Raw genomic sequence first — 72,089 nt, 5'->3', positions numbered from 1 at the left:
ATACGTTTTTATATCTTTCCTATCTCTCACTGAGGTGAAATATCAGATTAGTTGCCAGGCTTTGACTATATCTTATTACAACCTTATCTAACACTGAGCGGTTGTGAGCTTCCAGTTAGGTGGGGGCAGCCACTGTGCTGGCCTTTTGTTTGGAAAATGCTAAATTAAGGTCAGCAATCATGTTCAAGTCTATAAAATAGATGATTTGTTCATCAACAATTGATTTGCTCATGTGTTACACCTCTACGTTCTGTTGTTTACAGTGTAATGTCAGAAATCATTTCCTCGCTCTCACCAGTGACGTGGCAGTTTGACATGAATTAGTGTCTTGGTGCTTGCAGCAGGGAATGTGACGTAGATGTTGTGAATCTGGAGCTGAATGCGAGAAAAACAAAGTGCTGTGAGGACCCATCATGTGCAGACATGATGTCTATTGACTCACACACGCACACACACACGCACACACACACAGTCATATATATATTACCCATGTAATAATGCACACCTTGTGTAAATAGTGTAAACAGTATGTCAACCTGAGACCTAAATTCAATTTATGCACTGCCCCCAGCTGAACTAGATTTCATACTGCTGAAATCAATCACTTTCTTGCAAAAGCTAATGAAACATATGAGAACACAGGAGTTAAATCAATGAGGGTGTTAAAACAGATATTGCCTATATTTCTCAAATAACTCCGGTAGACAGGATGAGACATGTTATTGCGATTCACAGATGGGAGAAAAAAAAAAAAAAACTTTCTGAAGTGATAAACTACCGGCTGTGAACTTATACAGAAAGTTGTCAGTTAGTTTTAAGCACAATGGCCAGCAATATAGCCTGTGCAGTGAAGTAAATGCAACTTGTCATTCACTGCACTTTAACCTAACATGGTCCAGCTGGAACATTGCCTAATCAGGTCACCTTTACGGAGAACTTAAAGAAAGACTGTGCTGAGTCACTTTTCCTGTTTGTTTCTGTAGTACTTTGAATGTGGGAGAGTGGACATCACCCTGTGTCTTTCAGCAGCCAACAACGTCATCAAGACCTGCTGCAGGAATAATAAAATATCACATGGTAGCAGATTCAGATGCTCAGTAAGTCTCTCGTTACATAAAAACATGTTTGGCGAATGGGAAACACAAGAAAACATCCTGTTGTTACCAAGTAAGAGCATTCCCACGTTAATCAAAAACGGTGCCCCACTCAGCTAAAAGCAAAAATTGGCATAAATGAGCAATTATAATTGATTAGCATATTTTTAGTTGTTAATTAACAAGTTAAACCACATATAAGCAAACTATGTAGTCTATACAGCTCCTTTTAAATGGACCGAATCAATTGTAATTGTGTTAATATTGGATTCTATTTATATTGCTAACTGCCAACGATATTACTTTGCAGAAAGGTTGCCACCAGTTTGTTGAGGTCCTTTCTAGCAAATAGGAGATATGGTAGCTGTCAGAAATGCCTTTTTGATGCTCGTAGGAGACAGCTGGGAGATCGATGTGACCCTACGCCTCTCTCACACATGGTCAGCGACAGTCAGTACAATATGACGTACTTACAGTATTACAGTTTGTGCAAGTGTTAAGAGGTTGTAGCTGTAAGTTGTGGTCACTACAGGATGTTGTTTCTGCTCCCTTGTTAGTGTTGTACTGTTTCATTTTGTTGTTATTATTTCTTCATTGTTGCTTTTTATGGAATAGAAGTGGTAATTTCACCGTTTCCATTTCTTTTTCTGGTCTCATTTTCTTCCTTTTTTTATATATTTCCATTTCTTTTTCTGGTCTCATTTTCTTCCTTTTTTTATATATATTTATACTGGTTTAACAACAACAACAATCTAGTGAAAGCATACCTCTGCCGTTGTACCAGTCAAATAACAAAACACTGAGTCACCCATTCACACTGATAACAAGACCAAACAATGCACCTTTGACTTATATACTCTGGTTGCAGTGCTCATATGCTCTGTCTGCAATGCAGTGCACTTTCATATCAGCATAGAGAAGGCACCAGTTAATCCACAGGGTTATGATAGTGAAAGTCCTTCTTTATCCACCTTAAGATGATCCTGCTTTTGCAGTCCTGTGCAGCCCAGATACCAGTCAAGAGCCGAGGAGAGAAAAAGTACACGAGGATACGTAGAATTTACATCCTGAGGTCTGCAAAGGGCCGTGATGGCTCGCCCCACAAACAGCATGGGGTTGTTCCACCTTTGTGAGGACCCAGGTTGCACTGACAGCGGTATAAACACATATTGATGGGACAGTTTAACAGTGTAGCTGCAGTAGAGGCTGGAAGGAGCTTCTCTGTTGTGTGACTACACTTAATAAGGTGGGCAGTGCTGAGAAAAATGGTCCATTTGTTTGTGTGTGTGTGTGTGTGTGTGTGTGTGTGTGTGTGTGTGTGTGTGTGTGTGTGTGTGTGTGTGTGTGTGTGTGTGATATTTGCAGGATGCATAATTTAAATGTACCCTGTAGAGGTTTTAACCAGGAGAAGTGCTATGGAGCAATGTTTTCACAAGTGGTCTCCATTTTGTTTGTTTCGTGCATGAGGAGGCTTTATCATGCCTTTATTTGGAAAGAGATGGCTGAAGAGAGACAGGAAAGTGTAGGGGGGCATGCGACAAAGGGTTGAGGGCCTTACTACATGGTGCACATGCTATTTGATTTATTTAGTTTAGTCTTTTGGCAGAATTGCATATTGTTTTTTTGTTCAGTTTTAGCCATTTCATTTTTGTTAGTCCTAGTTAGGTGTAAGTAAATAAAAACTTGAGACATTTTATTCTAATTTTTAACAGTGAAATCCGTGAAGGGCAAACATTGCAGTGAAGCCTGCATTTTTAACATTAACCTTGAAACTTACTAATATTTTCAGACAGCAACACAAAAGATAGCCGACTGAAAGTTAACGTTACACAGACATCTACAGAACTTTTTAATGTTTTGTTTGTTCTTGTTTTCAAAGATTACTTTTAATGTAGTATTATTCTCATTTTCATTTTGAAAACTAGATGGTCTACAAATATTCTTGTCATAGTTTTCTTTGACAAAATGAACACTGCTTTAATCTCTGAGTGTTCAAAACTGTCCTCTTGCAGGACATGCTTTTCTAATGTGTGATCAACCACTGGTGTCAGGAAGTAAAAGAGAGTAGAAGTATCAAAGAGGAAGCGCTGCTGCTCTATACAATATGAAATATTACATTTCTGAATTTCAGATTTACACAGTCTGTGCTCAGGTCGGAGTGGGTTTTTACCTCCAGTGTTGCCATTCAGAGTGCATTGTTCCTGAACTGCATCTTGGAATATAGCCAGTGCCCTGGGAGCAAGAGGAAAACCGTTAGTGAGTAACGATTCCAGAGATGCACCCCCTTCTTTAAGAAGTGCTGACATAATATGCATCTCTTGACTCTCATAAATTCAAATATATGGTTGGTTAAAACACATGAATGAGAAGGAACAACTCAGGTGGAATACAAATAGCGAGGCTTTACAACCGAATCATGAAGCGGTTTCCAGGGAAGCGGAGCACTTGAGTGTGGACATCTCTCTTTCTATCTCTTACTTTCTCTCTCTCTCTGTCTCTATCTCTGGCTGCAGTATGAGGCTAGCTATGGGGAAATTACCCATGAATGAAACAACTGTTGACACAAAGAGAATTATTTTTTTGCCCTTGCTCCACTGTACGGGCAGTGGATTATGAAATCCTGTGATCCATCCTAAGTCCTCAGGCCTCGGTAAACATTAGCTGACACATAGGGGAAAGGAATCCCCATAGCCTCAGGGCCAGATTGCCTCCTGCCAAAATAAGCAGCACCATCCTGCTACATAGTAAGAGACATAATGAAGCCAGGAGGTGCCACAAAGAGCAATTATCTTAAATATTCAGGTATTAAGGGCCTTAACATGCCTTGAGGTTGTGAGGAATAAAAGAGGAACTTAAGGAGCAGAAAGAGGAAGCGATACAGAATGTAACAGTGATATGTGTGAATATATGTAACTTTGGGACTACTTTAAATGACTTCCTTAAGCAATTAATGTAGGAGTATTTGGAAACTAAAGTTTAAAGAAGGAGCTTGTTTGAGATGTTTTCTAATGACAATGGTCACACTAAAAACAGCATTGTTTGTTTTGTTTAAACGCCAAATATTACTTATGTTTACCTCACAAGAACTTATAATATCTTTCTAGTGTGAATTGTGTGTAGCAGCGCCTCAAAACCCTCTTGAGTCGGATGCTGCCGTCGATTGTTGGGTCAATAATGTGTCAAAGGAAACCTTAATCATAGTGATGGAAGATCAAAAAAATTAAATCATTCTCCTATGCATTTTACATTATCACCCTGATAATAGCATAAAAAAAATCATTTTGGAAGACAGTGACAAGTATTTTATTGTGAAGCTGTTAGAAAAACAACAACATGCAGGTTCACCCCTTTATTGTGTAAATAAAGGTTCAAAAGTACCTACATATGTAATACCAGGGAATCTATTAATCTGTTTTAATAACCAGATGAGCTTATACATGATCTCTGTATACATTTGCAAGGGTAGCACCAATACAGCATACTGTTACAATATTCACAAGATATATAGCATATTGTCGCTGATGAGCGAAGACATTATTAATCCTCTTGTGTGACACTGTTCGCACATTAGCACATTGTAGCTCATTGTTTAGTCGAGTTGATATCACATCTCAAAATAGCATGAACCTCAACGCTTATCTGGCAACAGTAGTGCACAGCTTTACAACACTGACCCAACTAGTAGCTGAAATACAAATGGATATGATATTGTTTAATTTATGTGTAATTAAAAGATAATTTCTTTACTTGGGAATTTTCTTCTGACCTGTAGGAGGTGCAGTCTAGTGTAATTGCTTAGCTTTGCCACTCTGCTCCATCATAGCTGAATAAGACATTTACATTTTTAATTTTCAAATATGGCTTAATATTGTATTGTGAAATGTGATTACTGCTTTGTAGATTTAGCCTTAGCCTGGCTAGAGTGCAGTGTTTTTTTTTTTTCTGTATGCATTCCCAAAACACTGTCTTGAGTTCTGAAGTCATGAAATGCTGACTTACTTAATTTACAGTAACTAAAATAAACCTACATACATTATATTGCTATTTTGAATTCATGGTTAAACAAATAAACCTGCTGTACCTTTAAGGATTTCATGTTTCCTGCAGTAGAGCGTCAACATGTGTCATTTTGTCACCGTTCCTAATGCCCAGAGGAAGCAAAGAAAAGCATCAGACGGGAAACCAGACTCGTAAAGATTACAAACTCTAATGTGTTTTATTTTGAAATGTGAAGGACCTCCAACTCTTCATGGATCAAAAATCAGTGTGTTATGTTAAAATACAATCTGCTTACCGCAGACCACTTCGTACCACACACACACACACAATTAGTGTATACTAAACAGCATGATATGCCTTTCATGTGCCATTTCCTTAATCCCACGTTGCACAGGGGGATATGAGTTTCCTAAATCAATCCTCCTGTATTCCTGCGTTTTCTCTTACTGAGATATCTGCAAAGGGAACTGCCACCTTCCTGTAGCACCTTACACCACCTTTAACGCCAAAGGCTTTGAAGACAGCTAATTTCCATACTAATTTCTTTCTTTTCTCCCTCCCCTCACCGTAATTCCAGGCCAGGCACGAGGCGAGAAGACATGTGTCGCTTGATCTAATGGCAGAGGACTAATTGCATTCTGGGATACATGCCTGGAATTCAGAATGTTCAACAAAAAAAGCATGTTGTGCAAGCAGATCACATACAACATAGGGACAATTAATAACCCTCCTTCAGGGGAGAAAATTTGGACTGTCCAGCCTCCCAGAAGACTGCACTGCTGCCTTTATTGATATCTGTGGCCAGATAGAGACAGGCTTGCCATCCCTAGGCAGCGTGACTCCACTGGGGCTCCACTGTGACTGGACTGTTATGAGGCCAACTTAGCCAGCCTGCTCCAATCATAGGAGCACAAACAAGCCCCTAACCACACTGAATGCTAAGCCAGATCAGTCTCAGGGGTGGTTTGTCAGGTTTTGCAGGGATAACATAGCATGAGATTATTTTTTCTCTCTCTTTCGCTGTCTCTCTCCCTCTATTTCTGTCTCTGTGTCTGTTATTTTGAATTCACATCTCTCTGAGGAGGAGAATGCCTTTTCGACACATGCTGACACACGCACACACTCACATCCATACATAGTGGCATAGACACAAATACGCCTGTGTGCTTACACCCACACACACTCTCACCTCCTATCTCTCCTCGACACAAGCAGCCAAAGCATTCGAGGTCTCCATTTATATGGTTCAGATGTGGTTCAGCGGTGAAATTAAGATGAGGTGTCGACAAGCTAATGTTGAAATAACAAGACCTACTAATTTGTGGCCTGCCTTATGGAGCCTGTGCCATCAAATGTTGCTAGAGCCCAGTATTAAGGTGATGAAGTGTAACATTTTAAACTGGCACAATCATAGGGCAAAGTCCTCATTACCATGAAGGCACTGGTGGCACATTATGAAAAGCAATAAACATGACCCCCTCCCCCTCCTCATGCAGCTGCATCTATCAAGCAGACAACATATGGGTGCCCGCAGGAGTGGCTGTGCTTGCCCGCCTGGGGTTTGCTAACAACGCTGTCATGGTCAGTATAAAAGGAAAATGTCATTTTCTTAACCTAATTTTTCACCAGCAGGGAGTCAGCGTTTGTTAGACTATAACCTTTTTAGTAGTATCACCAAGCACAACTGCTTTGCTAGGTGCGTTTGGGAGATAGAAAGAGCCAATGGCAGGCAGAGTAGATGGGTGCGTTGTATGGAGGGAGGTTATCTTCTGTGAATATAAACTCGTTCTCTCATTTTACAGCACACTGCCTGGTCAGGCTTGTCAGGATTTAGAGTATTACCACGGCTAAATCAGCCACAGCCGCTCAAAAAAAAAAAAAAAAAAAAAAGGGTAAAGGGTAAAAAGGATATTAGATTAGATAGACAGATTAGAGAGGGAATAAAAAATCCCTACAATATGTTTTCCTCTTCTCGGATCCTCGGGTTATGAGTGCAAAGATCAACAAACACATTTACTTAAAACTGACATGTGTTACCAACTTCAAAATACCGCTAAGCATGGCAAGCACGAACAAATCCAAAAGCACAGCAAGAGGTAGTGACCATGATGTCTCCGTTCACTGCTTCACTCTGAGGGGGTGAAAGAGGCACACAGCCGCACTAATTTGTCTTGACGAGAAAACAGCTGTAAACACCCCCAAGGGGGGGCGACGAGATAAGCACCATGTTGTGGAGATGGTATCAGATGGCAACAATGTCCCACCCAGGCACCATACTACATTTTCAGGTGTTCTATCCACCATGTTGTGCCTATTAATCAGAGCTGACATTGAATAAACACAGCAACACAAAGCTAATTGACCGTACGCCAGGTGAAGAGAAACTTGTGTGCTCACAGATCCTGTCTATTGTCTGTTCAGAGCCCTGGCTTTATATAGCTTTTTTTTGTTCTTATTTTTTTATTCTTTGTTTCTTTAGCAGTCTGAGCCTCCTAACAAAGACAACTGATTTTGCACACCGGGGTAATTGGAACAAAATGAAATCTCCTGCGTGGTATTGTACCCGTGATTGCACCTATTGTGCTTCATGCTATGGAAATGGAAAAGGAATGTTAAACATCATCGTTTAAACAGCCAAGCATTCAAAAATAAGCAGCTCCAAAATCTCTAATAAATGTAGCAGACTTGGTCCAAAATACCTTGACTCATAAAATAGTTTTTGCCGGCTTTCCTCAAGCTTTCACAGCTACTGTAAAATCAGGATTCAGGAACGTTTAAAATAATGTTGCTTAGAGGTCACCCCTTTGCAGGGGAAAAATGAAATGCAAGTTCAAGTTCAGTTATTACATGTAATCACCGAGGTAAAATCATAGTGAAATGTAAATGGGAAATAGGAAGAAAGGCTCCAAACAATCTGAAAAGCATGGAATCCCTGTAAAGTGGAGCCCCTGCAGGCAAAGTCAATGAGATGTTCTTGGTATGTCCTCTACTGTAGAGTTTTTCTGAATACACCGTTGCCTCATTGATTGTGATCATTTTTCGCTATATTCTTTCCATCTATGAACTGTTTTGCACAGCAATATTACATTATCTGCCATCTCGATCAGCTACTTGCAGGTGTATATTTATTTGACAGGAAAAATAAGTAGAGAGAAAAGAGAATAGATGACAGGGCTAAATGTTTATGCTTTTGCAGGACTTTGTAGACCTAATTTTTATTTTTTATTTTACAGTAATTTCAGAATAAGGAAATTACACAAGTAGTATGTTTAAATAACATACAATAAAGTGAATTACTAATGTTCTCAAACTGTAATTCCACTTTGAAGAGAGTACTTTAACAAATAGCAATTTAGAGTTTAAATTGCTATTTATCATACAGACATTCAAAGAGAAACAGTGAGAGCACATTTGGCTCCAAACATGAGAGGACTGTACACAAAGTCTGTTAATTGCCATCTAACAGCATAAATAGCTAAACCAATTATGCACGAATAGAACAAGCTTCTCTTAAACATGTTTCATTTCAGAAGCAAATGGGTCATTGGGTTACTAATTATTAATTGTTTAAACATCAACAAACTGCATATTAAATCAGTGCAGCTCTTGATGATCAGGAGCCCCACCAAGCATGCAACTTCAAACAGCCTCATTCAACAATGCTTTCATTCATTTGCATCTATATGCATCAAGAGCTACATCCAGTCCGATACAGAACCATCTGAATCCATTTCCTGCTTGTTTCGGGCAAAGTGTGGCAAGAGTAGTGATTCCATTAAACCTGAAGCAGTCTATTCAGGAAGACCTTTCACATTTCATAGAACACGTTAAATCAAATATGTGAAAATCAAAAGCAGCTTATGTGCTTGTAAAAGAGAGCATGTTTGTGTCCAACAAGTACATCACCAGCAGCCATGAGAAAAGTTAAATGTTTTCTTCCATGGTACCGCTCCAGTAGATAATCCAGTAGAAAACGCAGTGCCCAGAAGAGACACAAACACAAATACTTTCACTTTACTTCCAATCGCTAATTCACAGTGAAGGCATGGAGGAAAATAAATAGTATTAAGTGGTATTAACACTGATTGAATGACACAAAGCCAATCTATACCCACTGTACTCTTTCTTACTCAACTCAACCATGATGGGGGTCCCAGGCCAGTGCTTTGGGGAAATTAGGATTAAAAACAGGATTAAATTAAAAGTAGCACAACAACAACCAACATCACAACAAACCTAGTTTGTGAAGAGCAGAAAAAAGCCCATTTTGCTGTTGAATTGTACTTTCAGCTATGTTGGTGAGCCCAAGGGACTCTGTGAACCCTCAGATGGATAGTGAGAATTGATACTAATTGATGTATCATGGACAGGCATGGTGTGGAATAGAGTGGAGGGCGTATCGTCATTGACGACAGACCCATAGATTAAGCCTGTCAGTTCCCCTTCCTTTTTATGCCTCTGGCAAGGGGTGCTCAGGAGGAATCAATTTTTTTGAGAAGCTGTATGGATGAGGACCATAATAATAACGTCATCTTCAGCTGCAGCCAAAATAAGCGTGGCCATTTTGCCCATTCAGAATCAATGCGCCACTGTCTGTCTCTGCTGTCTTGTGCTACCTCCCGTAAGTCAGTGTATGTGCATGGGCCGAGTTCCAGTGCCGGCAGGACATAGGGGTGATAATGCCAGCATCTGTCAGAGGAGCTTAGATATTCCTTTCCAAGCAAGCAGCAGGGACAGACTACAGACGCGTGCCATTCCTTGGCAGCAGAGAAAAAAGTGATATGAAATAAAATCAGTCATTCTCTGTGTACTTTCAACTGCACTGGTTCAAGCTTTCCACCACAAACGCTTCAAATATGCTCAAAACCAGTGTGAGGTTGTGAAATTCCCATGGACTTAAGTAGCCTAGCTCTGCCTTCTGCCTTCAAGTTTAAGAATAAACCACTGCACAGCCTCAACGCACTCGCAGTTGCACTGCTACACATACGTCAGGAATACATTTAGATATTCATATCTTCACATGATATGATAGAAATGTGATATTATGGTTGCAACGTTAAAAAAGTCAATTCAATCCATTCTCTTATACATTTCCTGTCCAGGAACAGGAGGTTTCTTGAATTACAATAAACACAGACAAACTCATCAAACTGTAGGTAAGATCACAGCTTGCACTTTTTGCTGTCCTGTGATTTGGACAGCATTATTGTATTAATGTAGAAACATGTACTGACAAGTCTAATTAACATTAATTATCATTTCCATACTCCACTTGATGTATAATAAATAATAGTTAATGCTTTGCCACCGTCTTCTTTAAGCGCATTCAGTCAGACACTCCTGAGCTTGAACTTGAAGTAAATAAGTAAACACATAACCTTCTCACAGTCAGTACACTTTCTTTATTTTACCAACTAAAATGATGGTGGTGAAAACAAACACTGATGCTAAAAAGTCAATGCGCCACCACTCACAACAGAAAATTTAAGGATTTTAACATAGAAGTAAAATCAATAACAGACACAAAGGAACGTCTACAGCAGGAAGTATATTGTGGTAGATTGTAGCTCATAAATGAAATATGCCACCACTCTCTGAGAGAAAGAAATACATTGTGGCTAAATTACTGCACTATAGTTTATGATCAACCCTGCTGCTTGAGGCAGTGCTGTTGCCACTCTTTCACACTGCACTCAGCTGCAGGGGCAAGAACACCTGCAACATTTTAACCCTCTTAGCCCTCACCGGGCAATTTAGGACTCCAAAGTGGAACAAAACTTCCAGGCCCAGAGATGTTTAATCCAAACATTGTAGGGTTAATGGTGGAAATATGAAATGAACCCTTTTGACATGAACTAACTCACAGCTTAAAAACAATATAAGATTAAAATATGCACATAAATACATAAAAAACACGAGGTGAAATCATAAAAGTCCCTGCAGCTTTTTATTATATATTATTGCTCATATAAGCATTCCGTCTCCTGAACATCCACAGACATTGTCTAACAGTGAAAGCACATTTTATTATGTCTTATTATATTTTGTTATTGTCCAGTATTTTAATTGACTCTGTTACCGGGGAGAACTTGCACATGTTTACAGCTCACAATCAAGCAGGCAACGCAAGCCTCTGTAATATCATCTCAGACTGACAAAAATACTAAACATACTATCCACGATGTTGTACATACAGCCATCAGAAAGCCCTGAGGAAAAGAGAGTCCCCTGCCATCGCCTACGGTTGTTTAACTCGCTGCCATTAAGAATTTATGAGCTTAAATATTCTTTTGGCACTTTCCTTGTGCGACTGCAACATATCATGAAAAGTGTTATGGAAGAACAAATATAATATGATATGTCAAAATGAGATTGCGTTATGCAAAGACGTAGACGAAGAAGATATTTTCACTAAGAAATATCATATCTGATTAATTGTGACTCTATTAGTGTGTCATCATCTTTTTGTTATTCAGAAATGGTTTTGAGCAATTCTGAACTTATACGATATTTATTTTGTTGTTATAACCTGTAAGATATCATAACAAAAGAGTTCATATATTCTTAATTTTTTGTCAGCAATGTCTATCTACTACCCTAAAATGGGCCCTGTATAGCTGCTATATTGATCCTCAAGTGTTTCTTATACTGGCAGTTACATTTTTTTTTGTAATAAAGAAAAAAACATGAATGAATATGGTAAAATAAATGTCCATATTGCACAACAATAACCTCATTCTCCTCTCCATATAAAGTTCAGTCACCCTTTATTGATTAACAATGATTGGATATGGCATGAAACCTATTTACCTTTTGGACAGAATATTAATTGTGGTCAAACTGCCGACTTCTATTCCAATATAAAGAGGAAATTGATTTTTCCAGCGTGTTTCATTGTTATTCTTGTGCCACGCTGTTGTTTTCACATCGGGGTGAAACAGTCTGGGGGTACGAATGGACAAGCTGGAATAACAGAATGAATCGGACGCTAGGTGTCACCCTTGTGACTTTGAAATCGGCCTGCCCTCGACAGGATGTGATGGCGGCTGGTGAGCGCGCTGCCGAGAGGCAGGCTGGCTGCATGAGAGGACTGTGTGTGGGTGCGCGCATGTGTGTGTGTGTGTGTGTGTGTGTGTGTGTGCGAGTGTCACTTCTATCTGAATGAGAAGTGAGTTCAGGGTGGGTGATGAGGGACAACATGGGGAACTTTATATTCAACCCCTTTTTTCTCAGTAGTTTTCTTTCCTCTGGTGGCTGACATGTGACAGGCGTGAATTGTTCACCTCAGAAGGAGCCTCAATATGATGAGAAGAGGCAGAAGGCACTCACTGAATAACAGCTAATAATTAAATGTTGTCCCTTTTATTATGATGATTAGCGATAGACCTGAAGTCGTAGTCCACCCACCTCATTATTTACCTTTATAAATATACAGCAGATAAACGCAAACTATTTAATTACAGTGAGGGCAATGTGTTATTTTTTTTATCGGATGAAACTCTTTGTTATTAAACTCATTTCATTAGAGACACATTGGTGACGTGTTCATCCAAAAGAAATTAATTATTAGGGTAAAATTCAGTTAGTCGTTAACAGTTGTCAGGTACACAAATTATTGGATAAATAAACTAAAAGCTGTAATTGACCAAACACGTGTCTTGACCTTTAAAAGAATATACAGTGTGATATTTAACTCTGTGTTTTGTGTAATTGATTAGAGGGCTCAAGGGCAATATTTAGTGTCGCCACACCCAAGAAGAAGAAAAACGTGGGTTATTATATATTGATTTAGCCTTATGGCAAGATTTCCTCCCAGCATGCTGCTACATGGAGACTATAATCCATAATGTTTCTTCATCATGGTGAATTGCCTCACCACGATGCCTGGTGTTGCACATTAAACGCGAGAGTCACGTTAGAATATAAATGATGTAACATAATGCGCACAATTGCAATGACTATATAAGCTAGATCACCAGGTCTGTATTTGACTTTAAAATATGCTGGAGATTTAAGCGGAAGATGCTTTATGCTTTGGCACAGAGGTTACCAGACTTTGACGTGTCACCGAGGATCAAACTGATCAATAGCAGTCCGCAGATAAACTCCAGGATCCCCTTTGAGACCGTCTTTGTTGTAAAATTCGACTTGTTACAAATAACTGCCCAGTGGCTTCTGCAGCAGAAGAGAAAATCACTGAAAAGTTATCCATGGCATCTTTTCTGTGCCTCTGCTGAGGGAAATTAGTCTGTAACTCCTTTTTCCCCCCCTCCTGTAGCACCTATGGAACCCTCTCAAAGACCCCCATGGGTCCCCAGACCCCGTTTTTGGAACCACTGCTAACGATCATCTAATACACAGCCTCGTGTTTCAACTTGTACGCCGTAATTGCCCGTTGAGTCGTCCATCTGCAGGAGAACAGGTAGTTGGCCCTGTTTCATTGCTGTACTTTGCCCCACCCACCAGCAGCTCCAGCCCTCCTGTGTAACCCCTGATTGGCTGAGGGGATTGCAGGTCCTGAGACTGAGCGCTCGGCTCGGAGCTGCGCGTCCGCCAGTGTGCACCAGTGAAGCGAGAGGAGCGCTTGTTGGAGTCAACTAGACAGCCTACTGGCAACGAGTGGTGATTTCTTTTTTTTTTTCTGCCTCAACCAGGCTGGATATAGGCTCCTGTGCTTCTACTTTGCTGCAGCCCAACATGAAATGCGTTTTGTACATACAGTAGGCTTCTTGCATCGTTTTCACCTCACTGGCTTTTGGCTACATTTTCATCGGATTTTATTTTGTTGGATAGACTAATTATCGGGATATGTGCAGCCTTTTTTTTTCCAAGTGAGATACGAGGAAATTAATTAGTAAGTAAAAGCTTCAAGACTTGCGGAGGGGATGAAAGACTAAATCTGCTGGAAATAAAAAGGTAATCGGGACTTCAGTGATGTGATGAGACATTCCTGCATTTGCACCCTTGTTCTTTAGGCAAAGATATCCGGACTTAAGCTGTTGAATAATTTTGTGACTGCAGATCCTTTTTTAGTTTTTTTTTTTTCATCAGATGTGCAGTTGTGATGTGAAAGCCCATAGCAGCCGGGCGAAGAGGAAATTTTATTACTACTTGTAATATATGACACAGAGCAAGATGTTTATCCAAAATGCGACTTAAATATCTGCTGGTACCAAGGCGGAGAATCTAACACGGACTTTTGAAGCTCATTCATTCATCTGCACAGAAGATTTAAAAAAAAAAAAAAAAAAAAAAAAAAAAAAAAAAAAAAAACATTTTGTGGACTTTTGTGGCTCACGGAAATTCTCGTTTTTTTTTCTGTCTGTGCAGTCTGAGCATTTCTCCTCCTTTCTGCCCACTTGAAAATGGACAGTTCGTCATATGAGTCATGTGTAAGAGCAGTTTGCCGGAGCTGCACGGATTTACACGGCTAAATCACTGTTGTGAGAAGATTCAGCATGTTTTTACAGATGTGTCCTCTCCAATGTTTCGCCCGCTGCAGTAGACCGGAGGATGTGCTCTGCCTGAGAAGAGTAAAATAGGCTAAGGCACTTGTTACAATTATAGCTTTCACACCGTGATAGAATTTGCATACACTAGAGCTATTCGTCACGCAAACACTTTTTTTTTTTCCCGGACACTTTCGTAAGATGATTAATTTGGAACATATCTCCTGTTTTCTCTGACATGCATTCTCGTGCGTAATAATCAAAGGTCTTTATTAGGCAGAGAAAAAAACTCAACAGGTACAATGCAAACCAAGGAGATGGAATTAATACAATTAATTTCCGTGTTCCTCTTATTCTGGGTCGGGGCTGAGGCTGTTATCAACCTAAAGTATGGAATAAACGAGGAGATGAAGCCCGGGTCAGTGATTGGAAATGTGACAAAGGACGCGCTAAAGCAAGGATTTCAGATTGCACCGCAGCCCCCATACTTAAGGGTTATTTCCAATTCAGAACCACGATGGGTGGAACTCAGCCCAGCCGGAATCCTTACAACCCAGATGAAAATAGATCGGGATGTAGTTTGTCGGCAGAACCCAAAGTGCATTATTTCGCTAGAAGTGATGTCAAACTCTATGGAGATCTGTGTCATCAAAGTTGAAATTGAGGATTTGAACGATAACGCACCCAGATTCCCAACGAGCCACATTGACATTGAAATTTCTGAGAATGCCTCCCCTGGTACCAGGTTTCCCCTAGAGGGGGCAAGCGATCCGGACTCGGGGATCTTTGGAGTGCAATCATATTCTATCACCCCAAATGAGCTTTTCGGACTAGAAATAAAGACCAGAGGGGATGGGTCCAAAATTGCTGAGCTTGTCGTGCAAAAATCGTTAGACAGAGAGACCCAGTCCCACTATACATATGAAATCAGTGCAGAAGATGGAGGAGACCCTCCTAAGATAGGCGCGGTCCAGTTAAATATCAAGGTAATTGATTCTAATGACAACAACCCGGTTTTTGACGAGACAGTGTATACAGTTAATGTGATGGAGAATTCCCCCATCAATACATTAGTCATAGACTTGAATGCAACGGATCCTGACGAGGGCACTAATGGAGAGGTCGTGTACTCGTTTCACAGTTACGTCACCGAGAAAACGAGGGATGCGTTTAAAATTGACCCCAGAACCGGGATCATCACTGTCAACGGTATTTTGGATTATGAAACGGCGCAAATATATGAGATCGACGTTCAGGCCAAAGATTTAGGTCCCAACTCTATCCCAGCTCACTGTAAAGTCACAGTGAACGTGATGGACACGAACGATAACCCACCTGTCATCAGTTTACTCTCACTGAACACAGAGATGGTGGAAGTTAGTGAAAACGCGCAGCGTGGATATGTCATTGCGCTAGTGAGGGTGTCAGATAAGGATTCTGGGGCAAACGGCAAAGTACAGTGCAGGCTGCAGGGCAATGTTCCGTTCAGACTTCAAGAATATGAAAGCTTCTCAACTATACTTGTTGATGGCAGGCTGGACAGAGAGCAAAAGGACACATACAACCTGACCATCCAAGCTGAGGACAGTGGCATCCCGCCTTTACGCGCCACTAAATCTTTAGTAGTCAAAGTCACAGATGAGAATGACAACCCTCCCCACTTCATCAAACCTCACTATCAAGAGATGGTGATGGAAAACAACCTCCCTGGTTCATGTCTGCTTGCAGTATCAGCAGAAGACCCGGACCTGGGGATGAATGGCACAGTTTCCTACTCCATAGTCCCCGGTGAGATTAAGCACATGGATGTAAACACATATGTCAGCATAAACCCATCAGGCCGCATTTACTCTATGAGATCATTCGACCATGAGTACACCAGGACTTTTGATTTCAAAGTTTTGGCCAGAGACAATGGTAACCCCTCTTTATCAAGTAACGCCACGGTGCGTATTGTTGTCCTGGACGTAAACGACAACACACCTGTTATGACAAACCCGCCACTGGTTAATGGCACAGCGGAGGTTTCCATCCCAAGAAACGCTGGAGTGGGTTACATGGTGACCCAAGTTAAAGCAGACGACTATGATGAGGGGGAGAACGGACGGCTGACCTACACCATCTCAGAGGGGGACAGGACTTTCTTTGAAATCGACCAGGTGAACGGAGAGGTGCGCTCCACCCGGATGTTTGGAGAAAACGCCAAATCCACCTATGAGATCACAGTGGTGGCGAGGGATCACGGCAAGCCCTCTCTGTCCGCCTCGGCCTACATCGTGGTGTACCTCTCACCAGACCTGAACGAGCATGAGCATATTGGACCTGTCAACCTGTCTCTGATCTTCATCATCGCTCTGGGCTCTATCGCAGCCATCCTGTTTGTCACCATGATTTTTGTGGCGGTCAAGTGCAAGAGGGATAACAAGGAGATCCGGACGTACAACTGCAGGTACTGACTAAATCTCGTGAGTGTGTGTATGTGTGTGTGTGCATATGAGAGAGAGAGAGAGAGAGAGAGAGAGAGCGTGCGCCCGTGCCCGTGCGTGTGTCCGCGCCCGTGCCTGCAACTGCGAGTTGTCAGTGTATTGCTTTTGTCATGCAGCATGTAGAGGCCCCAAATATGAGGACTGCAGATTTTCTCCCCTCCAACAGCAGAAAGTGAGGTAGACAGAGCCTGCTTTAAATCACACACATTGTGCTGAGACCCACTGTTCCGTGTTAAGGAAAACGTGATTGATTGATTTAATCCGTCCATTGTAACCAATTGACTCATAAATATGACGGTTCAACTGCCATGTTCAATTTGCGGGTGTGTTGCCGGACAATTAACGTCCCACTGGTTCAATAGCAGTCTCAGACATTTATTATTTAACGTCCACCGTGGTTGATTGGCTGTTATCAACTTTAATCTAGTGTGATTATGGACAGTTCTAGGATCATTCAGATTCACCTCAGCTTTCTTCTGCACCAGTGAATATTTGGAACAACCCAACTAAAATCCAAATCAAAAACACACTCTTACAAAAAATGTGGTTTGAATTATATAAAATCATGCAAGTCACATCATAGCTTTATTAACTGTTTACCTAGTTTCCTGGAGAGGAGCAGATTATTATTTTCCGGACCCTGCATACAGTATTGAATGTTCTGTTTTGTTCATGAATCTGATCATCAGCTCTGGCTTTGATTTCCCTGTGCCACATTACCACCATCAATTTACATATAGATTGGATTTGAGAATTTAACCTGAAGCTATAATCATATTTTGCCCCAAACATAATTTTGTTAATTTGAAGTTAATTTAAACTAACTATCAACTATTTAGTCCTGAATAAAATTGACTAAAACTCCCTCATATCGCTCTGATTTTAAAAAAATATAGATTAGAATTGTTTTCTTTATTCTCATGTAATAGTGTGTGTATATATATATATTCCCACTAATTCTCTCTCTTAGCTCCGATCTCTGATTGAAACAGTGACTCCTCTAATTTCAATAGTGACCTTAATATCGTTAACAGGAAGGACCCACATCTCTTGTGTCACAGGAATACTAAGGAACTTCTCTAAACGTGTTTTAATCAAAGCCTGATTTAATATAGACTTATACCAGTGTGCTGACATCTTGATTACAACAGGTACTTTCGTCAGTATATTCGCAGCACCTTTGCTGCAAATACGCAGCTTATAAATTCTGTTCAGAGAAGAAACAATGATAGACAACAACAACAAATACCAAATTCAAAACTGCTCTCACTACTTTGCTCTCTTAGTGTGAGCCACTCTCCCTGCTGGGTGCTTTAATCAGCACTGATGTGCTCTGCTTCTCAGTCGCCACCTCGAATATGAGGAGCAGTTATCTCCAATTTATTGCTTGTCCTCTGTCAGTCTGTCTGGCTCTGAATATTTCCCCTCCCAGATTTCAATTTGGGCAGAGAGTAGAGAGACAACATGTTAAAATGATAAATGAAAAAGAGATGGAGTATTTTCTGCCCTTGCAGCCGCCCATTTTCTTTCCTCTGAATCAAGGGGGAGCAGAATGGGGGGAGGGAGCTGTTTTCAAGATGCAATCTAAAAGAAAAATGAAAAAGACAAACCACAGTGCTGCTTCTAAACCAGTGTGATTTTAGAAGCGACAGAGGATTACAGCTGCATTTTAGTGAAGAACAGAGGCCAGTGAGGGCTAGTGTAGCAGAGACGTTGAAGACACGACAAGTGGCAGGAACAGACACATTCTAGGCAATGCAGTTCTGGCTGTAACTATAGTTTTGTTCTGGGCTTTAAGAGAATATAAACCATACGCTCCTTGCAGTAAAGGTTAAAAAATGCCTTTTTCAGAGTTTAAAGTAATGCAGATGGTAAAAAAACCCCATCACAAATGATATAGAATATATAGTGAAGTTTGTAGTCATCCCCATAGGGTGCACAGCATCTGTTCTCCTGAGGAAAACTGGATATTTCCCCCAGTCTGAGGATCCTTTGATAAAACATGGCTGTGTTGCTCATTTGCTCTTATTAAAGTCAAAATAGTCAGTTCAAGTTTGCAGCAGCCACTGAGAGCAGCTAAATGAATTTGAATCTGCAGTTCTCCCTCACTCCGTATTGCTAGTGGGCTCACTTGATAATGAAAAAAAATGGAATTAGTGTGGGTTGTGTGCTTTGAATATGATTGCATATACCGGTAGTGCTGCTCAGTACCATTGTGTCCTTTTTGCTTTGCTTCTGTGGTTTTCGCATGTTTGCATATTGCCTGCCTGTTTGTGACATGTCAATTGTTGAGCATGCAAATGCAAACAAACACAGGATGACAGCAACATTGCAAGCTGGGAGTGGGCATTCACTTAAGTGTGCTGTTCCACCCCTGGATATGGGCAATGAGGCTTTATCTGGAACCCATGGTCAAATAGTGCCCTAGCTGGCATGGCGGGCGAGCTTTTTGACTGTGTGGACAGGGGAGGGGAAGGCAGAACACTGCTTTATTGAGTCTGTTCAGTTTCTTCTACTTGCGCAGGGTGGCGGAGTACTCATATGGTAACCAGAAGAAGTCCAGCAAGAAGAAGAAGCTGAGCAAGAACGACATCCGCCTGGTGCCACGTGACGTCGAGGAAACAGACAAGATGAATGTGGTGAGTTGCTCATCTCTCACCTCCTCGCTCAACTACTTCGACTACCACCAGCAGAGCCTGCCGCTGGGCTGCAGGCGCTCCGAGAGCACCTTCCTCAACGTGGAGAACCAGAACTCACGCAATGCAGCTCCCAACCATGGCTATCAGCACCCGTTCACTGGGCAGGGCCACCAGCAACCAGACCTCATCATCAACGGCATGCCACTGCCAGAGGTGAGATACAATTTGCTGTGCACTGTCCTAAATCTTTGGCTGGGCTGCTTTGGGTGTTAGGGGTAGAAGAAAGAGGATGGTTTGGTTTTAAAATTGATTCCCATCACAAAGTGATGTTTCTGTAGCAGAGAGGAAACAGTCAGCCTTCCTTTTCCATTAATTATTATTGACAGGCCTGCTTGATCCTGCTGAATCTTAAGAATGAGATATAAAGATTCAATGCACCACTTTTCAACACATCTCAAGGTCTAGTGTTATTTCAAATTCCACCATAACACAGACTATAGTGTGAGTGAAATGTCTGTCTGTTATTGATTAAAAACTAAGCTATTTGAAATGGCATGCGTGACGTTATGTCAGTCGATCTGAGTGGAATCCTTCAAGGCATTTCAAAGGGCCCAGACACTGAAGCTGACCTGCGACTGAGAGCGCTTTGCCAAGCAGAATTTGGAGGCCTGACAAAGTGGATTATTTGGCCTCTCTCACACCACTTGTTTCCTTTTTTTTTTATTTGCGTGTGCTGAGCTACTGCAAAATGAACAGGAGTCTGAATATTGACCCAGCTCATCAGCTCCACCACACGTCATTTCAGGTGCTAGCAGAAAGAATAATCATTGCTTAAATGCTTTATCTGTCTGTTGTCCGTTTGGCTGCAGTGTTACCGCATGGCCGCTCTTCACAGCCAGCTATTGAATTACCCTGACATACCATGCATGACTCCAACAGAGCAGTGAAGGTCTGACTTGGAAGACTATTCAGGCTGACAGAGTGTATGCCAACCAGCTGATCTTTAGTTTATAGATTTTTGTATGTATGAACTGGTCTATTGGATTCTTTGGGCAGTCTCCCTCTTTTCTCTTCATGACCCACTTCTCCTTGATCCCATGGGAGAAAGGGACATTTATGTTTGTGTGTGTGACAGAGAAGATGTGCATCACTGTGTGTGTGTGTGTGTTTGTATAAGAATGTGTGTCATGCTCACTCCTATAGACAGCAGCAAATAAGCTCCAGCTCCATACACACATGCACGCACACGCTTTTTTGTAATTGATGACTCCAATCTCCATTTGACATTCAGTGAGAAAGAGGTGGGGTGTGGGGGTTGAGAGTGGGGGTCTTAAAACAAGAAACACAAGATGGATATTGATATATTGACTGGATGATCCAGAGAGATCTAGGCACCGATGGATTCTGAGGGGTCAATGAGACCTACTTACAGGCATGCTGATTTACTAGGGCCTGTCTGGTCTGGTTCTGACTGTGTGTCTGTGTGTGTGTTTGAATAACACAGGTAGAAAGAATGAGAAATGTTGTAGGGTGTTGTCTTGTGTTGTTATGCGGTCAGTGGAGGCAGAGGTGGGGGATTCAGTAGTTACACGCAGCGACCCGTATGCTGTGATTGTATTTGCTGGTAGGTAGTGCTATGCAGGTCAACACCACCCCTTTTCCCAGCCAAAAAAGTGGGTCTGGTTATAGAAAGAAAATCAACCAGCGTTGTGAGAAAGCTCCAGCATCCTGTCTCTGTGGCTTAACCATCCAATAAAAGCACATTTGCCGCAGGATTAGTCGAGCCTTTATTTGTTTCAGCTAATGAAAAAGTGGAGAGGGAGACGAATAGGGCCGGAGATTGATTCTGATGATTCCATATGCAAAGCTTAGAGTTGTCTTCATAGAGAGCAGATAGAGAGATAAGAAGGAAAGGAGTGAGCGGGGGTGAATGAGTCTTAGCGCCAGGTGTCTGAGCCACGACCACGTTTTCTCATTTTCTTAGAGGCGGTTGATTGGCTTGATAGAGGCTGGGCCTCTTTAGCATGCAGCTTCCATTGCTCTCCGCCTTGCACATGATGTTGACAAAACATCTCTTTGACCCGCTCTTTGCATATTTTCCCTGGACTGAGAAAAGAGAGAGTGTGTGTGTGTGTGTGTGTGTGTGTTTTTGAGAAACAGCGGTAGCGATAGCAAGCCTTACCCAGAGTAACCGTTATGACAGTCGTCATTGTTTTCTTTCCTCCCCATTGTGACATTTGGAAGAGACAGAGGCTCTACAGTATGTAGTAATGTTGCTCTTAAATAAAAAAATGTTTTCAGTATAATTACAATGCCATTTATAGCACAAACAAACAGCAGCGAAATGACTGATAATTGCTTTGTTACAATGAGCAAGCTTGGGCTTGAAACCACTTGACTCCACAAGTCCTCAACCCATATCCCATTGACTGGCTAGGACATACGAGTGGCTGCACTGTTGTGATTACTGAGGCTGCTTTGTCCCCCCAAAAATTGTTTTCATCCTGAGGGCAACCTCATAATTATCCATGATTCATTTATCCTCAGCGGAAGAGCTTTTTGTTTTTACACTAGGGCACAATGATGTCTCTGTGTTTGTTTATTTTCCAAACATGTAGATTAAAACCGGCATCAGAATGCGGATTCGAGGTCAGATTAGGTTCTCTAATGGAGGTAAAGAGGATATGAGCTTGCATTTGTAAACTGTTTTTGATCGATGCAAAGTTCTCCTCCATTGTTAGTTTATGTGGGGCACTGAACATCCCGCCTGTGTCAGAGCAGCTGTAGTCGAGCTTTTCCTGCTTCAGACAAAGCATGCTGGCGCACGCTCGCGCACACACACACACACACACACACACACATAAACACAGCAGGCTTGGCCAAGATAACAGTGACAGGTCTCCCCAAAGGCCTCGTACCTGCAATTGCATTGTGTATATTGTATTCTCCCTTGTGAGAACGTGTACCAGTATATACCTCCCTGAACATCGCTGTCCATTGTTTTGAAAAGCATCAGCTGTGAGATGTTTGTTAGACCTGCCTGTGGTAGCACTAATATGAATGCTCACAGGAGAATAGAGCTGTCTTCCATGGCTTAATTATAGTGAATCACTTGGTGGGGGAGACAATTATACAGTAAAGGAATGGCCTTTGGCTAGAATGTGTTTTTGAATTTGTAATGTGTACTAAGGCTTCTCACACCTGTGATTCCAGATAATGAGCATAGTGGGAAAATAAGTTATTTTTTTATTAGAAGTATTCAGGTAAGAGATTGCAGATTTTCTTTTACACAGATGATAAATGTGTCAGAAAAAAATCGTGATCAATGAATTAGAAATAAACGGGCTACACGGTGTAAGATCTTAACCGTTTGGTGAAAGGTGCGCCTCGCAAGTTTAGTTAATTTATAATCGATGCAATCATCCTCTAGATGTTCTCTGCACTGTTTTACCTTAAAGATACTGTCGCTACGTAAGTCTTAGTGGCACTGAATTGTTGGTTCAGGTTCTAACAAAAGCACAATATATGTACATTTTGTGTTTGTTTGTTCAGTTTTCACACTCAATAAAAGGGGCCTATATGAGAAAAAATTAAGATTGAAACAAAACAACGGACAAGATATCTCAGTGCACCGGTCTTGCTGCTTTTCCCTGTTAGTAAGAAAGATGTTTCGATTGATGTAGGAGAGACAACAGGGAGTGGTTCCAGGGAGGCTGCACATCCCTCGCTATCACTTCACATCAGGACAATATGCATGGGAGCATTCAAACGTGTCATATTGAGCATGCAAAGTAGATGTCATGCTGTCAGCACATGCTACACATCTGTTGAAACTGCCAATCTCCTCCCACACATATACTCATGAATACAGACGCACACACAATATTTCTTATGGAGTGTCACATTTGTTTGAAATATGGGCTGTGACATTATCATTTACAACATTATGACCAACTTGGAAATCTCAGAGAAGGAGGAATGAGTTCCATAATCCAACATTTCGATAATCGAACATTGTTGTGATTCTGCATCTAAAGTACTCTATTAATGTTGTTTTGGTATTACCATCGTTCCCTGGTGTTTAAGATCCGCAATAAATGTTTCTAGTAATATTTTCTTAATAGTTTCTATCTTTTATAGGACAGCTTGAGTGTTTTTTTTACATATTTAGTGCAAGTCATAGCTGTTTGTCTTCATTGTAGACAGTTTTACAGGATATAAAATACTTTATATTTTGATTTCACTGTAAAAAACCTTTTGACGGTCTTTTTTAGTCAAGTGCAGATTTGAAGTGGGATTTTACCCTTTTTTTTATCTTTTCAGATATCTGGCAGAATTAGGTTTTGTTTGCAAAAAGTAAAGAACGTCAGCCACTTGTTAAAAAGGTAACTGGGAGAGGACAACATTGAAATGAGAGAGGCATTAAGTAAACATGAAGAAAGTAAAGCTCAGTCTTGATTGATTTTAGCCTTACAGTGTCTGACTCACAACTTCATGTTCAATGCCATTTTGAAAAGAAGAGAAAAGTTCATTAAACTAATTCAAAACTATCCTCATTCGTGGTCTAGACATTTAGACGAACCATAGAATTACATAAATGAAAGTAACAAAAAAATAAAATCGCTCAGTCCTTTAAGTGTACAGGTACAAAGGCAGAGCTCCTCTTTTGATTTAAAAAAAGGTGACTGAGCAATCCCTTTTAATTATTCTAAATTCAGTTGACAGTACAAGACACTGAAGGACATGCAGTCAATGTTTTGTCAGAAAGCTTAAAGCTTTAAGTGACAAAAAAACAACAAGAAAACATCCAGATTCTCTGATGATGCAAAATGTATTCAACCCTGAACACTTTGTCAATCATGGTGGAACTGAAACAAAAAACAGATTCTGTGCAATAGGGGAAGGGATACATAATTGCTTGATCTTAAAAGACAGCGTTCTGTTATTTATTACTGATGTGTTGGAAGAGTTAGATGTGTTGCATTCTTTAGTCTTATTCTTTCAAAGGATTTGAGAAAAAAAAAAAAGAAGTGTTTCATCTCCAAAAGCTTAAGATGCGCACTGATTGAGTGGCAGATGAACCTGTTAATTATTTAGAGAGGTTATTTGTAAGGCAGAGACTTCAGAAATGCTCTGCTTTTCAAGTGTCAGTGTTTATAAGGTGAAATAAAGTCTTGTCTGTCAGAAATAAATTAACAGTGTGACAGTGATGTACTCGGTGCACTCTGATTACATTCCTCAGCTGGCTCCTCCCACCGTGTTTAACACACAAAGCTGGTGACGCTGTAGGGTGGTTTTGTGACATTACTCAACAAGATGGTTTTCACTTCATGCACAACCAGTGCTAGTTTTACACTTGGCTGGGTTTTTATAGCCTTGACCCCAACCCGCAACACCCAGTCACTGCATGTCATTCTGGATGTTGTGGAGGTACGATGGAATGACATAACGACCCCAGGCAGCCAGTCAGAAGCATCCAGGCCCGCCGGGTTGCCACCCTCTCGTCGGGATCAGAGCATCCAGCCAAAGAGCTTAAGAGTCAAAACACATAAGTGATGGCGTCTGATGTACACATGTCACTGTATGTGTCCTTAACCACATGTGACTGGTGAGGAGCAGACAGAGGGAGAAATACTGTAGAGAAATGGCAAGGCCTAGAAAAACAAGGAGAGACAGAAGGGAATAGGAGAGGGGAGGGAGAACTATTTATAGAATGCCTATGATTTTACTCAACCTGTATTGCTACTGCATGAAACATGTTATTTGTCTCTGTGAAATGTGGTATTGGGATAAGGAGATTTTATTGCACAAATCACATCGGGTTCTACAAAAAGCAATAATGTCACGTTTCTATTGTTAGTACAACATGCTTTTTTTCCCCGGAAAAAAACAAACAAGTATTAGGATTATTTAGATGTACCTGCATATCTGGAAAGTGGTATTAAGAAGGGATAGTTGTTTGGGAATAAGTTTTGAGTTTCACACTCACTCTATTTCCCTGAAATCTTGATAGTTGATACGATAAAATCATCAAATGTTCAAACTTGATAACATCAGCAAACTACATACGGCACAACAGACACTTTTAGGCTTTTATATTTCAGTAGACACACATAGGCACAGAGCTGCATCAAAGTAAAACCATATTGTAATGATCAACTTAACCATTCATCCATCTTTTGAGATAATTTGGCTTGGTTCAAGGCAACATCACTGAAAAGGAAAACGTATACTTTCAAATACATTAAAAGCACTCTGATCTGGAAAAAATGAACTTTCTTATAAACCTATTAAACATCAAATGAAGGGATTTGTTGTGTGGAGCCAAAGCTAGGCACATAATGCCATTAACTGTCCAACAATTTATGTTAAAAGATTTTTTTTTGTGGACGTGTAACTAAATGCAAAAATAGCTAGTAGGCAGTAGACTTCTAGGCTGATGGTTCCTCACGTAAATGAGAGACGGTTAAATGGAGTGAAGGAAATGGACATAGTGATGATGTTTATCGTTGGGGAAGGGGACATCATTACGCACCTTGTTAAGCCCTGCAAGCAATGCTGCGTGGACGTAATTACCCATTTAAATGAGTTTCCTGCGGCGTTATTTTTTTTATTTTCAAATTAAACTCTGACACAAATATGCCGCATTCTGTTTTCTTTCATGGAAATACATGGACTCTCGAATCCCAAAATAGAGGCAGTTAACATGTGCAAATCTAAAACCATGAAAACAGATTTTCTAAGACATTTTTCAATGATCATATATAAAAAAATAAAAAATAAAGCCAATAGACTTCTATGAATGACGATAGAAGGCTCCAGGATCTCTCTTTGATCCAGATTTTGCAAACTTACATCGACTTACATATTTAAAAACACAAACCAACCAAGAGTAAAATCTGTTTGCTTCGGAAGCTCACAGTACTAGTTGATCTGTATCCTGTGTGTATCAAGAAGAATGTGCCCACCTCTGTCCCTAACGCTTAAAAATATTAAAAACAATACGTATTGGCACATGCACGTTCAGAAAACATTGACACTCTTTCAATATAGCTATCCCTCCTTGCATAAGAGTAACAAGGGATTTGTCTTTAGGGAAATTATATTTTTCTTTTTAGATCTGTTGTGAAACAACTAAATCTGAATGTGTTTCACCAAGTAAACAAAGTGCGAAAAAAACAGTCATTACTAGAGAGTAATGACTGTTAGGGTTTGAGTGGGCCAAAAACTAATTTCATCCAAATGTGCCGAAAAGGTATTAATTGAGGTCCATGGATATTAGTAAAAAAAAAAATCCACTATCCTGTCTAAGCTAAACTGCAGTTTACCACACTTGTTGCCGCATTGTTAAGTGAGTTCCCAGGGCTTTCTCCTGAGAGCTGATGCTATGTTTTTTGAATGACAGGGAAATGGGGGAAGGGCCTCTGTGAAACATAATAACAATACTCACTGTGAACGGAAACTTTTCCAAGCAGCCAGCTCTGACACCAGGGAAGAATGACCTTTCCAAGTGTCCTGTTTTTTGCCTAAAACAAAGGGAAAGCAGGAGGATGTTAGTTAGCATTTTCCCCCATCAGATTAAATGTCAGCTACTGCATGCATAATTGCATAAAAAAGAGGATGACTTGAAGAGAACCAATTTGCCGGTGGATAGATGATTCTTGAGTTTAGTTATTTACTGCATTGCAGATATTGTCACGGTACTTTCAGCGTTGTCTGCTTACACTTTACGGTCTTTATTTTTGTCACATCTGTATGGTAGCACTGCACCTGGCTTTACAAGAATTGCGAGATTGAGTAAAACTTAATTCAGCTGTAAACAAAAGTGTGTTTGTATCCCTTTGTCAAATCTACCTTTTTATAGAACTTAAAGAAGGCAGTGCAGACAAAAGGGAGCGAACGTCATTGTATTACACACACAAATGCTGCATTATACCTTTGTTTTGTTTGCTCCAGTGGTGGAGCAGCCTTTCCTGTTTTTCCCCCTCCTTTCATTTCAGCAAATTCATATAACGCTTTTGTTTCTAGACATAAACCTGGATGCACATTAGGGAGCGCATGTATGGGATGTTTGATGAGCACTGAGGCTGTTGGCAGGCGAGCCACTATAGCAGCAATATCAGCCGCCTCAGAGGCATGCAGCAGTATGGCTAGAGGAGCAGCAGGGTAGCGTAATTGTGCATTGTTCATCCACAGAACAGAGGCAAAGCATGTAATGAGCTGTAGCATTTTCACCAAGCCAGCCTAATGGGCTATGACCGAGTGTAGGCCTCTCAGAGCCCTCATGTTCCCTTTGCCCTGTGTGGCCAGTGTCTTGGGCCTCTTCTTTTCTTTTCTCCCATTCTCACCCCTTTTCTCTGCCCGATCAGCGTCAACCAATTCTTCACCCCTGTTATCCCCCTTCTTTATCTCCGCTCCCCCACTCATTGTCCCCCTGTCTGAGGAGATGGTGGGACCCCTAATGTGTTCAGTGTGTGGCTGCTTTTCTCATTCATGATGTCTGTAAAGCTCCGAGCAGTCAGTCTGATTCAGGCTGACATAAATCAGAATAGCTCATTGATGGAGCGTCGTATGCAGTGTGATTACATTAAAAACCCAAACACAGCATACAAATAAAAGTTCAGGTGGAGAATTTGCTGATGTTAGGTGTCAGGGATTTGTTGTTAGAAGTCGGCTCATTTTTCTATCAAAGACTGTTTTGCATTTTGATTATCTAGTTTTCCTGAAAGCAATTCAGGTGGGCCTGTTTCGCTCAGGTTTGTTTTCCTGGGATTAGGTCTTTTCAGAAAAAGCCCATGCCTGTTATTTACGCCCATATCTAGTTTCCAGGGAGGCGGGAAACCATTTCTTTGCTCGAGTGATACCAGGTCAAGTTGGAAAGACAAGAATGTGTGCCAGGGAATAGATTAGATATCTACTCTGGGCTGAGCTCAGAGGATGAAAACACTACTAATGATAATAGTTATGATTGCCTTGCAAGGGAATTGATAACGACTTCACCCGCCTCTTTGTGCTCTCTTATAGCATCAGAAAACAATATTCAGGGTTCAGTCAGTGTCTGGCTTTGGAGCACAATGAGACCTCAGTTTTGAGTTTCCCCTCACGTCCACCGTTTGACATACCACAGCATAGGCGGCCAAGTTAATGAATGAAAAGCACTTGGCCTCTGTCAGACTGCTCCGAGTGCAGTACTTTCTCCAGTAACCTCCCTAGTTCAAGATTACTCTCCTATACCTGTTCTCTATTTGAGAGCTGTTCCCAGTTCAGTCTTATGGGAATCTCGTGAGAAGGAAGGCTACACTATACTTGTTAAAGAGAATACTGCATGTAATCTTTGTGCCTTAATAATAGCAATGGTTGGCTTTTTTGTTGAGGAGCACGGCAGGAAGGCAACTATGGAGCTGAGTTCAAGTGCCCTTATCTACTTCAAGGGTTGTTACATCAAAGCAGACTGTAAGGACTGTTAAAGCATCAGTACTGGACTGATATCTGTCCATTAAATCTTAAAATGTTTCACCAGTAGCAATGACACATTTTTTACTGGTTGCTTTTTTTTGTAATTTAAACAATTTAAGCTGTGCTGCACTTCAAATGTTTTTTTTGTTTTTTTTTACCTTTGGTTAAAAAACTGTTGCAAAAATGTATTTTTTCCTAGAAAAAAAATGTAAATTTCAAAATCTAGTCTTTCCTCTTTTTTTTCTTTCAGTTTGCTTCATCAGGCCAAAATTTTGTTGGTCCTAAATTCTAATGTGTAGTTGGCCCCTTTTTTGTTAATGTGTAATAGGACAGCAGACAAAATACCAAGGGTGGTGGGGGAGTACAGACATAGGAGTGGCGTTCTGACTTTTCATTTGTGTGCTACCCAGTAATGATTATTTTGGCCTCTAAGCCCCAGATTTAGCCTTGTTTTGCTGTGGGAAGCAGCATCAGTGGGGACAGAGCATCCTTGCCCTGGTTGAGGAGCTTGTCTGTGGCTAAGCTGGTTGGCAACGAGAAGCAGGTACACAGGACAGAAGAGTATAGTCACAGGAGATCAGCTGGGAATTGAAAGGGAGGAGAAAGACGAATATTTAGTTTAGGTGAGCATGGGTCGAATTTCACTCCCGCATTGCTCACGTTTGTTTGGCTGTTGGCTGAATGAGAGCATCTTCTAAATATAGACCATCGTGTTCCTTGTTAGTGGGGTTGGTAACAAGCCAGTCACCAGCTTGCATGAGCAACTGCAGAAAGCTGACTTTTGGTTTAATTTGGAGGACTAGCTATAATCCAGACTAAATCCCTTAAATCTGAACCCCCCTCCCCTCGCCACTGCTGGATTACGGGAGTGTCTTTAAAAGGATAAGGACCTGCTTATCACTGCTTCCCTCAACACTTGTTTGGGACTTCGGATGTGGGGGAGGACAGTTTATCGTCACCCAATGTGACCAGTGTGGATATGAGTCATAGAGATTAGGCATCTGACGATGGAGATCAGTGATAATCACAATTTACAGTTTTTAAACCCTCTCAGTCAAAGCCATATGGATCTTTGCATATGCCTCCACTCACGCCCCCAAAGTTTTTCATCAGAAGGTTAGATGAATAAAGCAGCTAAATCAGATGTCCAGCAGTGTTTTATGAGCGCAGTACTGGTCGCCTTTAATTATTTTCACACAGACATTTATTTTGTGTTTGACACAATTACTTCGGCCTTTGTTGTGGGAAAGAATGTGGACAAAATAATTTCTCACAGATAAACTGAACACATCTATGATGACAGAAACTTACAAACTGACAATAATTTACAGAATTTCCATGCTTCCACTTCTCTTCAGCCAGTGCCACTGGTGCTGATGCTGAATCACTTACAATTAAAGCATCACACCAATGTTAAGCAATAGTTTTGCATTTTGTTGCTTTGCTGTTGTCACCATGCGATTGCAAACTGACTCTTTTTCACCACTCCTCCTGGTCAAGATATAGTCTGGCACATAAAACCCCAACCTGTCGTTTTTACAGTTTAGGGTTTGTACAGATTAAACAAACCAGATACAACGTGGACATCAGTTAGCTTTAGAGGTACTGATGGCTTTTTTTTTGCTATCTGTTCATCCTGTTTCAAGTCTTAATACAAAGCTAAGTTAATCGCCTCCTGGCTCAGTGGTAAAACAAACTTTTTCTAGACAGCATTTTTTTTTTCTAAAGCAAGCAAAAATATGCAAAACACCCATCTGATAAGCAGCTATTGCACAGTTCAGGTGATGATCGAAAAAAAAAATTAAAACCCAAAAGAACAGGCCTAGTATCTAAGGGTTTGTGCTACCAGTTTAGGGCTGTTTGTATCACTCCCTGCTAATGAAGTGTTGTTGGGAGTTGTGGGGGGTGTCAGTATTGCAACAGGGAATAGAGACCAATCTAGCACACATAGGCATAAGTGTTGTTTGAGATGCTATATTTGAGTGTTCGTCTGTTGCTTATCTCATCGGGGCGTGATAGCGGCAAGGTGAGGGAGTGAAGAGAATTCCTTGTGGATCCAGACTGTGAACCCTGAGCTCTCAGCTTAGGAGCAGCCTGGGAGTCACATAGAGAGTCAAGCCACATGGGGGGAGCGTAGAAATAGAAGTACCTTTGTGTGCTAGTTCTTGTTTACCTGAGTGTCAACATTTTTGACTCTGCTCATTAACCTGTGCATCTGGGTAAAGCAATACATCTCTCGCTCGCTCGCTCACTCACACACTTACAATTAATAATGATAACTATAGGTGAGCTTTCAACTCAAGCTAATGAACAGTTGCAACAACATGGTGACCAGGGGAGGGATATCACACCTCAAAGGCAGCAAATCGATTTCAGCTGATACCCGTTCACAGATACACCCCGTGGCACTTTCCTCAAATCTAATCACGGATCCATTTAAACTACGTTAGCTGGGAGTCTACTCACCATTAAAATGGGTTTTCAATTTCTATTATTTTGAGAGCATTGGTTAAAAATGAACCAAGTGCAGAGGCAAAGTAACAACCATACGTCTTCCATTTCTGAAGGATGGAAAGAGAGAAGAGTCTTCGTGTTCATCTGAGCTCTCTCTTCCCTCTTGTCGCTCCCCCTCTCTCCCTATTACCCATGCAGCCAGCATCCTCTCTAAATTGTTTTGCATGACCTTTGCTACAGTAGCTCTAATTATTACCATCACACAGGCCCTGTAAGGCACACAGCTAATTATACTGGATTTATCTGAAGGGACATTGGTGCCATTCTTCATAGGCATGTCTTGGCTACCATCAGTGCGGGTGATCTAAACCCAGAATAAGGTTAATTTGGGTAATACAGTAATAGTAATTAGAGTCAAAATAATTACAAGCATAGTTGTAATAACAATGAAGACCAGGTTATTAGTAATAGGGATCCGAATGAAGTCAAACAACGGTGTTACGAATTTGCAATACCTTATATAACTGAGAAAAACGGCAATACCTAAAAAGAGTGGGGGTGAGAGGTGCTGTGCAATATGCATAATGACATTATTACTGAGCCAGATTGTTGCTGTTTACTTCCCATTTCTCTGAATTGATGTTTGACAGTGGCAGTGAGAAGATATATTTTCAAAAGCGTCGTAGGATAACCCGTTAGTGTAGGTACCAGGACCTCTAGTCATTGCATCTCATAAAGAGTTGTTACTAGAGGAAGCGATATTTTTCAAAGCTCCAACATGAATGGAAAGGGGCAGTTGAAGCCGTCTTTTGGCTGGCGGGCAACTCATGTAATGAGCCTAAGAGGGTTCCAATTATTCCACTTGCGATCAAAAAGGAGAAGGAGATTACTTCTCTTGCCTCTTTTTTCTTTGACATTTTACACAGTAACATCTTTTGATAGGGGCTGAGGGAGAGAGGGGGAAAAAAAAAAAGGTTGCCAGTGAGCGCCTGATAATCTTGTACAGGCTCCAGCAGAACAGTCCTTTCTGTCTAGAAAAGACAAAGCAATGCCTTTGCAGCTCACACATTGTTTTCTTGATTTTTTTTTTAGATGTTTTGTGTAATAAAACTACTTTTCCCAGTGCATGGTACATTAGTTTTCTCTCAGAGTATGTCACCTGTACAAGACAGAAAGGAGGCTTTCATATGACCGCAGGCTTTGGCTACAGCAGACTTCATGGCTGATCGCTGCCATATTTTTCCACAGAGCTATTGTAGATTGTGAGGAAGCATGTTGGGTGCTCACTCACTCACTGCAGTTGTTTTCCTCCTCTGCTTAACAGCGTAAGTCATGTTGCACGGAATACAGTGGGGACTTGAATTATTCGATTGTGTACAGATTTTTTCCCTCTCCTTTTCATTTATTAAATTCCCAGATTACAAGTAAAAACACATTAGATGCCTGGCGGTAACTAAAAGGATTTCTCTGCTATAGGATATCAAACTATATCAGCCTAGGAGAAATGAAAAAAAGAAAAAAACAAAAGACAAATAATGTTATGTACCACTGCACTGAGACAAAGAGAACTCCGATCTGCATCATCACAGATAAACATCCACCCTTAAGATATGTTCTTGGTAGATAACAGCTTAGTGTGTGCGTGTTTGCAACAAGCGCGCACGCACACACTCACACGGACACACAAGTGCACAGAGCTTTGATAAGAACAGAAAATTACTACATGTTGTTTATATTGGGGGAACAAAAGGATTCAAGGTATTCATTTCAAGAAATCAAACTGTGGAAAGGTCGATGCAGGGTCTAAGATGCATTTCAATAGGGTAGATTTGACTTCATAATATAGGCATAATTAGGGAGTAACAAGATATCTGCTTGAGTTGGTGTATGTGTGTGTGGTGTGTGTGCGCCTGAGGTCTGGGAATACAGTACATTCCCCTGTGGATCCACTGCAAGGGGTAGGAGGCAGAGATCCACCGTCTGTTGCTGTTTTCCATGACCCCGTATATCCCCCCGCAGTGAAAAACGATGTTTGCCCCCAAAGACGGCCCTAATACAAATTAAATTAAATGAAGTCAGAGCGACTAATCCCTGTGTGTTTCAGCTGCTGAAACAGCCCCCCCCTCCCTCACGAATGAGTGGGTCAAGCCCACTGCATCTGGCCCCCTCTCTACTGGCCCTGCTCTCAAGCTGCTAGGTTCCCAGTCCCTGATGGAGCCGACAGCAGGCCCCACTTCGAATTTCTTCCCCCACTGCGACTGCATGTGTGTGTGTGACGCATGAGCATGGGAGTTTCACTGTAAAACTGTGTTGTGTTTTTTTTTGTGACTCACACTGCATTTATTCCATTTTGCTTGTTTTGCCTTTGTGCCTGCATGTGTGCGTTTTCTTCAAGAAAGATATATTTTTGTTTGAGATTGGCTTACACATTTTCACACATTTCTTGGTCTGGATTTTTTTTGTTTTTTTTTGTAAATTTGCAGTTTAATGTAGAATATAGAGGATTCATACGTTCACAACTCTCAGACAGTGCACTAAGTGGCACTGTAATGGAAAACAAACAGTAGCATCAGACCCCATAGTGATGTTGATGTTGTTTTGTTCTGCCTGTGCCCTGAAGGCAGCCTGTCACAGTCCTGTTAACAAGCTGGATTTACAGATGCAGTGGTGATGTGCAAGCAGCTAATACTCTGCTGTCAATCCTGGTGCTGACAGCTGCCTAGAAAGACCATCCCAAATATTAGCAGCAGATGTGTTTCACATTGAAGCACGAGCTAACAGGATCAAAAAGCTAACTAGGCTTCACTGATAGGCGTAGCTTTGTTTTGACGCAACCTAAAAGATCTCATATGCCCATCTGTTTAATAAAAAGCCCCATTTTATGATACTTACTTGGCATCAAGCCCAAACGTCCACTCTCTGATTTGAGCATCGGCTCTGATTTGCGAGACAAAGTGCATCAACCCGAGTTTTAGCAGCTGGTGTACACAGATACTATGTTTTCAGGGGGTTGTGGGTTAGGGTGGGTGTTTTTTTGATGAGCTGGAGACTAGAGTACATGTTTGTGTGTGTGTGTGTGTGTGTGTGTGTGCAATGCGGATCTGAACACCTGCACACATGCCCTTTGAAAAGCTCCATCACCCCTCCATCCAGCTCAACACGCAGTGTAAACATGGTTTGTTTGAGCGAGTGGCCTGGGGTAGTTGGATTAATGAGCACTGATGAAGTTCCACTTGTATCCTGGGTGCTGCCTCCCTATTTGCTGGAGTGGCTGTGATGTGGTAGTGTGTCTGGAGGCGGTGACTCATTCCCTTTACCCAGTGTCAGATTAAGGCATGTCAATAAACAGACCCACTCAATCCATCTCCGAGTGACTGCATCCGCTCACAGAGCCTCCCAGTCTGTAATGAGCTGCTGCAAATCTCCATCCAACTAAAATGTCTGGAAAGATGCCTTGTCACAGTGAGCGAGAGGAAAAGAGAGACGGTGGGAGAAAGGGAGACAGACAGGGAGACTACAGCAGCACCGATGTGACTGGCAGCCATCGTTAAGCTGCTAAGAGGAAAATGTACTGAGCCATGCTCCACCATGTTGTCGAGTGCAAGTTGATCGGCTCTCCTTGCAGATTCACAGATTCTCATTTCTGGCGTCCTCGTGTGTATCCAGCTAATCAAAAATTGATTCTTAGTTTATCAATTTCAAAAGTGACTCGAAGTTATGCTGTTTATTTAGTCACGGCTCTCATGTAAGTATATAAGGGGAACGTGTTTACATAATCTGCAGTGTTTCTGAATGTTTATATTTAAGTCCCATCTCAGGGGAGGTGTGAGAAACCTTTGGGAATTCCTTATACGCTCATTTAGCATGCCCTCCCCTCCCCGCTCAACACTGGCTAATATAGGGCACAACTGAAAAGAGGAAATGCTATCTAGTAATTCTCTCAAGATGAAATGACTCCTAAATACATATGTTTGTAGTTGCTCGTTCCCAGGAGGCACAGAAACCACAAAGTCTACCTGGATTAGATGTTTCCTTCAGCATTTCCGAGTGATCAAAAAAAGTCACCACCTAACACTCTCATGTGGCGCCATACACACATTAACGGATTTTTGGATGAGAGGAGTGTGAAAACTTTTTTAGTCTGACATCCAAATTAAAGAAAATCCCTCAAGACTTGCCTAAAGGGGAAGTTCCTGCTATTTGAGTTTGATTAGGCCCTACAGGCTTTAAGACAAGTAAGCCGATTTCTTTGAGGAAACAGTGTAGACACCAAAGTCTTTTTCGTCCCTCCCCCGTTTTTACTATGTAAAAACCATGAATCATAATCTTATTGAGTTACTCTGTCTTTCTTTCTGAGTTAGAGGCAGAATAGGTTTGAAAACGCATGCAGGCCTGTACGCTGAACAGGTGTTAAATGAAATTCTATCCAGTCTTGTGTGTCTGGTGGCGCTGCACACCTCTATTCATTCAAAGTGAATACTATAACTCCATCTGAAAGGATTAAAAGCACCAGCCGTGTCTCTTAAGACAAAGACAAAACGAAAACACAGACCCCGGAACCCACACAGCCACCAACAGTTTGAAACATGTTGGTCCGGGGCAGTGATTCCCTGGTAAGACAACAGCTCCGACTTAAGCCTCTTTAGCGTCAGTCGACTCCACTGGAATGCAGACGTCTGCAAAGGGGGCCTATTATTTAAAATCTTTTCATCATGCTGAAAGGGAGGGAAATAGCTTTGACGTTGAGAAGTTCATGAATAATGAATGTTGTTTCTATCAATGTATGTATAATTAATCACATCTCTACTAACTGGACTTCTGTGGAGCCTGTAGGCCTGAGTGACATGGAGACTGGTCTGGACTATTGTCTCTGTTTCAGAATAAAAGACAGCCGCACAATGTGCAGTTTCCTATGTGGGGGGTGATACACAGGTGGAGCAAGTAATAGCCTTAGTGCTTGGGTCTTTTTCCTGACTTCATGAGAGCAGGAGGTGATTGTTTTGGCCGGAATGAGCAAATATTTGTTCAATTTCACACGGAAAGGCAAGGAAAATGAGGAGGAAATGCAAGCAGGAAGTGGTGTTGTGTTTACGTATCTGTTTCATTGTGTTTCACAGAGGCTGTTATTTAGTTTGCTCAAACAATACTCAATACTTAGCACATGTGGTCAAGGACACAACTGACCTTTTAATAGCATTTAATTCACTCTTTTTTCTTTTTTTTTCTTTTTTTCTTTTTTTTTGTCCGGTTACACAGACCACCGAAACGTACAAGCTAGAGGTACAGCAGAGCCAGGAAGCTTTTTAAAAACCTTTTCTCCACAGAATCACTCACTTTCATAACATGATTGATTCCCAGATGGGCTACTGGGTTTGGGGTGAATTGATGGGTGATGAAGTGAAATGATGCAGAGAATGTGGCAGGTTATTTGTCACACGTGTACCCTTCTGTCACAATTGATTGTGTATAATTTGAGTTTGCAAGGGAGCCAGTTGATATTAAATGGTAACAACTCTCTGTATTCACCACAGCGCACCCCCCCTCCCCCCCTTCAGCAGGCAGAAATAGAAAATGTAATCTCATCCACAACCATGGCTGTGCCTCAGGCACTCTTTCACCCTTTTTAACGTTGATCCTCCCTTAGGGGCCCTGCCCTCTATAAAGGAAGAGGGAAATCTATAATCTAGCAGATGGCAGAGGATCTATGGGAAATTCTATAATCGGGAAGATGGTGGTGATGATGGTCATAGGGGTAGAGGGCAGAGAGGTAGTGGTGGAGGGTTAGCTCAAGGGCCAAAGAGAATTTATTCCTTTTCAAGTTGTGAACAAAATATGAACCCAGTCTATGCAGGTGCCTTGGTGGTCTGTGTCTTCGTCATGGGTGTCACACAGACTTGAGTGTGAGCTCCCTAGTGGTGGCGCACCCAGAGGCGTTGTGGTCGTGCGCCAGCTCTGCCCTGCAAGTCAGGGATTGTTGGAGCAGTGCTTTTGTAGGGAAGCGGAAAGAGAGAGTCTGTGTGTGCAAGAATATGAATGTGCAAGAGGCTCAAAGTGAAGCATTTCCTTTCACAGTCACAGTGTATAGAATGAGAAAGTCACCTGCAGACACACTCACACACTCCTCTGCATCCTCTCTGCAAAATTACATGAGGCGAATACATGCATCTGTAAACAGGCACTTTGGGACACCAACCATCCTTCATCCGGTGTTTTCCCTCTAATTTCCTCCTCTCTATATTTTTTTTTTGTACCCATCACTACTCATTTAACTTTACCACAACCAAACCTAGCTGGATAATAAAGCCTTTTATTTTCTAATTGGAGCTGGCTTGCCCCGTAAACCCCCTGGATCTCTTTCTCCTCATCTCTTCCTTTAGCAATGGGATATCAATAACAAGGCACATTATGTGTTACATTTCCTTCCGGGACTGAGGGGAGTCCGTGAGCATGCTGTAGCAACAATAAACGAAGACTGAGGCACAACCTCAGACTGCTCAAACACAGTATGAAGCAGCAAAATTTGATCTGACAGTTTTAATTGATTTTGTCTAGTCTGTTGTTCTGTATGTTTAAACTGTGCATTTGAGTGTGACAGTAAGAGCATTTTGTGTCCACAACAAGTATGGCTGGATGTTTTATGTCAGTTAAATTGATGACATTAAAGGTTGCATCCATGACGGACATGAAACACTCACTTCTGTAATCAATTTTTCTTCTTTTAGATGTTTACTTTTTTTTTTTCCAGACACAGTCTTTTACAACCCAGCCCCACCCTGCTTAAATGCCTTCTGTTTTTAAGCCGTTTAAATAGATACAATTTATCTTGAATGTTAAGTTTGCTTAAAAGATTGACCGTATGCATTTGTGCTTAAGCAAGGTTTAATCTTGTAATTTAATAAGCGGTAATTAGTCCAGATAAAGATATAGTCTGGCAAAGATTGCCTAACAAAATTGCAGTATTCTTGTGTCAGCTTGTTTTTTTTATCTTTAAATAAATTATATATATATATATATATATATATTATATATATATCTTATTATATAATAATATATTATAATAATTATATATATATAAGACACAAATGTTGATGGCATCATCTCATGCATCCCTTTTTCCAAATGACATGGTATTAATGCATGTTGCTCCATTTGTTCATACTTTTATAGCTTGCTAAATGTTATATTGTGCTGTATCAGCCTCGATAATACATACAGTAGGGCAGCTGTGTGACATTTTTTTCTCTCTTTTTCTCCCCTATCTCTGTGACATCTGCTGAACTTGTCGGGTGTTTACTGGTGTAACAACTGGTGTCTTCACTCCCCCACCCTTCCTCTCCACTCTGGTGCTCCCCATGCCCCCACACAATGAATACACTTGCATCCAGACTACAGAACCAATTGTCACGCTGGGAGGAAGGCAAATCAAATCTTACGGCAGCAACTAGGCGAGGAGATTGCTTTTTCCTCTCAGTGGCAGAGAAGCAAGCCCATCGTCCCTCTGCCTCAGGTTTTACAGGAGAGAAAGAAGCAAAGGGTGAAAAGGGGAAAGCTTCTGGGCTGCAGCAGCTGGACCGCAAGTCTCCCGCAGGTCAAGTCTCCCCCATTTCCTCCCATCTTCACCCTCTCTCGCTCTCTCTTTCTATTCACTCTCTTTCCACTCCCCTCCCCGTTCATCCTGACACTACCTATCAGTCACCCTGCGACACTGGGGACTACATTCCTCCCTCCAGTCCTCCAGATGAAACGGAACAATAATTATGGGGATAGAGTGGCTCTGGCCGCCAAACTGGGGCCGCTCAGATCACAACAACACATTGTCCAACCTGATTAAGGAGCCATTTGTGGCGTCCTTGCTGTAGTTAAGCAGTCCTCATCCTCTTGCCTGAAACTTGACCTCTCAGCAAGATCTATTGACATGTCCTCCAATTTGAGGTCGGTCAGAAATGTGGGGGCAGACATTACATTTCTTTACAGGAAGCCTGAGCTAATGCTTCCGATTCTTCCTCAGAATAGGAACTCCAGAGTGACTCATCAATGCCCAAGGTTATGCCCTCACATGTTGAGTGTTTGTTTATTTTCACTGACAATTTGATGAATAGAGGAAATGTGGTTATCTCCACTGAATCCTTTGATTAATGTGCAGCTGCTTTGTTGAAGATGAGCTACAGAGGAAGAGTCCACTTCGGTTGTACGTACTACACATTTAAGAGAGCTCCATGTAAAATCCCTGAGAGTGAATTGCATTATGGAAAGTACAGTTCCATTTCTGGACTGGAACAGCTTGAGAGCAGGGACATACTGCCTTACTCTCCAGGCTGTACTCACACAGAACCTGCCATCCAAACCAATTACACACTGCAGCCAGAGTGACATTCATAAGAAATTTTCTATCTTGTCTTTTTAAATGAAGTTTTCCCCTTGTTACTCATGCCTTGCATTTTCATTAGTCTCTCACTTGATGCGCAGCCACTGTAGAAGACGAGGCAGTTTAATTTGTGTTCACTGTGGCCAAAGTGCAGCACAGGTGGAACACAAAACATACGCATATACAGTATGTTGGCTATAGCACAGAAACATTATTGATCTATAATAGCAATCTATATGTCTTTTGAGGAAGAGATATTATTCTGTGATAAAACGCCACATATATGTTTGTGAAATGAGGCATAGTTTCGGAATGAATTAAATAATGTGATAATCTGTAATTAATGAGTAATCTGTGTTGCAGTATGTTGCCACTGCTGTTACCTTTGATATTTAATGGAGTCAAGCTGAACGGGAACAAAAAGAGTCAGGGGCAATACATGAGAACAAACATGGTACGCTCCAAATTAAAGGCTAATAATAAAATGTTAATTAAATTCCTTTTCATGAATCATCTTCTCTATAGTAATGAGTTAAAGTTTAATTAGGGGTAAATGCTAAAAAGCAGACGGAATGATGCTAACCTTCAGCGCAAACACATTGCATCATAATTTAGCAAACTCCATTCAGAGGCGTGCCCTTACCTTGTTTCTTATCATTTTCCTGCAAAAATAATTAGCAGTACAAGAGGTGAGATGGCAAACAACAGCTTATCTCCTAATAATTGAAGGTAGACCTATGCGCTGTGGAGAATACTGAAAGATAACTACACGTCTCACATATACAAGTTCCTTGAAGTTTACAGCTACTAAAGGAGACAGACAAATAGCAGTGTCAGCATCAGTCAGATAATAATGCCGCACAGCATGTTTGTTGTCTTTGGAGCCATGAGAAAATGGCATCAATACCTAAAGAGTCTAAACAAACAAGGACTTGTATTTGGTAGCATTATCAAGCTCTTACATTTTTCATAGAATGCAAACAGGTCATGAAAGCTATTTGCCAGAGGTAAACACCACACGCTTGCCTGCTGTGATCTGCCAGCGTCACTTTTATTTTTTTATGTGTGTATTTATTTATTTATTCCAAAATCTAAGATCTAAAAAGACTGAGACTAATGTCTGACATTTATTCTGCTCCCCACATCCTCGCTGCTCAGACTCTGTGGCACTGTGGTTTTACTTCCACGCAAACGCTGAAAAAAGTTCAAAATGTTCAACCTCATCTATTAAGGTGTTCGCACAGTCGCACACTGAGTTTTAATCTAAATCTGTTTGGTGACCATGTATGACAGCGGTGCAGGGCCACTGCTACCTCACCAGCAGGCCTGTGTCAAATATGTAGCTCACTTGATAATCAGCAATTGTGCTCCAGTGCCTGCATTAACCTTTCTTATCATAGGGGTGACTTTTTTTTTTTTCTTCAGGGCTTTGATACCGGCACTGTAGACTTCCCTCGGAAGTCAGCCATTGACGCGCAGCTTTTTATCTGGATACAGTATCTGCACCATGGAATTTTAAGTGAAGTCTCTGCTTTCTGTCTGCAGAAAAACACCTGCATGTTATCAAAGTTTGTCGTATCCTGGCTGTTCACAGGACTGGGAAAGTCCTTTGAGAGGCTTTGATACCCTTTTGCCCTCTGACATCTTACCTAGTGTGAGTTGATGCTTGGCAGACGCAGGAGGGCTACCTGCTCAGTATACATTAACTCCTCTGCCCATGTGCTCTTACTTATCCGACATTCTCCTTGCTAAATAAATGTAAAAATAAAAGAAGAATGTAGGATGCCTTTGAACTGTGTTCTCTAATGTGGGTCAGAGATCTATCGTATGCATATTCTGAAAGCCTTTTCATCTGCAATTGCAGAGTTAAGATTCCCCTGGTACACTCTTAATTTCATCTACTTCTCTTGCAGTTATTTATTTAATATTTCTACATTAATGTCTTCTCAAACATGGGAAAAGTGAGGAGTTCAGAGAAGAAAAAAGGGAAACTTTTCTTCTCCTTCTCTGTCTGCATGATAGTCTGTCCGCCCTAATGACTCCATTTTAAAGACAGTGGGCTGACCAGCAGTGGAGGGAGGGAGCAAGGGAGTGAGAGCGAGCGGGGAGGGTGAAGAGGAGAAGAGAGGCTGCGCTCACTGCAGCACTCTCCTCAGTTCTCAACTCGCAGTCAGCCTCTCTGTGTGTGTGCTTTGAAAGAGAATAGGATTCAGCCCTTTGAAAGCCGAGGCTGCTCACCGGGGCCTTTGTGTAAAATAACATTTCTACTGAAAGCCAATTACTGGTAACATTATTTTGGTTGCTTCCATTATTAAAAGTACCTCTCTCTGTTGCCCCCCATCATCCCTCAACCACAACCCCCCACCCCTTACATCCACCCCCCCCTTCCACCCTCTGCATCGTTCTCTTACAGACGGAGAATTATTCCATTGACTCCAGTTATGTGAACAGCAGAGCCCACCTCATTAAAAGGTATGTCTTGATTAGGAATTGTTACCAGCACCTCGTTACCATTGTTATCTGTAATTGTTTTATCTAATGAGTTCACAGCTACTGTTGCAGCAGTTTGCAAGTGTTCCTGCATGTTTTTCATTCTGTATAATTGCAATGGGAGGATAAGATTTGGGGATAAATAGAATTACTCCATAATGCGTTTAGTAGACACTTGTTGAAATGAGCCACAAACTCATACTTTCAGGATATTAGATTACACAGCAGAATCAGCAAGTAATGATTTTCATATTTACAGATAACCTTATTACTCTGTAATTTGACTCACTGACAACACTCATGGTTATGGCTTAAAACAACCACAGTTTCACGAATAGTCAACAATTATGTTCTTTCTTTTTTTTTTCTTGGGTGCAATAAATGTTTTCATTGTGCTTTGTATTTCAGTTCACCTGTACCAGGATATTAGATAGGGTTTGCAGGAATGCAGGGTTGAGTTGGGTTGGGGGGGGGGGGGTTCATATAATAATTCCCTCAAGCCACTGAGGTTTTTGTCACCAGGCTCACTTCGAAACACTACAATTGTCCCTTTTTACCTGCAGCTACGGAACATTCCAGGCTTTCTTTTGTTTGAGGCCATACCAGCCTTTTGAAAAGCCATTATGGCAATTTCCCCCCAAAAGATTCCCTGCATTAATGTAAACAAAGAGCATTCAAGTGTGGGCCTCTGCAGCACACTACAAAGAAATCCCCTCAGGAGCCAGTGAGCCTATGGTCTGGGACAGGTGCAATTACAGTGATAACATCAGAGAGCCAGCATTACCTGCAGTCCTCTCTCCCAGGCTGGAGAATGTGGGGCTCAGGCTGGGAAATGCAGCTACCTTGCACTGTCCTTCACTTCCTCTACTTTTCTTATTCTTTCACACATTTGTTTATGCCCATTTTCTCCCCTATCTATTCTTTTGTCGACTTCCTCCTTTCTCCCTTTATATGAACTCATTCATATAGTTTTCTCTCTCTCTCTCTCTTTCTTTCTCTCTCCTGCAAGAACACATGTTCATATATTCACCCCTATTTAGTGTTGTTTGTAAAGCAGAATTTGTTCCAGTGGGATGGAAATCAAATGAAGGGAAATCACGCTGTTACTGTGCAGCTGTTGATTGTGCCCCTCCACCCCACCCTCTTTATTGACTGTGAGCCCCAAACAAGACAGATGCTCAGTTTGTATGCTTCCAGCGTTTCCTACATCCATCTTCCTTCCAGGAATGCCTGATTACTGCAGTATTTGTTTGATTGTAGTGAGTGAGTGCCTCCTGTTTGTTCAATGTGATGTCCTTGAAGTCAGTGCATCCATCCAAAATGTCCCTGTCTGAAACACCCCATAGCTGCCATGCTATCTGCGAAGTTGAAAAATGTCCACTTAATCCAGAAAGGCTCTCAACAGATTTAAACTACCTTTTTATGTTGTGGTTACTGCAAGTGTGGAAGCTAGTGCTGGAGGTTTTGTTTGTCGCAAAAGTGTAGTATTTAACTGTAAGACTTACAACAACCAAAAAAATACCAAGGAACTGCTTTGAATTCATGGAAATAAACCACATAAGAAAGGGTGGAGAATTTACGGAAAGGACGCAAAAAAGGACAGGGAGAGAAAGACGGACAGCTCATCACAAACCATCAGAGACACAGGGATTGAGGAGAGGGTGTGAGAGAAGGAGACGTGACAGTTAATCAACATTTCCCTCTCCTCCCTCCTGGCCCCCATATAGCACATCGACATTCAAGGACCTGGAGGGGAACAGTCTGAAGGACAGCGGCCACGAGGAGAGCGACCAGACCGACAGTGAACATGATGTCCAGAGAGGACACTATGTTGACACGGCTGTCAATGACGTGCTGAACATGACTGTCCCCCCCAATGTTTGCCAGCTGCCAGACCAAGGTAAGAAAATCTCTGCTTGTACATGAGTGTGTGTGCTGTGTGTGTTTCGAGGACTTCAACATCCTTTGGAGTGTGTTTTGGCGGTTTCAAGATAAGACTGATGTGTATTTGTGTGTGCTCCCAGGTCTGTTTAATGCCACCAGAGCATCTTTTAAGGTACATTATACCCATTGCAGGCTTCAGATGTGCAAGTATGAATAACATCACAGTTTTTTTTTTTTTTTTTTTTTTTTTTTTTTTCCTGCAAGAGCAGCTAATGCGAGGGATCTCTGACAGCTAAGGCTACCCTTTGATACAGGCTTAGGCAACATTATTGACTGATAGTAGCCATGTCTGCTCTTGAAGTGGGGCTGACTTTAGATGTGCTTGAATGGCAGCAATTAGGCTCACAAAGGTAGGAAGGTGTGAATCTACATATCTCCACGTGCCCTCATCCATTATTCAGGGGGATCATTTAGCAGGGAGTTAATGTTGATGTTTCATTTCTGACTCACCGTTTAAAAAGACATCCACTTGGTTGGCAGAAGTCAGTGTAAGGGTCATGTTCATTCTTAACTACTGCCAGTCAGACTGAGGAAGAGAGCAGGTCAGCAATAGCAGGAGAGAGAGAGAGAGAGAGAGAAAGAGTGTGGAGAAAGCAGGATAAAGCTGTCTGGAGCAGGCCAGGATGTTACTATATGCACCTGAGGGTGTTTACTGAGCTCAAAGGAAACACCACATGCACAGGTGCAACAGCTCAGCAGAGCAGAAGAGTCAGCGTGTGTGGAAATTGCAGACATTTTAGGATGACTCACATTAGCAATTTTATTCTGAGCGCTGAGGAAACACCGAACATTCTTATTTTAAAAAGCACACACTTGAGGACATTTCTTACAAGATCACTCGCAAGTATCTGAACTTTACATTTGCACTGCGCTCGAAATTGGGAACAAATTTAGCTAAAAACGACATAATTTCAGTTCCTTTTTACTAACACTGCCCTAGTAAGGCTGTCTACTTTATTACTACTCTGCTTTCTTCCTCTTGAGCTCAAATAGGGAATTTTTTTTAATAATCTGGATATAATGAAAAAGAATTCCACTTTATAAAAATGCATAAAGGAATGAGGATTATGTAATTGTTTCAATTATTTATCTTTTTTTTTTTTTCCATCTATCAGTGGACTGTGAAGTGTGTGGGTGTGGTTGATGAAGCAGTAATAGACGTGTGTAGGCTCTTCTTCGTCTGGTCCCTGGCATGTTTAACTAACCAGATGCTTCACTTGGAGCAATTTGGCAGTTGATGTTGTTTGACAGGGGAATAATAACGTTAGATAACCTACACTTTATGTTAATCAAGAATAGAGACATACAAATCTTTTTCATTGGAGGTCGTCTATTTATATTGTAATGACTTAGCCGAGAAATACAGGTAGATGCATACAGGTTCGGGAAGTATAGTGAGCATTATAATCAACCTGTAAGGGTATTGAATAATGAAGAATGAATTTGCTGACTATTGGTTGGCTGACAAAATAACTTCACAAGCGGTGAAAAATTCCTGCGCATTAAAAAATACATGCTGACAGGTCCTCAAGTAGCGGGATCTCATTATTGGAGACAATTAGAAATGATGTACATGAAGAATATTACAAGTGGGGAAAGCTCTCTGAGGCAGTTCTTTTTTCATTAACACCACCAATGATTGTATCTGTTTCAGCAAAATGGATGCATGCCTCCTGAATGTGTAATGCAGCAACACATTGCTGGTAAACAGAACAAGAGGCTATTTCACAGTGCTGTCCATTCTTTTGACCAGAACGGATAGATGATAACAAAGTGTCTGTTTGGAATTACAATTAGATGGCTTATTATTGGCTCTTTTTTTTTTCTTTTTTTTTTTATTGCAGTCAGCTACAGACTCACTTTTGGCCGGCAATTTTCCTCAGTAAGGACTTAACAAAATGGCTCCACTGGAATCTGTCCTCTCTTTGTTTTGAGAGTCAGTCAGCAGCAGTGGTCACACCAGAGAGTAATGAGAGGCTGTTCATAATTATTAAATGAATTGACCAAAGATCCTTACACGTGCAGAAATGTAATGACATAGCAAATGAAATCGTCCCTCTATTACCGTCTCAACGGTGTAATTACATAGTTAAAGGGCATGGTGGGCTGACAGAGATGGGCAGATTCAGCACGACACAGAGTTGAATCTGTCTCTCTTGTTGTATAATGCACTTTACATCATCAGATTTTTTTTTGTTTTGTGGCTCCTCGGGCGAGCTTCCTCTTTTCCCTGTTTCATTTTCCTTTGTGCAAACTAACTTCAGTGCAAAGGCAGAAATAGAACAGTCGAGTTTTGTAGAATATGAGAATGTTGCAGTGGTTACAGTCATGTGATGATGTGGTTTTTACTTTGGGCTTGTCTGTCTTAATTGACAAAAATGGACACTATTTTCTGCTAGTCCTATTGAGTGAATAGAGGGAATTGTCAGAAAACAAATAGGCATGTTCACTAAACACCCCGCTGCTAAGATGTCTTCTGGGAGTAACTCTGCTGTACAGTGCACCTCTCCTGCCAGCTAAAGTAGAAAACAAGTTGAGAGACTGCAATTGCCAAAGGACAACAACACACGAGCCGAGGATAGAAGAGACTTGTTTTCTTTCTGTGCTTTTATTGTTCTGTTGATAAGCTCCAAGAACAAAAAGAAACTGGAAGAGGGAAGGAGGAAGGGTTAAACTCTCAGGCTTTTACAGTGCAAATGTTTACCATTCCCAGTGTCATGTAAAGGTGTTGTTTGCCCAGGAGACAGGCCATTGCCTTTACAAAGTCCTTGCATTCCCGTCATCTGGTGGGCTTTCATGTGGGAATCCATTTGTGTGGCTAGATTCAGCTGCTAACTAACCCAGCTCTGAGTCACAGTGGGCATTTTTCCATTCTGTATAATTTTTTTTGGAGTTTGATATTTGGCTTTTGTCCATCAGAGTTGTGCCTGTTTTCTTTTGTGGTTTCAACAACGCTATTCATTAGTCCTGCCCGAGCTACTACCAAGGTAACTTTCAGCGAGGTGCTTGTGAAGAGATTTTAGACTTAAATCTGAGTGAATGCTTCTTTGTTGAATCTCTGCCAAGAATCTAAAGAGGCGTGTGTGCTCTTTTTGAAAACCTGACCTGAAATATCCTCACCCAGTGGATTAGATTAGGGAAGTATCTGAAGAACAAATTACATTAAATCTCTTAAAATCTATAAAGGAAGGGCTATCTTTAACATGTAATGGCACCCTCATATCTGCCAATAGAATAAAAATGGATGATATCACTGTAACTAAAAACTGAGAAGAAGCTATATAAAATGAATTCTTTATCTTTATAGGCATGTCTGTGAAGTTAGGGGGATTTGGTTGAAATGTGCACCATGCTAGCTTTGGCTCTGTAGAGCCATTAGTGTCAAGGGAGAAGCGAGGGAACAGACTCCAAGGGTGCTGGTGACAAAGAGAGCTAAATCTATTTTTTCCGACTTCCTTTGATTGTCATAGCTCACACTTTAATTCCCCCCGGATATGGATGAGCCATGGTTTTTAAGGATTAAGATTCATGTATTGTTAAACCACTCGAGTTATCTCTGCGGGAGGGAACGGGAGAGCATGATGTCGTTTTACTGTGTCTGATTTGTGGGTTTAGAGGTTTGTGATCTTGGTTTTGGAATTATTACCAGGTCAATATGTAAGTGTTTTTAAGAAAAAAAAGCACTTTTTCTTGGCTTATTAGACTCAGAGGGATCCAAGACTGCTCAATTAAACAGAGCAGGGAAAAGGCCTCTTTTATTTCTGACATATTCCTTGGCCTCCACCTCTTGAGAATATCTCTCATCTATCTGTTAGCCTCCCTATGGGTGTGTGCCTGAAGCCGAAACCCAGGAATGGAAGCCCCCTCCGTGGGCCGCAGACTTCTCAATGTTCCCTTCTTCCATCAACAGATCCGCAGGGTTTCACTGTTCCTAATTGATTTCAGCTCCCCCCACCTTTTCTATTTCTCGTTCCATATGTCTTTCTGTCTTTTCTCCAAACATCTCCAACCCACATCTCCACAACTTTGTGCCACTCAAGCAGTTCCCTTCCCCCTGTTGAATTAAAGAAATAGTAAAAGCATCTCACATGTTTCTGCTGCAAACCTGCCCTAAATTCAACACAGGAACATTTCTAGTTTGCAGTTCTCTGATCTACTAACGAAAATGCTGACAGGTGTCAGAATCAGGAAGGCAACAGGAACGGGGCTGTGCTGACAACACGAGAGAGAGAGTCTGTGTGTGAGGGAGACAGAGATGGAAAGATGAGCTGAGAGTCTAGTAAGCAGTCTTAGCGAGAGGAAAATAAAAAGAGCAAAAGAGGAAACAATCTTTCTGACAGGTACGAGTGATTTTTTTGTCTCATTCGCTCCCTCCAATACTGTGAACGTGCCAGAGGATTTGACTGATTCTCAAACAACATTTGATTGAATTAAGCATCAAAACTCTTTGCGCGATTCGGAGCTGGCAACAACACGTGTTACGTTATGATGTCTTAGGATTAGATTAACATACAAACTTTATGCTGGGACCATCCATTTTGATTTGAATTCGCCTAATCTAATGTGTAACCCATGGTGGAGGTAAAATGGCTGACAGTGACAAAGAGCTCAGTGCAATACAAGCATTAAGGAAGATAGAGTGCACACACACTGCACGCTCAAACACACCAGAGGATGCTTGCAGGCAGGTGTGGCGATGTCTGTAATGAACCACCAAGATGCAGATGTAGAGACTTGAGGAAGTATAAGGATATAAAATGTCATTTCAAGCTGTGTCCATCTGTGCTTGTCTTTTGTTTTTTCATCCTGCTCTCAGCGCTGTATGAAATTGTTTTTTGCAGTATTTGCATAAGTAAACCAACAAAAATCATTTGTGAGCTTATCCCTTTTAGTTTCTTTAGTTAATTCCAAGAGGGAATAAGTTAAGAGATGTGAAGAAGGACCTAAACAAACTCAACATGTTTTGATTCTCTCTCTTTTTTTTTCTTTTTTATAAGCGCTGCCTCCAGCTGCACTTCCTCAACTCCACACACTAACACAGACACAAACAAAAAATGCTTGCAGAAGGCCTTCTTCTCCAGCCCAGACTGAAAACATATAGTAATGTTGTAATACTATAATGGCATCCCCTGAACCCTTATTCTGCCAAAGCTCTCCTGAATATACCCAGTGTATTTAATCAGCTCAAGAGGGGACTGCTTATCTCTCTGCACTTGTCATGGATAGCGTATTGAACATATCAGAGGGAGAAATGGGAATAGTTCATTATTTTCTAGGGCTCACAATGAGCCTGATGTATCTCATTGCAGGCCCTCCACTGACAGCTCATTTTCTAGACAATCCTGGCATTCAGTTCACAACGCGGCAGGGCAAGAGAGAGTGAGAGAGATGGAGAGACGGAGAGAGGGAGAGAGGGAGGAAACACAGAGACAGAGAAAATAGGGCTCCGGATCTCCATTGCTTATTCATGACACTGTGGCATGCTAGGTGTGTTAATAATCTCCGCAGAAACCAAGTGAATCACAGTTGTTTGTTGAACACCTAGCCAAGCTGGGCCCCAATCGACAGCAGATGGGAAAACAGGGGGATCAGGATGATCCCAGACAGAGGGAGGGAGATTAAGAACAGGTAATGTGCTGAAGTTGATGGGGGCCGAGTGTGTATTAGAGAGGAGAGAGTACCTGAATTTTAAATCAGTCTGAGTGTGTGTACACGGAATGTAGTGTGTGCATGTGTGTGTCTTTAAAGGTTAATCAGAGATGGATGGAGGAAGCGAGAGAAAGAGAGAGAGAGAGAGAGGGAGGGAGAAAGATAAAGAGATGGCACAAGAGAGAGAAATACTATGGATACGGGGAAATAGAGTGAAATTCAAGTAGCAGAGCTATAGAATTGTCTCGGTCTACTCGCCTTTTGTGGCTCCGATTGATTCTAGTTCTTGTCTGGAGAACCGAGGCAGCAGCCATTTTTCTTAACCGCACCATTGTGTTTTTAATTCTTTGAGGTCACCGTGTGGGCATAACCCCTTCCCCACTGCACTGCAATACAAAGCAAACAATAATAAGACTGTACGTTATAACAGAGGGCTGTATGGCTGCAGGGGACTGCAGTACTGAAATCACACACTATCTATTAGACATGTGTTACTTAATCTTAATAAGATAGCTTAAATTACATTGTTTTACTCATTAGACTTCTTAATAGTCACTTTTCAGAAGTCCCTGTCCTTATGTTACCAGCATCACTACCCAGTGATACTTGCTACCCACTTGTTCACTGATGTCTCGTATCTCCAGTTTGATGTGTGCTTGCTGCCGTGGACTCTCATCCAAAATAAATTTACATTGTACAGTGATCATTTTGTGAGATAATCAGAGGATAACAAAGCCTCCCTTTGCCATGGTATTCTTTATTTACATACTTCCCACCCACAAACAGTGTGAGCAAGTGAGCAGAGGCACCCATATCATGACTGTACAATCAACAGTGAAGCCAAGGCAAATTTGTTTATTTTTACTCCTGAGATACTGATACATGTTTTCCATTTAGTGTGTCCTTCATGTTTGCTAAAAGGTTTACATGTGAAATTACACAGTTAAAGAGAGTCAGATCAAGCATCAGATCAGAAAACACTTCCATGTGACATTCAGTACATGGACAAACTACATATTTTATCATTTCATTTGGAGGACAGTTGCAATGAAAGTAGGCTAGTGACTGTAATATCTTGAAATTGTACTAAAATGACACTACTGTTTTAAGATTTAATTCTCAACATTGGTCTGGACATCCTTACTCGAATTTCAGTGGCAGTGAAGCGGCTTTACTACTGTAGTGACTCTAATGGCTGCTGGTCAGTAGAGAGAAATATACTTCCAGAGGAATGTGTCCCTGAGTGATTAGCCATTGTTGTCTGTCATGTCAGGAATGCATCTTGTGTGTACGACAGTAAAGTTGGCCATCAGAACCACTCTGCCCTGAGGACAGAAATAGTAGATAATATAACTCCAGACCCAATGTTGATCCTCTGCTGACAGCTTGAGTTCCTCTTAAGAGCCCCTAATACACCTTTATAAAAGCATGACTTACCACAGCTTTGCTGCTAAAATGGTATGACGACAGACCGTGTGGAGTAAACAACCTGATGAAGACATACTATACACATAGACTAACTCAAAAGAAGCCTCAGTGTGTGGCTGGAAGTGGGCAGGATAGTCACAGAGTGACTGCCAAAGCAAGGCTTGTATTACAGGGATCCCAGGATATCAGACACCAGGCGGCCTGTGCTCCCTCCAGGCAGGGCAGAGTCTGGCAGCTGGCCCATAGCCCAGATAGCTATAATCAGCTCCATTACCTGTAGCACTGACTCCCATTTATGAGCCCTCATAGTGGAACCATACTGCTATACTGCAGGGATTTAAAGATGCTGGCAAATTTAGGAAAAGTACAAATAGCATGCCGTCACACACGCTATAGCTACATCTGCTGCAGATACATACGTTGCACACACACACACAGGAGTGCATTCATAGCCTTACACCACACAAACATATAGTGAATGGGGAGAGATTTTCTAGGCATTATGTGTCTTGGCACGAGGCATTTGTTTTATCTTCTCCCTCAGTGAAAGGAAAGATTAAGAATATACTCTGCTCTGTTTAAGGGGAAAATCAGCTGTCTTCTGACAAGTACATTGTAGCCCGCAGTTTTCTGTCCAGAATACAAAGAGACATTTATCACTGCAGCTGGGTTAAGGGAGGAAGAGGGGAGAGAGAGAGAGAGAGAGAGAAAGAGAGAGAGCGAGAAAGAGGGGTGGGGTGTGCTGCAGCAATGTGCATTTCTTATTTTAACCCCTGTTACTTCCTCCCTGTGTGAAAAACACAGATACCACTATTCTTTTTTAATCCGTTTGAGATTTCCCACATTTTATTTTGCTTTCATTTCAGTGTCTCCCCCAATGCCTTTGTCATCTCCACACTGGTTTTTATCTTAGTTCTCATCACCTTGTTTCTCCTGACAACATTATAACTCAGACAGAATATGTAGCAGGAATATGTAAAGTTATGTCGTCCTCCTCAGTTGTGGCAACAAAAGGTTACTACCTCAGGCATACGGCTATAATATTTCCATATTCTGCTCTCCTCATGTATATTCAGTGAGAATAATTTATTCTTTAACATTTTATAGTCGTTGAAATTCGCAGAATTTTCTCTCACACCGGCCTGTGCATATATGGTAAAACGGAGCATGGCACAATGTGCTCTTTGGATTTGTACTCAGCAGAAGTTAAACAGAGGTTAAAGAGAAGTCATCCAAATCACCTCTATCATTACTATCTTTCATTCACCAATTAGTGTCAGTGTTCCCTCGCTGTCCCCTAGATGACCTTCCAGGATGAGCTCACTATGTTGTAATTCAACATTTTGAGTAGGTCTCAATAGTGGGAGGCACGTTGTGACTGCTTGTGACCCAGATTATAAACTATTGATGAGAGAGAGAAGGCATAGTAACAGAGTGGAGGGACCTGCTGAGGTATGTGTGCACCCAGAGAGCTTTCCCTGACCTTTTTTTGGCCACCAGTCTCTGCAAGACCTTGTTTGGATTTCATCTTTCAACACGTCTTCATATTCGAGAACCTGACAGTCGTTTAAACCTCGGATTACCCCTTTTTCAAAGAATTAACAGGGGAACATGTATTACCGAGCTTGACAGAGTTTTTTTAGTCGAAAAAAAGAATGGCGGAGAAACACGGAGGGCCTAAACACTGCATCGTGGTTGCATTTCTCCCTGTTTTTGCTCTGTCCGTGTGCGAGAAAGGTCAAGAGCTGAACAGGATGTAGCTGAGTGATGATTCTACGGTTTGGTGGTAGATAATCAAATTAAAATAAATTAATCAACATAAAAAACAGAATTTACAAAGGTCCTCTGTTCTTGTATTGTGCTGCTAATAAGATGATTCCTTTAGGCTACCACATGTCTTTCTCAGCATTACGCAAATTATCACACCACATTAGTATATTATGTAAAATCAGGTCAATGTAAACCAAATGAATATTAAATTAACTGTTACTGCTTTTTACAGAAAAAGGATACAGTATAGGAAATACTTTTGATATGTGGCTTTATTGTTGTTCTTATTATGTAGAATTGACTGAAGGACAGACTTTACTCAGTGAATGCACCTTGCCAGCCAAATGTGACTTTTCGCACCATGCTGTCCCTCACCTCCTTAAAGGGGAGGATAAAAGATAATGGGAGAGGTCGGCTGTTAAGTTTAATGGCAGGCAGGAAAGTCTCAGAGTGGCTCTTTTTAATGATGTGCCTGTTCTCATGCAGTCCTCGTTAAAGATGAGGCCAGAATGCACGCAGAGGACAGGGAGGGAACTGTGGCCAGACACTGCACTACCACAAATCCTTCGTTAGATCTGCAGTGAGGGTCTCGGGGCTCCTTTGTGTGTTCTTCAGCACATCGTAGACATCCTGTGCTCCTTCTGTATTCAGCCCACATTAGCATCAGGAAATAAATAAAGCAAGCAATCAGGCCGTGACCTCTTATATCCACAGCATTGCCCGACCACCCCCCCCCCCCCCCCCTTCTCCTCCTCCTCCTACTCTGCACTCTACATAGATTTAACTACTTTGGATTTGCAACTGAATGTCAAGCTTGGTGTTTGGCTTTACCACAGGGCAGGTTGTTCCTCCGCTGTCTCCAGAGAAAAGGAACTCGAGGATCGAGAGGGAGCGAGGGAATTGGATCTTTGACACCTGTCACTTCCACTCTGCTGCACCTTGCTCCCTTGCCACACATAAGGATTTTTCATGTCACAGCTCAGCATGTTATCATGAGTGGGCACAGGGCCTGAGAAATCCAATTACTACCACTGTGTCAGACCTCTGCCATCATCCTTATGTATGCTATAGTCATGTTCCTCAAATCAGAAAAGATGTGCCTATTAGTTCCTTCTCTTTTCTTCAGACCAGTCTCCCACCTCCATTTCAATCTGTGTGTCTTAGATAGGAGCTGAAGCTGTTCTTATGGACTGCCTCACTGCTGACAGTCCTCTGTATCTTGCAGCACTGGTTGGTGGGTGGCTAATGCTACGGACATTGGTTCTGACTGTCTGATATTAAGTGGTATCATGGTGCAGACCTCACTGTGGTGAATAATGGAGAACCTGGAAGAGAAGCAGCATGCCTCCCAGATGCCAAACAGAATGGCCATTGTGACTGTGAAATGCTGTTAGAAAGGCTTGCGATTCCTCAGCCCAGTAGGTGTAAATATAATGCATCTCCATGCAGGAAAGGCCTCGCTGTGTTTTTATTTCTTTTATGTGCTGTTTATCCCTGAGTAACAATTTCAACAAGTCGACTTTGTTTTCAAACCGAGATCGGTCTCAATGTGGCCATCCTCACTTACTGTATGTTTCTGCTGTTGCTGAACTAAACTACATACCACCACACTCACCATCTTACAGTGTCCTACTTCCAGAGGTTCTTAAAATTGTTGGAAAAAAAAAGTGCCAAGTAGATTTTTTTAAAGGAAGAAAAAAGAGAAAAAGAGAAGAAAGTGTGAGCGAGTAGGGACCATGCTGGCTGGCAAGATAAAATGGAATATAAAACACATAGTCCTGGATGACACAAAGTGAACATGACTGAATGAGATGCCACATTATATTAATTATGTAGGGCCACTCTATTGAGGCAAAGCTGAAGCTCACACGCAGAGAAAGAGACCAAATCCAAAGATACTGGTATGCTGCCCTGTGTGCCGTCCCCAGTTGATTGAAGCTGGACACACTGACAGGCTAAAGTATTGTGTTTGCTTCAGATGGCTAATCGAAATCGCACTGGAGAAAGGAAAAAGTAATCAAAAAGGAAAACTATGAGAAATGTTTCTTTATGGCAATATATGAGAATATAATGCTTTCTTACTCCATGCCACACAAACCAATGTTTTCCATCATCCAGTGTTTATATTTCTCTGACAATTGCAGTTTGCTTTTTCTCTTCTGGCCATTAGAATTGCTGCATTTGTGCATTTTTGTAATAGGGATTTGTTCCAGCTGACAGCACACCTATAGATTCAGTTAAGGGATGTCTAATTGTCATTCCTGGTTTAGGAATTAGATAAAGTGACCTCAGGGACTCACCTGACATAAACAATGTTTTTTCCTTGCAGTTTTAACATCATTGATCACATTGGTCTGTAGCGCGGCCATCCCTAAGCCAACTAGACTTCTCCTTTCCATCCCGGGTCCTCGTACAGCTTCCCTCTACCCCCCAACCCCAAACACAGATGTAATTTAAGAGTCTGTTTCTGTCCCCCTTGTTTCTCCCAGACTCATGGGTTTAGGCAAATTAGCAAATTAGTTGCTAGCTCGGTCAAGCTTAAACACAGAAATGCTGCATTTGTTCCAGTGTATTTAAAGATGTCCTCTGCCGATACATTGTAGAGGAAATGAGCCAAGCAGACAGAGGCAGGCAGGCAGGCAGGCGGTCTGGCTTGCTGGCTGGCATGGCGGAGTGGGCAGGTCTGCAACTGGGATGCCAGCAGCCTGCTGTGCTGAGTTTTGGGAGTGCATTGTACTTTTACTGTGGGTCTAGAGCACGAGAACACAGGTTAATTTGAATCCCATCATTAGAAAGGCAATTTGGACGCAGAGAATTGAAAAGGGTGACATTTTCTGTGTCATTATAGCGAGTTCTGTCACAATATAACACAACACATGAACTTCGACCTTGATCAAAAAAGGAATACAAAGAGTAACACAATCATTTTAAATCATTGTATTTTTGTGACATTTAATCACTCATTAACAGCAGTATGTTCTGCTTCACACCATAAAGGAAACAAAATAGGCAAATCCAACCTAGTCTTGTGAAGGTCAAGAACTCACCAGGATGACGAACAGCCAACACAGCAGAAACCATAGAATACTTGGGTCAGTAGGGTGGAAAACTGTATCAACCAACAACACAGTATCATTCTTTTTTTCTTTTTTTTTAAAGGGAAGGCGGGAGGATCCTCAATCCAATAAAAGTACAAGCACCTCTGTTTTTAATGATTCCTCCCTGCATGATTCTTCCCCACAATATCCTCTTTTAACTGGAAATGTATCAAATTATGTGAGCAAGATGAGCTCAAGTTGCAGTTTCATTTTGACTTTAATTGGATTCTTTTTCATCTTGTATCTTTCATATTTTAAAATAATTATCCCTTTTAAAACACTTCTAACTCAAAGATGAATTTTCTCTGATGAAATTCATCACTGAATTACATCCCTGATTAGTTTTTCTTGGAAATATTATATATGGCCACAAAAGTATCTAATTTACTACCGCAAAGATATCAAGATGATTTCTTGTTCCAGTGACAGCGATATGGTTTGCATCATTATCTTGTAGCGGGTGGAAAGCACCGACAATGTGTAGTCATTAGCTGTATGTGCTGTATAGAAATCTGTATAGAATCATAGGCATTTGCAAGAAAAAAAAAAATCATTTTCCACTTTTTTCCTGTGACTTAAAGAAGATACAATTCTAACTAGGACAATTATGTTTCACCTAAAGGACTTAATTTTTTTTATAGTCATCCAACACCTCCAATTGCAGAGTCACAAAAAAGGAATTTGCGTTAAGGACAGTGATTCAACGCAAACAGTTAAAGAACAGAGTCTGGGGCGGTTGGTAGCCTAGTGGTTAACACAGCAGTGTAAGAGGCTACAGTCCTCGCTGCAGCCGGCCCCGGTTCAAGTCCCGCATCAGATGGCCTTTGCTGCGTGTCATTCCCCTCTCTTGGCCCTTTTCCTGTCTATCTTCGGCTGTCCTATCAATAAAAAGGCATAAAGGCCAAAAAAAAAATACAATCAAAAAAAAAAAAAAAAACAGAATCTGTTTGGTCTGTTTTTTTTTTCTTTTTCAGCAGTAACGGACAAACACACATCATGTCTCGCATGTTGCTGGATTGGCAGTGTGGCCTTCCCAGAGGCTTTCTGATATTTTGTGGACACATAACTGAGTCCCATTGGTGATGTTGCCTGTCTTGGGAACCTCTTTTTTTTTTCTGTTAAGCCAAGTTCAGTGTCATGCAGTCAGTCTTAGGTCTTCATGCCCTTCTGCTTGGGTTAAATCCAGACCAGACTACATGTTGAGAGAGTTAAACAGTCAGTGGCTCATATCATGTATGAAAGCCATGGCGCAAGTTATGGTCTAAAGAACACTGTATATCCAGCCCCTCCAAGCGTTGCATATGTCATGATAGAAGCCAAGGGTGAAGCTTACGGATCCTCACAAAACTGATACTGAGACACTGCAACTTCGAGGACGCAGTGATGCTGGGAGCATGGCACAATAAGTTGAGAGAATCCTTTTAGCAAAGTAGTATTTGTTGCCCGGGCACTGAAATCAGCCCACTCATGTATGTCATCATGACCACCAGCTCGCATCGTTTCCAATACATCAAGCAGTCCATTGGCTAGTGGTCCTGCTTTTGAGCAAAACAGTGCTCTGCGATGACATAGTGATTTATAAAACAGCATAGTGATTGCTTTTTTTTCCTCCCGCTGCTGTTACACAGCTGTTAAACAGATGCTGTTTGTACCAATTTAGAAGCTAGTGCATTGTTTGTCAACACCAGTTTGGAAATTCATTCTTTATACCAAGACCTGCTGCAGAATATACAGGCTGGGCTGCATTGGCCAGCAGCAATGGGGAGATACAGGCGATGGGCGTAAACATTTGCAGGCTTGAATGAACTATTGCAAGATTTTAAAAACAATTATTGACAAATGCAGAAGTACGGCAGTGTACTGTAATACTGGCCCAGTATAAGTTAACTTGCCATTTTGCATCAGCACTTGGGAGGACAGGGGCATGCCTGCTGGAAGTGACAAGCTGTCAGACACTCTCTGCAGGGCTGGATGGATTAGACAGTGAATTCGTTCTTGATAAATTGACTGGTACTAATGCTCAGAAATAGAACCAGGGCCACATGAACCCCTGGCTTCACCACCCGTACGACAGTACTAACAAGGCTGCCCAGTGAGTCTAATTTCCTCGACAATTAATATTTGACTGAGAGAGTAGAAGGAAATCTGGTCAGAGAGGCAGAAATGAGAGGAAGAGATTTTTGGGTGAAGGATTTATTTAATTACACAAATGTACGTGAGACAGCAGTACTGATGAGACGTAAGAGGAGGACAGAAGGAGGAGAAGCATAAAGGATGGGCTTGTGCAGGGAGCTGCGAGGGATGAATATGGGGGTGTCTGTGGGGGGATAGCTTGATGTGACTGAACCAGATGCTGTGGGGAGAAGGAGAGGACTCTGCGCTGCATAGAGAATGATGGCTTGTGTGGCGCAGTAAGGGTGCCCCTCTACTGTTTGTAAAAACAAGACCATCACACTCCATCTTGCCGCTCCCGCAGGAGCCAGGCCTCCAGGCTGATTTATGGCCCACAGACTGAATTGGCTGGCTGGGATGACAGCAGTGCTTGGACTCTCCCTGGTGAGTAGTGTAGAAGGCTGCTTGGCCAAGCCTCAGCCTCAGCTGGCCGTAGAACTGCCCTCTGCTGTAGTTAGGGCAGACTAGATGTTAAGCTCCGTCCCCATGTGTTAGGATCAGGCAGGGCCAAGCCTGTTAGGTCTCGAGCACGTTTTGGACTCTGAGCACCAACCAACAACTGACCGTCATCCTCTATTCTGCTGGTGGCATATTTTCTAAATATTTCCTCCCCAATGATACTTCCATCAGCTTCTGCATCACAGACTCCATCAAGGCTCTGTAGTAACAATTTAGATTTAATCAATCTTTGCCATGTGACTGCCAGGATGGAAAATTAATATGGAGGGCAATTAGAAAACAGCCATCTCACTGTCAAAGATACACCAAGATGAGAGCGGAAAAGTGGATGGCATTTAAACGAAATCTTTCTGTACACCACTCAGACATGGACTAGAGTGTTGGCTTGTCCTCAGAAAGGGTCAATAGGACTGTGCTCACATTTGTTTAAAACTTTTTGTAGGTAAAATTCTTTTGAATTTTATTCTCAGTCCTCTCACGCAGCAGTGAAAACATACAAAAAGAATAATGTTAGAGTGGCTGTTTGCTTTTTCAACACCAGAGCTAAATAATTGTGTTTTTATACAATAGACAGGTCATACTTGATAGCTTTGTCACAGCATTGTGAAGTCTGTGCAGGCTACAAGTAAAGTATATCTAGATTTAAATTGCTCTAAATGATTTGCTTTCATAACAACAACATCACAGTAACAATATACTGTCTTTGCTGTCTGTTCAGGAGCATCTATTTTAATATGACAAACAGAATCAGGACATTTCTTGTTACTGCTACAACAAAAATGTCAGCATACAGAGGAAATACAAAAAAAGTAGTTTAAGCCAAAAGTGGCAGACGTTCTTTGTAAAAAAAATGATTTATCATGCCACACCGCTGTTCCAAATTCTTTTTAGGGTTCATCATGCTGTAAAACCAAACTGACTGAATTGTGTCATACCACAAGTCCCCACCGCCTTGTGGCTCCAGTTAAACTAAGAAATATAGAGTGAATATTTTGTCACTTGAATCTGGGTTCACATCAGCTCAACCTTGTCTCTGGCCCTCCAAAATCTGGTCTTCTGTTTCTTGTAGCTGCTTACACTCATTTTATAGGATTACATCATTGTTTTCAACCTTGAGGCTGTGTGCGCTACATTTGGAGGGAAAGGCGCCTTTGTTTTCAAGCCAGGCACCATGTGTTAGCCAAACAGAACAGAAAAATAGCTGGCGAAAGTCTCAGGGAGTTTTTCGGGGAGTTGCCTCCTTCAGTGAACACATCCGTTCTCTTTTGTGTCTTTTGCTGATTCTTCTTTTTGTGCTACATTAGGAACAAACAAATAGCACCTCCAGCTGCATGAAGGGATCATTATGTGCGGTGCGCGGGGGTAAATTGAGCAATGAGCTTGTCAGGTTGTGGGATCCCTGTGCTGAAGCTGTGGATCTGTCTGCTGCAACTTTTAAGTTTAAACGCCCTCATCTGATTGAGGGAAAGAGACAGGGATTGAATCGGCTGCTGGCAGGCTGCAGATGGGAGATGAAATGGCAGGGAACATGTGGGTTTTCTCCCTGCGCTGGTGCCAAGAGATGCTATTCCAGGTAACTGCAAACAGAAGACATGGCCAGCAGTATCAGGAGGATTTGGCTTTTGCATTTGAAGTGGCAGTATTTATTATTTTCCAGTGCCATGTGGTTCAGCATATACATATTTAAAGTGCTCCCCAGTGCCAGTCTCTGGACCTTAATTCAGCATTAAAGTGCAGTATGTCTGATTTGCAGCTACTTAATAAATGGATTTTTATTTTATTATTATTATTATTTTTTTTTTGCCTCTTCTAGCATTAAACGTTTGTATTTTAAATGTGGAACACTAAAAACCACAGGCAGCCTCCACCTCCCGATGGAGCTCCCTCAGTAATTAATAGGTATTAAATCGTAGATAGGAAATGTTCCAATGACATCCTGCTCTGTACTGTACTTTAAGTCTGTTCCTGGAACTGATTGGCAAGCTTATTTTCCTGATGACGTGAGGTGCCTTCACTGTCTTCTATGCTGTACTTGTTGACTTCCAAACTTGAGTACCGTTGTAAAAAGCCATTCATTCATCTCTTACTATTACAGTTTGCTCGTTTTTTTAGAATAGGAGGAGATTGTGTTTTGTTAGAGGTCGATGGCCTGTCACTTTTTTTATTTAAATTTTTCTCTCTCCCATTTTTTGTGGCTCTTTTAGAGCAACATCTGCGTTTTATGAAGCTCTGAGCAGAGGCAGGATGTGTGACTGTTAATAGCACTTGGCTTTCATAACAATGTCATTTACAACCCAGTTGCTCCCCCATAGACCCCTGAAGGAAAGGAGAGAAAGTGGTATTCACTGCATATGCATGCACTGCTAAGTAGAGAGCATACAACTTGTGTGTTTTTCTTTGTGCCTCAAGGCTTTTCATGCTTTAGAAAGTGCTTCGGGCGATAGAAAAAAGCCAAAGTATTTAGAGGAAATTGCATTAATTACCAACATGCTTGTAAATCTTTAATCAGTGTAGAAAAAGATCTACTTTGTCAAACATTTCAAACCAGATTTGAGGAGAAATGTCAGTTTAAATGTAGAGCTGAAGTCTAGCATAATCTGTACAAGTACATATATAAAAATGTATCATGCGACTTAACAAACATAACACTTAATGTGTTGACCTGTAAAATACATATTACACAGTTTTTCCAATGCCTCCAAGTACTAAAATCTTTCAAGATATACATAGCTACATTGACTGAAATATCGACTGCTTAAATGCATTTTTATTGTTGACAATTTATTTAAAAACATAGTAGTTCAAAAAAAGAACATGGGATTTGAAAGGACTTTAAAAATATCATCATAGCGGACAATCTAATCTAGTGTGTTTGCATGTTTTCTTTTTTTCTATTATTATTATTATTATTACTCATCGGCCTCCATTATGTCCCTGGTACTCGGTAAAGATTTTCTGTGATTACATTATTACATTCTGATTGGATCCCTTCTCTTTAAACAAAACCCCCCAGCTACATGCCTTTTGTCTCCTTGATTGCTGCCAGCGCGGTCCCTTGGACCAATCAGTATTCATGCAAATTCACATACATACAGGAGTTCAGTTTGCTCTTTTATGGCCTCATAAAATGATTTTAACTGTATAGAGATTTCATAAAAAACGCCTATTTATGCTTTAGTGTGGATCATGTCAATAGTATATAATTATATGTTAGTTCATATTTTTTGCACTAAAAGAAATTCTGCAGTACGTCAACTTGCGTGTGAGTGTTGTAATTATAGGCTCCATTTGAGATTACAATGATGTCCCTTGTAAAGCAGAGGACGTCTCAGTCTGCATTATTGCAGAGAATGCCATGACACAAATGTGATCAAAGGAAGTTAATTCTGTGCTGCCTCTGTCTCACTATGAAGCATTCCTGTGGCCGTTCGTCACTCATGATCTGCATTTTTGTTGCTGCTGTTTTTAGCTTTCAAGCATGATGATGATTTATCCAGAACTCCACTTCCCATATGCGGGTTCAAACAGTCCATGATACCCTTTTACTCATTCATTCAGTCATTTAGTCACCATGTTATCTGTCACTCTCATCAGATTATACTTTATGAGAGACACCTCTGGCATATCTGCCCCTGAAAAGCCTGTCTCCAATCTTTAAATATCGATCCCCAGGGCCTAAGCAGAGGTGCCTCTCATGAGTGCAGGAAAGAAGGGAGAAAAACAGATCATTAGTGATTTTAATTAGGTGATCTGTCAAGCTGCGATTGCCAGATGTAAGCGTATGCATTTGGGTCGATGGCAATCCCTCTCACAATCCCCTCTTGTCACCTTGGGCCTCTGGAACAGAGGATTGCTCTTGCTAGGAGTGAAACAAGCAGTAGGGGAGTGCAGAAAAGTGTCATCGCGTATCTGCGTGTCAGGTTCTTTCTCAAGATTGGAGCAGGTGGAAAACACGACAGCATGGTGGCATAGAGAGATGTTGGAATGGTTATGTTTTCTAGGGTTGAATCATTGAGTGTGTACTATATGCTCATCATTTTTAATCAAATCTTAGAAAGACAAGCAAAATATTGTCCGGATGTAAAATATTTATTGCACCAAGCTTTTTAGGCAGTTGAAGTGTGCATATATGTTAATAGTAATAATAATTAAAACTACAGGGCTTCAGTTTGAATACGGGAGCACGACACTTTTATGTTGTTGTTATGATGTAACAATTGAAAGTCCTCCCCCTGTAATACAACAATATACCAATAGTGCAGCTTTACAGACTCTTTTTTCACTCCGGCATTAAACATCATTATAAATTTATAACTCGGCGCCAAATGACACAGACAGAGAAGGAGAAGGAGATGAACCAGGCAACAACACCGCAACCCGTCTGGTGTCTCTCTCTGTGAGATATCTGATTGCACTGTTTAAACCTGTCTTTCATCTTGTGTTGCTACAGAAAACCCAATTATACACGAGCTGCAAATGGACTTTTGATTTAACAATACATAATTTAATTGGCATATTAGAAGTTCCCCAAACATCCAGCTCTAGTCATCAGTGAGCGGCGTTAACGGCACTGCAGTCTTGAGCAGATGCAGGGATGCATTGCAAGTGAAAGAAAATCATTCAGAAATGTTTTAACTTGGGCTGTTTTAATTCAAACAAAATGCAGTATTGTTTTTCATTTATTTATTCTATTGTTCCTTGGTTTGGTTTGACATTCTTGAATCAAATGGAGGCCACATGGGAGGAAAACACAATGAGACCTGTGTGAAAATGAGCATAAAAGTTTAAAAATAAAGAGAAATCTAACAATCTCTCTCTTTCTCTTTGTTCCCCTCATAGATCCCAGTGAAGGCTTTCACTGCCAGGACGAGTGTCGCATCCTAGGCCACTCTGACCGCTGTTGGATGCCTCGTGTCCCAATCCCGGCACGTGCCAAGTCACCTGAGCATGCCCGTAATGTCATCGCTTTGTCTATCGAGGCCACCACAGTGGATGTGCCCCATTATGAGGATGGCACCACCAAGAGGACTTTTGCCACCTTCGGCAAGGATGGGCCTGAGGACGTGGAACGGGGAGAGATAAAGGGAAGGCGGACTCAGGAGTCTCAGGTGTGTAGCCCCAAGGCCAATGGAGGGGCTGTCCGCGAAGCTGGCAACGGGCGAGAGGCAGCCAGCCCCATCACTTCCCCCGTGCACCTGAAGAGCCCAGTGTCCAAGCCGTCATCTGCCTACAACACGTTGAAATGCCGCGACGCAGAGCGAATCGCCAACCACAGCCTGCTGCGGCAGCCGGAGGGGAAGGACAGTGAGCCAGCTGTCAGGGAGATCAACACGCTTCTCCATGATGGCCGAGACAAGGAATCCCCCAGCAGCAAGCGCCTGAAGGACATTGTGCTTTAGCGAGCTTCTCTATGACACACACCAACATGCATACACACATACAGTGTAAACTCACATATATGTACCCCGCAATAGCTGTGTGTACACAGAAGAAAGTCAGGATGTGGAAGTAGAGAGACACACCCATTTGCAGTATACAAAAAATTCAAGAACCAGCTCGGGCTGAGGATGATGAACTGTAGTATGCTGCAGCTAGTTGTGTGATCAAACCGAGGTAGTGGATGTGGCTTTGTTGTAGTCGCAGTACTTTTTCCTTGTTTGCTTTTTGTTCCGTTTTCTTTCTATCAGTCTACAATCAGTGGACAGGCAGGTTACTGTTGACTGCATGGACATGGCCAGTGGAGCTCTCCAGCCCTTGCGCCAAAGCAGGACACTACTATGTGTTTGGACACCTGAGGTGCCACTTCTTAAGTACAGTTATGCCTTTTGAACTACTTTTGTATCACAAACTGATATTTGCCTTCTTTGGTTTTGCAGTTTGTTCTAGCTGCCAAAATCGCTCTTTGTTCCTTTGTATAGTGAGCTTCATCAATGTAATAAACGTCAACAGACATACACAGGATTCATCTAAAAATATCCTCAATTTACTTCTTCAACAGTTTTCAGTGCATTCAGGAGAAGGAAAGAGAGGCCTCTCAGTCTCATTTGCCCTTTTCCCTGACTAATAAGAGAAACTTTCTCTGCGTATCCCTGAGGACATCCTAGTGTCATCAGACTGTGAGGTCTTTACAGTATTTATATTTTATCAAGGATGGAGCTAAATGAACTCTCGTTATCTGCCCAGACGCTCTGAACACTGGAAGTGGGACAGACAGAGCCTTGTGTTCAAATTGAGTTGTGTGAAGAAAAAAAAAAAAAGATTTCCTGCTTTTGAAATCTCCTGTGCCCAACCTTGATTGTAGCCAGTGGAGCACAAATTAGAACTTTGCTCTGGTCTTGTACTTTTTTTGACTTTTGACTATGGGGCTAGGATAGAAGGGATCGTCACTCATGTCTTGCTATGTGAAACTCTCTATAGGGTTTACTATTATCATTTTTAATAACCCGTTGTTATGTGACAATCCCTTTAATGTTTTGTTTCAAGAGAAAAAAACAAATAAACATTGGTGTTCAACTGAAGCTACAGTAGCGTTTGTTACACAAACACAAAAATAAAAAAAAAACATATATGCCAAAATATATTTTATAAATAATTTAAAAATGTATAATGAGAATATTTAATGATGTGTAGTTATTTTATGAGTAAGTTATACTTGAAATTAACTTGCTTTTGTTCATTTGTCTTTTGCTTTTATATTGAACCTGATTTGTTTTTTTTATTTTCAAAATGAACTTGGATTATTTTTTGTTTACTGTGTGACCCCTGGCAACTGTTGCAGTCTACCTTGTTGTAAAGAGTTTCTTATTGGTCAGTTCTTGTGCCATCAAGTTTCTGTGTGGGCTACTAGAAAAATACAAAAAGACAAAAAAAAAATAACAACAAAAAAAAAAAAAGCGATATCAGCACCAACATTAGTGTGTCAGTTCAATGAGCTTAGAGTGAGATAGCAAAATAAACCAAAAAAGATGCAAACAAAACCTTAAAGATTGCAAGATGTTGCTTAATCTTAGTATCTAAGGAGGAGAAACTAAGGTTTCCATTGTTCTTCAAGCTGGTAACAGGGTTCCACCTATCTTACCTGTCTAATGAGTTCAGCTTTCTTATTGGGCCCAATCAAGATTAAACAAGACTTTTCTTTTTTTTAGCTGCAGCTGAGGGCATTTGGACATGCAGACTAGCTTTGCTCAGCACTGCTGTCACCCTGTGCCATCTGTGTTCAGTTGATCTCAAAGATAAGGTTGAGACCAGAATGGTATAAACAGGGCTCACCCCTCCTACAAGCACCACACAACAGACTGGGTGGAATCATGTTTGATTGAACTAAGGTCTTGGAATAACCGTGTTGCACATCAGCAATGTGGTTTTATGTTGCTTTGCAGTAAACTATGTACAATGTGGAAAAATATGAATGAAAATGGACAAATTGCATACAACAAACTAGATCTTGTAGCTGAATGTTTTGCTGGTCTCACCCATGGCTTCTGGCAACATGAAAATCGGAATAATCACTGAATGTATACAGCAGCTTATAATTAAACTATTAAATGTTCTATGCTTTGTTTCCTTGTCTTCACTCTGCACAAGTTAATTTTAAGGGTGTGCTGATTTTGAATTCTCCTCACTCTCCATTGTTTTGTGTGGGGAATTATAAAGATGCTGGAGCTGTTGTGCAGATCGTTTTTCAAAAAAAAAAGGATGAAACAAGTTTGTACTTTTTTTGTGGATACGGCCTCTAAGTATCAGACCAAGTTACGACCAACTTAACTGATCTTAAAACAGATATTGTTTTCTGAGGGTTGGCATCGCTAAGAGACGAGCTGTCAACTTTCATTGTGAGCTATTAACTCAAGCACTTCATAGCAATGTAGTCTAGTTAGCTTATGTCAGCAACATAGGGAATAGCTTCCACTGGGAAAATGAAAGGGCTTCATAGCCCTGTATACAATGTTTTGCCTTTTAGTCAACAAGCATATAACATTTGAAGGAACCATTGTACTGTTCATCTTGTACATTTGGGAAGTTGAAGTTTGCTAGTTAGGCTAACTAGCTTCCACTGGAAAAATGGTTATCCTTTGTCACCAACATTGGTATTGGTTCCCGCAAGGTTTTACTTTTTGTTCATTGTATTTTAACACTTGTTGAGTCACAGCAGTCTTGTTACTTCAGGACTCTGTATGTTATGCATGATTTGAATCACAGCCCTGAGTATCGCGACTAACCCTGATTCACCCCATTCAACCATGATTCATCAGATTACCAGTACTTAAACAAATGTAGTTGGCATTGTCAAAGTAGGTATTTATTTGCAATTAGTAATTACAATTAGGGCCAAATAAGTGCACCTTTAATTTCACTTAATTTGCATTTCATATGCACTCAAATTACCGTTAATTAAATTAACTAATCTGCAAACCACTGACAAGTGTGTGTGAGTGAGTGAGTGAGTGAGTGAGTGAGTGTGAGCAGTTTGCATCAAGTTTCCCATTTTGATCTGGGTTTGCTATAATATATTTACACTCTAATATGATTTGAAAAACTGAGTACTGCATGATAAAAGCAGCGTGATGTCTATTTGTCATGATAAAGTGGAAATTAACAGTTTGAGTGGAGGCTGCCTCCCCCTCTGCATTAATATTCCATGCATTCACTGTTTCTCTTTCCCATTATTTCCAAGGCAGACCTTTGGGAATGGTCCAACAAGTGAGGTGAGTGTGTGCTAGTATCTATTTCTGATGGTAGTGCTCTTTTCATTTACTAGAGTGGGTCACACATGCCATTTTTGAGACATTTAACATCTCAAAATGTCTCTCAAAACACTACAATACAGACGCTGATGAGAACCATGTAGCCTGTCATTGAGACTCACATTCAGCCAGTGGTTAATGTGCTTTCACAGCCAGCAGTATGATGTCATTACAACACCAGATGCCACTTGAAATATTGATTTATTAGTCGACTTTGAGTGGAAGGGTCTAAAAGCTATGAAATAAGGTGAAAGGCAAGACAGAGCCTGATGCTTGCTCTGCTAGTCTGCAACAATTTCTATGACATTTCCACTCAATAAAGGCTCCACTTTTCACCTCCCCCATACACAGCAGATCTTTCTCCTGAGTGAGTTTTTAAGGATTGAGAAGCAGAGAGCAGATGTAGAACAGGACACATTCCAACACTGTAGACAGAGAAGAAGGGAAACGAGCGGGGGGAAACACACAGCTGCCCTCTATGATAAGAAAAGGATGTTGGCTTCATTTCTATAATTAATTTGCCATTCCCTCTATACCCTCTGGTGGAGCCAACATGAAAGCTGGTCTGAAAGCGCACTAGCTAACACATCCATTAGTCTATAAGGAGGATCTCGTTTCTTCCAGCTAAGTTCTCTCCTCATGGGCAATACCACTATTCTAGCCCTGCCCTGCTCGTATGAGTTACTAATGCCCTTTCAGTAGTGTTTAGACCCATGGGTTTCCATAACAAACTCGCCTGTGCTTAAGGTATAGTCTTGCCTCCAACTGAATTTTAAAATATATTTTAAAGATGGCAGTCTCATTATTATTAACTGGAAAAAACTGACTCAGTAACACAATACTGCAGTAATTCCTGTGAAAAAAACGTTGCCTCCCATATCAACAGTATAACCCCTATGTGAAACCTTATTTGCAATGCAGGAACCGTATTTGTAAATCCCCAAAATGGTGCTTGTCCACGCATATTTAATTACACCTGATTCATGGTGGTCACGGGGAATATTCTCTTTTATGGCAAGATTTATATCAAAGGTTACCAGGACACACATCCTATTAACATCCTATTAATGTTTAAATGATCATTTTGCAAAATAGTGAGAGGGGGGGATCAGACAACAATTAAATTGATTTATTTCTGACACAGACATGCATTGAAAGGGAACAGGAGGAGGGCTGCTGACTTGAATTCCTTCAATACAAAATAGTTTGTTGCCTGTTCTTTTGAATCAGACACCTCCTCCCACCCCCAGTCGACCATCCCCCAATCAGGCGCACTGATCTCTGTCGTTCTAGTGACCTCATTCTATCAAAAGAGCTTGCAGCTGCTCTTGCCTCATTATGATCAACTACTCCTTTTCACTAACCTCTGGTGGAGGTTCACCATGGGGTTAGGTGACTGCTAAGAAAATGTCTGACACTGTTAAGTAACATAAATGTCCTGCTGTCTTTCTGTTCTGCTGCAAACTTTGAATATCAGAAGTTTGCATGAAAGTGGTAATAAAATAATACAGTCAATTGATGTAGATGGTAAAGTTTAGGGGCATTTATGGGAGTTTTTTGTCTGTCGTGACTGAAAATTGGGCTGATTCAGTATTATTCGTTATTTGATGCGGTTGGAAAGTCCAAAGGCACAATTTCAGATTGTTTATTTCAATGACTGCACTCTCAAATACAGTATCTACAGATAATGATTTTCTCTCCCTGGTCCACTGCAGTTTGCCAACTTCGTTTTATTTCAGGCATGCAAATGAGACTCTGACTTTGGGCACTTAAGACTCACATCTCTTCTCTAATTTGTGGTCAGGACTTCAGAGTCATGAGTCAAGAGAGGTTCAGTTTATTTGACACCTATTCTTTGTATCTCTCGCTCAAACTTGCAAATTTAAAACTTTTGTCTTCAGGGAAAAGTCTGAATACTTCTTAGTCTACTCTGAAGTCTCTTGTGATTTCGCCAATCATCTAATTTTATATTCTCTCTGGATGAGTTACTAAACAGATAATGGTTTGTTCTTCAGATTCACACCTTTAAGTGAGACGATTATCATCACTGCTGGAGAGAAATCAAATCAACCCAGAGCTGGGTTCACCTTGCCCTGTATGTGTTCTCACACCACATCTGCACAGTTCACAGTCTGGGCCTCAGTCTGCAGATCTGAGGTCCTCTGTGGATGCTTGTTTTCTTGACACAGTGGATGACAAGTTCAGCCACTAAGGCTTTGCTGCAGTTGCAGTCATTTGAAAGTGGCAAGCTCCATGAATGGAATATGTGCACTGAGACTATAGTTTGATGCCAGAGAAAATAGAAATTATGAAGACTCTCAGGGATGCATTTTTTCCTGGCCTAAAGGCAAGGCTATCCAAACAAGAAGAATAACCTTTTGTTATAGCTTTATATTGTATTGAGGAGGTTAGTCTTTGTCACAGTGAGAAGTGGGCTGGTCATTGCTATCAGTAAGAAGACTGATTACCCTCTCCATCTCCCCACCACAACTACATATCTAATAGGCCTGGCCAGTGGCTACTTCCCTTTGTGGTAGTCACAATGGAACTTTGATCGTCACTGAAATGACCATCTCAAACAATAGTCTACATTCACTGACCACTACTGAGTCCTCAGTGAGATGGGGCACATGCGGCTGCCACATTCCCCCAGCAAGCTGTAATTGGAAGTGATGCTAGACAGATCATATCATAATCATTAGTGATGCCCTGATAAAACTGACCTGGGAGCTGCTTTGTAAAGCCCCTTTGTCTGAGAAGGGTCCGATGAGCCCCAGGACCCCTCAGCCTGCCATCTCCAGCAGCAATCACAGCCTGACCTCAGCCACCTCTCTCAGCCTTTAATGCCCAGGATGCTGGCTCTGGGGCTGTGGAACAGGGGCAGTTGACCTCCCTCTCTCTAGAGGATAGAAACGCTGATAGCAGGGACTAGAAATTAAAGACTGTGGCCTTTGAAAGCCTCCATTATTGTCAGTGGAAGCACAGCAATGAATCTCACCGGTCCTCTCCATGGACATGCATTATCGGAGGGGTGATTATTTGACCTAAACTTTCTGCTTGCCAATGATTTATTTTGCCTTGGCACAAGTACACTCCATGACCTGTCTGCCCTTTTGGAAGGTAGCATATTGACAGAAAACACTGGATTATACAAGTGGTACACATATTTCTAGAAATGTTTAGGAACATCAGTTTTTGAGACATTTCAGATATGTTCTTTCACAGGACAATATAGTGGACTAAAATGATTGCTCCACTGCTACAGTAATTCAGAAAGATGGATTACAGTCGAAAGTGAGACCAAAATGTGCTGTGAAAAGCTAAAACCAAAGGAGTATGTCACTTCAAATGTCAGTTCTCATGGTTACTGAGGTATGCTCGCAGACAAGAGAGTTGTTTCTAAAATATGCAAAATCTTTAAAAACCTTTTCAGGAGTGAGAGGTCTTTATTTTCTGAAGGTTTTCTTTAGACAAGAAACTTGCATAGCTTGAGGATCTTTAGACAAAATATGAATTCAGCAAAGTGTTTTCCAAGTGTTTTTTCTTCACATCTGTGTGACTCATACTGTAACTCAATTTAACCTACTTCATTGATCATCCACTATGCATTTGATGGCATATTGATTTTAAGCTTTTTCTTTCTCTGCGACTATATAACATAATGTTTTTAAGCAAGCTGTACAGTTTACACGGTTCAGTGCTCATGACTTGGCCCTCTATTTTCTTATGGGGTGCCAGGGGAAATAATGCTTCCATTGTGTGCAGGTAAAGGAGAATGCAACAGCGAAAATAGGCTCCTTGGTAGGGAGATCTGGAATGCTCAATACTCGGCAAGTGCTGAGCTAATGGTGAATGAAGATGAGCACTTTAGTGCCATCACACACCTGTTTTTGTAATGTGTCCAGCATTAGCTCTAGTTTGCCATTGAACTGAATGGTCAGTGGAGGCAGTCAATGAGAGAGACCTGTCTGACTTGCTGTTCATCCAAGTAAATCAGTAATTTCACCTATTCAGTGCCCTCATCTATTTGGCTTTATTTTCCCACTATGAGTTTTGAATTATATGAATAGAGACTACTGACCAGTTACAGTTTTCTCACCCAGGAGGTGAATGCGTGCATGTTAGTAGTCAGCTAGCTGTTTTTCTTTGATGATTGAGCAGCTATTACAGGAGAACTGAGTCAACCATGAGGTGATGGAAAGACCACGTCTGTCTCTCAGTGATTTAAAGCAATGTTAAGAAAAACTTCAATACTGCTGATGTTCTATTGACAAGCACAGTGTTGAGTCTCCTATTGCACTAATAGCACTGCACATACCAGGTTACCTATTATGGTCTATTATATGGCTCAAAGCAAAAAAGACATTCGTACAAAAGGCAGCTTAAAAAAGAT

At 41.3% G+C, this 72,089-nt stretch overlaps 1 protein-coding gene across 7 annotated transcripts; it reads left to right on the top strand.

Annotated features, from left to right (window-relative positions):
- The first annotated feature begins 13,637 nt into the window (after positions 1-13,637).
- pcdh19 (protocadherin 19) lies at positions 13,638-66,350 on the top strand. Of its 7 annotated transcripts, none has more exons than XM_019260725.2 (5): positions 13,638-16,991; positions 19,553-19,667; positions 42,356-42,414; positions 44,160-44,332; positions 63,792-66,350. In XM_019260725.2, the coding sequence occupies exons 1-5, from the start codon at positions 14,845-14,847 to the stop codon at positions 64,349-64,351; spliced, it is 3,054 nt and encodes a 1,017-aa protein (XP_019116270.1). In that variant the 5' UTR covers positions 13,638-14,844; the 3' UTR covers positions 64,352-66,350. The 7 variants fall into 7 exon arrangements, with proteins under 7 accessions (XP_019116270.1, XP_019116250.1, XP_019116262.1 ...); XM_019260705.2 differs by having other exon boundaries at positions 19,553-19,880; positions 44,148-44,332; XM_019260717.2 differs by having other exon boundaries at positions 19,535-19,667.
- Positions 66,351-72,089: the final 5,739 nt, after the last annotated feature.

The sequence above is a fragment of the Larimichthys crocea genome, chromosome I (genome assembly GCF_000972845.2).
Source record: "Larimichthys crocea isolate SSNF chromosome I, L_crocea_2.0, whole genome shotgun sequence".
NCBI lineage: Eukaryota > Metazoa > Chordata > Actinopteri > Sciaenidae > Larimichthys > Larimichthys crocea.
This window is presented reverse-complemented; position numbering and strand designations above follow the sequence as displayed.

Excerpts from the sequence above, each read along its gene's own strand:
- pcdh19 (XM_019260694.2), top strand. The coding sequence starts at position 14,845 with ATGCAAACCAAGGAGATGGAATTAATACAATTAATTTCCGTGTTCCTC. Across the intron at positions 42,415-44,147 it reads AGAGCCCACCTCATTAAAAG|GCCCCCATATAGCACATCGA; the intron begins GTATGTCTTGAT and ends TCCTCCCTCCTG. Across the intron at positions 44,333-63,791 it reads TTGCCAGCTGCCAGACCAAG|ATCCCAGTGAAGGCTTTCAC; the intron begins GTAAGAAAATCT and ends TTCCCCTCATAG.